A 72,089-nucleotide genomic window follows, 5' to 3' on the forward strand; every position below is an offset into this window, starting at 1 on the left:
CAGAGACGTATGAAAGACACGAAAATGAAAATGCTCGTCGCCCAGTCAGTTCCGGCTGACAGTCATAAAAAGGGTGCGACACAGTCCAGTAATTCAGCGGTTCCTGTTAAAGGGACATGCAACTATTGTAAACAGCCAGGTCATTATATAAACGATTGTGCAGTTCTGAAACATAATATCTCTACGGGTAAAACCAAGGAGAGACCACGTCCACCTAGACAGGATCAGATCCAACAACAAGTTCCCCAGAATGTACAGCCTATGCAAGCTGCACAACAGACCGTAGCGGTACCACAGTCACAGCCTATTGCCGCAACACAGAACACGACACAACAGATGTACCAGTATGCACAAAATGACTATCCCGATTATCAGCGATACACATGAAACAGCCTAGAGAGGGAAGTTGGCTTACCCCTTATTGAGGTTCCCGTAGATCAAGAGGGTCCTTATGTACATAGTCAAGTATTAGGGAAAGACAGAAAGTTTTTAATTGATACAGGGGCAAGCAGAACAACTATAAGTCACGACGAGGTTCCAGGGGCACCCCTCTCAGGCTCACAGAATATTTCCCTTGGATTTTCAGGAAAACCTATTGTTAACGAAGTATCGCAACCTCTTCCTCTTGCAGTCGGTCCATTGACACGGACTACAGATCTATTGCTTACAAAATCATGCCCAGAAAACTTGTTAGGTATAAAGACACTGAAAGCTCTAGGAGCTGTAATATGTTGTTCCCCGGAGGGGGTACGACTATTTTTGCGTGACTTCAAAGGTCACTATGTATTTAGAGACATGGATCACAGGTTACAGAATGTCCCTGCACATTTATGGGCACAAGGCCCCACTGATGTAGGTTGTATGCATATTACACCATATCGAGTCACACTCAAAGCAGGAGTGGTATTACCACGAATTCGACAATACAAGTTACCTCCAGATGCTGTAGTGGCTTTGCTGCAAATCATTGACGAGCTCATTGCACAAGGAGTGGTTGTGGAAACCGACTCCAATGTGTGTAATTCTCCTATAATTCCGGTTCTTAAACGAACTGATCCAAATGCACCTCCAGTTTATCGATTAATTATTGATCTGCGCGAATTGAATAAATGCATTGTACCACAATATCCCGTGGTTCCAGATATCTCTTCATTATTGACAGCTATTGATTCAGAAGCGACGTTCTTTACTGTAATTGACCTCAAGAACGCCTTCTTTAGCGTCCCAATCGATCCGGAAAGCCAATATTTGTTCGGATTTAGTTTAAATGGACGAAGCTTCAGATTTGCACGCGCACCTCAAGGATTCACAGAAAGCCCCAGCATCTATAGCCAAGCACTGAAAAGACAACTTGACAGTATCCACATGCCTGTTAACACTGCACTGCTTCAGTATGTCGATGATCTGCTGATCACCGCCCGAAGCGAACCCGAATGTGAAAAAGCATCACTGACGGTTTTACATTTTCTGGCCGACAAGGGGCACAAGGTGTCCCCTTCGAAGCTGTAATTCTGTGTTCAGCAAGTTGTGTACCTTGGGCACTTGCTGTCCAAGGGGGGAAGACAGCTCACACCTGATCGCATCCAGTTAATTGTAAACATGCCACCACCCAAGACACAAAAGGAGGTGCGGGCCTTCATAGGTCTCACTTCGTACTGTAGACAATGGATTCCCCAATATGCATTTCTAGTAAAACCACTCATTCAGTTGACAACCCAGGAGGCAGCGACTTCGACTGTCCTCCCTTGGACTCAGGCACATACACAAGCTTTTGAAGACTTAAAGAAAACCTTATGTCAAGCACCTGTTTTAGCGACACCATGTTACAATAAGCCTTTTACACTCTTTGTTACAGAACGCGAAGGAACTGCCTTGTCAGTACTCACTCAGGAACAAGCAGGTTCACACAAGCCGTGTGCTTACTTTTCTAGCACATTAGATCCAGTAGCTCAGGCTCTGCCTACGTGCCTGAAATCAGTCGCAGCGACAGCTTTAGCGATCAGACAAAGCGATTCCATAGTATTAGGACATCAATTGACAGTGCAAGTTCCACATTCCGTGGAAGTTCTTTTAAACCGAACTCAGACTCAGCACTTGACTATAGCACGACTGACAGGTTACGAATTAACATTGTTTCAGCCACACATAGAAATCAGACGCTGCAGTACATTAAATCCTGCCACACTTTTGCCATTAAGTGGAACAGACCCACTGGCACATGATTGTATTGAAGTCATTACTATTACGACAAAACCCAGACAAGACTTGACAGATATTCCATTACCAGATCCAGACCTGACACTTTATGTGGATGGTTCATGCATGAGAACAAGTACAGGAGAGTTAGTGGCCGCTTACGCAGTCACGACAGACACTGAAGTTATTGAAACAAATTGTGTTGACACATTGTCAGCTCAAGCAGCAGAGCTCATCGCTCTGACACAAGCCTGTATTCAAGCCAAAAATAAAAGAGTCAACATATACACAGATTCACGTTATGCATTCGGAGTTGTACACGACTTCGGAGTCCTTTGGCGAGAGAGAGGTTATTTGACTTCTCACGGTGCCAACATTCAACACGGTCCCCTCATTCAAGCTCTGTTAGATGCAATACATCTGCCTACTTCGATATCTATCATGAAGTGCAAGGCTCATACAAAAGTCACCGATATCATTTCCCAGGGTAACGACCTAGCAGACCGAACAGCTAAGCAAACAGCACAGAATCGGATTCATGTAACTGACTTGATAAAGACAATAGTTCCGACACCGACACACTGCATGACAGTTAGGGATCCCGCCCTTGATGTAATTGACATACAGACACATGCTACCCCAGAGGAAATCAAGAAATGGACTGAACTAGGAGGGATCCAAACAGATCAGGGATGGATGACGAAGGGAAAATCTACATGGTTTCTCCCTGACTCAATGGTTCAAGTTATCATTAACACAATACATAGTCCAGCACATCTAGGAGAAAAAGCTATGTTAGACAGTATTCAAAACATTTGGTTTAATAAACACTTACGAGCTGCAGCCAAACAGAAAGTCCGTACTTGCATGATTTGTTGTCAGTTCAACCCAGGTAAAGGCGTACCTGTAGAGCAAGGTGGATTTCAACCTCCTGATCACCCTTTTGAAGTCCTCCAGATGGATTATATCCAGATGGAACGATGTCGAGGATTCAAATATGTTCTCGTAGTTGTATGCGCTCTTTCCCGTTGGACAGAAGCATATCCAGTCTCAGATTACACTGCCCCGACCACTGCCAAGCAGCTGGTTCGTGAATTCTTCCCACGGTATGGTTTGCCCCGTATCGTGTACTCAGATAATGGCCAACCGTTCTCATTCGAGCTGATGAAACACATTTCACTCCTGTTAGGCTATCAATGGAAATTCCACTGTGTCCGGCATCCCGAGGCAGCAGGTCTCGTGGAACGTCACAACCAGACTCTGAAAATTCGACTTTCTAAAATCTGTAGAGAGAAAGGCGTCGACTGGATAGTAGCCTTACCAGTTGCACTATTTTACATGAGAATGATAGCACATTCTCGAACAGGGCTATCCCCGTACGAGGTGGTCTTCGGTAGGCCACCAAATATGTGGGGGACGCCTATACCTCGTAAAATCACTGATGTTGATTGTAATATGCTGACAGATTACCTTGCTTCCTTGATGTCTGCACTACAATCTTGCCGTTCACAGGTAGCTGCAGCCTTTCCCGTCAACACCGAGGTGAAGCCCCATGAAGTGGTTCCCGGAGATTTTGTTTTCATAAGAAATTTCGACAGGAGGAGCCCGCTGGAGCCTCGCTGGCAAACGCCGAAATTAGTACTCCTGACCACGAGGACAGCAGTAAAGGTCGAGGGTCGCAAGGGTTGGCTACACTCGAGCCACATCAAGAAATTTCATGGACTGCCTTCTGATTTGAACTCTCAGCCCTGCCCCCCTCCACAGACTGATTCAAAACTCCCCCTGGTTGAGAAAACTGCTTCCCAAAACTATAAACTGAAACTAAGGTCTAGCAAGTCAGACAATTTGATTGTTTAAGTCCTCTCCTAGGTGAATCGGTTAAATTAGTCTCTGACATGTATCCTCTAGACCAAAATCGAGAGAGAGATAGACAGAAACAGCTCAAGAAACGTGCATATTGTAAATCACTTCATAGTCACTGTATAGTGACATTATTGATTATGTTTTTTCTAAATCTTCTGATTATTGCTGCAAGTATACTGTTGCACATATACTATCCTATTTTCAAGCGTGCTCATTCTGCTTACAATGTTACTGCGGAACATTCTTTTAGCGAATTACCTTCACATGAGTTGCCCTATAGACTTGCGCTGCGCAACAACACATTCATTAGTATGTTACATCACTCCCATCAGGCCAGCAACGCTACTAATTGTTGGATATGTGGCCGACTCCCTCCCTATCAGAAATACAAGGGAGTTCTGCCCCTCTTTTCGTATCCATTCACGCACAATGGTTCCTGTGGCGCATGGTTTAGTTTGATTAACTCTTTAGATTCAAATACCGTAGTTTACCAGAGCAACTGGGTATGGGGAAACCTGAACTTAGTTTTGCTTAAAGCCTGCTACCCTAACAAGGAGGGACTTCCCAAAAGGACAGGAACTGACCTAGAAAATGAAGTATATGGATTAGGTAACTTTACACTTAACCTCATGATTCTAAATGTCGAATCTGAAACTGCACCAGTCTTGCCTGCTATGTCCGTATTACCAGTCAAAGGTGAATTATGTGTAAGAAAGAATGGTTCAGTACACCTGGGTCATAGTAAATGTACTACTGTGATCGAATTCAGTGATAAAGGCAAGTCTACATTTAGAGCTTCCCGTCATTCCTACTTCATTTGTGGTCATACCGCATATATACGTTTGCCTCTAGATTGGGATGGTACCTGTTACATTGCATTCCTTCTGCCACCTGTTTTCCTAGCCCCTCCTGATTATCATAGAAACACCCATCTAGTACACAATAGACCCCAGAGAGATCTCCCGATTGTCGACTACACTGAAACAGCATGGGAACAATATACAGACTTCAATAAAGGTCTCTTTCCCTACATAGGTGTTGTCTCTAATAGTAAACTGATACGTAGATTAACCAGAACCCTTGAAGCAGTAGTGAATGAAACTACCTCTGCCCTAGGCAACTTAACAGAGGAGCAGTCTGCGATGCGGATTGTTGTTCTCCAAAATCGTCTTGTCCTTGACGTCATCCTGGCCGATAGGGGCGGAGCCTGTAGAGTCATCGGATCAAGTTGTTGTGTTTTCATTCCAGAAAACGCGCCATCCGTATACAAAGCCATAACCCGTCTTCACAAGATTGCAAGCCAGATACATCAGAATCCAGGCACCTGGACATGGTCCGGTTGGTTCTGGAGCGTGTTGTCAGCCTGGGGATGGAAAGTCCTATCCTTCCTAGGTATTGGCCTTCTCATAGTATTCAGTTGCTGCCTGTGTCTACAATGTGGACCAGCGATTTGCGGCCTGTGTGCCACATCATGTATTCCACGTTCAAGTTCTCATTCAAAATCCCGGAAGAAGAAAGAAGAGCAAATGATGTTACATGAACAGATTGATGGATTCCTGAGGATCGATATCTCATGAAGGGTCCGTAGGGGACAAGGAGGGAATGAGGAAATAAGAATTTTTATGATCGATTGTGTCCCCTATCTTAGACCCCAACGGCTCCATGTACATGCTACAAGTACATGTATGTTCCCTCCACTTCAAGCTATGAAGACGCAAATACAATTGTGTCCAACGTCCACATGTCCTCTTTCAGATCCGCCATGAATGGGTCGAATATTCCGTTCCTAAGTATGCCTTGCCACCGTCTTTATATGGTATACTTTTCACGTTCTTCAGCTCTGGCAAGGTAGGCCCTGAATTCTGCCATCGAGCTTTTCCTGCCTTCTGCCTCTGAATGCTCCAGCCTGGACCTGTATCTGTATCCATGACCTTTGTCTTACTTCCTGCGCGGCTAACGGTGCCTGGCCCGGCCTGTTGCCTGCCAAAACTGTATTCAGCCTTCAAGTTATCTGCTCCGCTCCTCGAGAAATGCATTCCTGTCTAGTAGTTTAGGTAAACATTCTTCCCGCTACAGAGCAAAGGGCCCGGCCTTACTATCTCCGTGCAAGTAATTCATGGCTACTGTTGCCATGGTAGGCCCATGCCCCCTCGCATCTCATGTAGACACGTAGACGCTTATACACGCACTAGTAGTTAGTATAGTATAGCCTCTGCCTGAGAGACCTTTCCTTCCAGATAATACAGTTCCTTAAACACAAGATATTAGATGCGATTTGGGATTAGGTTGTTCTGACATCCCAGACTTCTGTCTCCTCATGTAGGGCTAAATGTCAAGTCCCCTTCACCCTCCAGTTACACGTCAATCACACGTCATGCTACTGTGCGCGCATCTCTGCCAAGTATTTCTGCTGACTTTGCAGGATTCACTTATGGATCCACCCACCTGTGTCATCATCATAATGACGTTTCTAGTGCACGCCTTCATGCACGCCTATTGTAACGCCTTTATTCATTACGTATGTGTATTCTTATCTCTCTTCTCAGCTGTCACGCCTTCTGCATATGTCTTTACTGTAATGCATTTACTATATATATGATAACCTGTCAATAAAGTATTGCTCTATCCCTTCCCGAACCTTCGTGGTGACGGAATACGATTGCCTGGTTCGAACCAATTCCTTTGTAAGGAATAAACCCATTTTAAAACCTCAAATACCACGGATTCTGCCTCTTATTTTTACTGAGTTATTCTTATTGAATTTTACCGCATAAATTAAGTCCAGGTAATTAAAATTTACCACAAAGCAATGGGTTTTGCGGCAGAACGCCCACTGCAACACCCATTGCATGCCCCTTTCTCGCTAATTGAAGGGTGAAAAGGGGCCTTATTTACAAGGTGGCGTTAAGCCACGTTAACTGGCTTACGCTGCTTTGTAAATAAGGAGAAGGGGACATTGCCACCAGAACATCACTGAAAGTTTTGTAAATATGTTCCCCTAAATACAGCCATATGTTAACATATATTTGTAGTGCGGCAGAGAAACCACTTTTTTTTAAAAATGGTTGTTCAGTACCAGGCCCATAGGCATGCTAAATTTTCACAGTTTTCTTGCTAAACTTTACCACAGAGGCATGGGTCCTCTGATGAACCTTTCTTCATTGTAGTAAGGGGTGGAATCTAGGAAAACCCACTCCTGGTCTACCCATTGAGGACCATTAATTGGTAGCCAACTCCCAAACACAGTTTCAAAGAAAGTACATTAATTCACAAATAAATGACCCACAACAGATCTTTAAAATAAATTAATTGTATCCTAACCACACCTCCCGCGGCAGAATCTGTGCCAGGGTCACTTCCTTTCTGACCCCTCCGTCACTTCCAGTATGATGGCTCTGTCACTTCGAGTCTGCTCCCATGTCAGACCCAGCTTGTCCCTACACCATCAGCTACGGTACCCCTGCAGCATTGGCTGTGATACCCCTGCACGCTGCACCCTCTCCAGGGGTACCCCTGCAGTATCAGCTGTAAAACCTCTGCACGCTGCAGCCTCTCCAGTGGAACCCCTGCAGCATCGGCTGTGAAACCCCTGCACGCTGCACCCTCTCCAGTGGTACCCCTGCAGTATCGGCTGTGATACCTCTACACCATCGGCTGTGGTACCCCTGCACCAGCGGCTGCGATACCCCTGCACCCTCTCCAGTGGTACCCCTGCACCATCGGCTGTGATTTGATACCCCTGCACCCTCGCCAGTGGTACCCATGCAGCATCGGCTGTGAAACCCTTGCACGCTGCACCCTCTCCAGTGGTACCCGTGCAGCATCGGCTGTGATACCCCTGCACCCTCTCCAGAGGTACCCCTGCACCATCGACTGTGATTTGATACCCCTGCATGCTGCACTTTCGCCAGTGGTGCGCTGTGAGCCTCTTACACATGATCCCAACTCCCTGCATCATGTTGCACAAACACTGCTTTGATTGATAACGGTAAACCCGAAAGGCCTGAGATGGGCAAAGACCAGTGATCACAGTGTGAGAGCAAAGGCAGAGCTAGAGACGCACTAGAGTCCACTTCACAGCAGGGACATGGCCAGACTGGAACATTCTGTGGACATGGTGTCCTGTACACTGTCATGGTGTCCTGTGCTCTATCACGGTCTCTCAACTCTCTCCTGTGGTGCCCTCCTGATGTCAAAGTATCCTCTCCTGTGGTGCTCTAGTGATGTCAGTGTCCTCTCCAGAGTAGCCCTCGTGATGTCACAGGGCTCCCTTCTATGGTGTCCTCGTGCTTTCACAATAACCTCTCCTGTGGTGCCCTTGTGATCTCACAGTGCCCTCTCAAGTGGAGCCCTCATGACATCACAGTGCCCTCCCAATTGGAGCCCTTGTGATGTCACAGTGCCCTCTCTTGTGGTGCCCTTGTGCTATCACAATGACCTCTCCTATGGCACCCTCATGATGTCACAGTGCCATCTAAAGTGGAGCCCTCGCGACATCCACAGTGCCCTCCCAAGTAGAGCCCTTGTGATGTCACAGTGTCCTCTCTTTTGGTGCCCTCGTGATGTCACAATGACCTCTCCTGTGGCACCCTCATGATGTCCTAGTACCATCTCCAGTGGAGCCCTCGTGATGTCACAGTGCCCTCTCCTATGATGCCCTTGTGATGTCACAGTGCCCTCTACCATGGTGCCCTGTGATTTCGTGCCCTAGTGATGTTACAGTGCCCTGTCCTATGGTACCCCAGTGATGTCACAGTGCACTGTCCTGTGGTACCCCAGTGATGTCACAGTGCATGGTCCTGTGGTACATTAGTGATCTCACAGTGCCCTCTCTGGTTCCCTTGTGATGTCACAGTGCTCTCTCCTTTGATGCCCTTCGGATGTCACAGTGCTGTCTCCCATGGTTCCTTTGTGATGTCACAGTGGTCTCTCCTTTGATGCCCTTGTGATGTCACAGTGCCCTCTCCTGTTGTACCCCAGTGATGTCACAGTGCCCTGTGGTACCACAGTGATGTCACAGTGTACTGTCCCGTGGTACCTTAGTGATATCACAGTGCCCTCTCCTGTGGTGCCCTGTGATTTGGTACCCTAGTGATGCTACAGTGCCCTGTCCTGTTGTACCGCAGTGATGTCACAGTGTGCTGTCCTGTGGTACATTAGTGATCTCACAGTGCCCTCTCCTGTGATACCCAAGTGATGTTACAGTGCACTGTCCTGTGGTACCCCAGTGATGTCACAATGCACTGTCATGTGGTGCATTAGTGAGCTCACAGTGCCCTCTCCTGTGGTGCCCTTCGGATGTCACAGTGCTCTCTCCCATGGTTCTCATGAAATGTCACAGTGCTCTCTTCTTTGAAGCCCTCGTGATGTCACAGTGCCATCTCCTGTGGTTCCCTTGTGATGTATCTGGGCCCTTTTTTCAAGCTGTCCTTGTTGTGTCACAATTGTGCGACTGAGCAGTCAGCTGAAGTGTCCTTCTGTGCCCTCTCCTAAGCTATCCCTGTGACCTCACATGGTGTGTGGTGCCCATCAGCTTTGGCTATGACCTCTCTTATGGTGCTAGCATAGAGGCCCTCATGTTGCCCGTATAGTGTGACTGCACCCTCCCTCATGGTGCTCTCTCCTGTGGTGTCCTGTGGTTCCACTGTGGTTCTTCTCAGGTGTGACCTGCTGAAGGGCAGTCCATTGTGTTTTCTAGGGCCACAACATATGTCTCCGCAGTGCCGATGGGTCAGCATTCCCTCCACAGGGCCCAAGACCATCAGCAGGGCAGAACAACAAGGGCGCTCCACTGAAGTGTTTTATTGTATGCTTCATGTTGGCAGTTATGTCATGGGTGGCAGGGGCCCCCCAGGGCCATCCTGTGGAACCAAAAGCAGCCGCGACAAGAATGTTCTCTCTCTCCATCCTTCCCTTTTCTTGCCCTCCTCCTCCCCTCCCTCTCTGATAGCTTTCTCTCTGCCTTTCCCCTACCACTCTTTTTCTCTCTCATGCCATGATCTGCTTCCATCTGTATTAAAAATAATAATAATAATAAAGTTCTCCTGCCCTACAGACAGTGATACCAAACGTACACGAGTGCAGGTGACCATAGCACATGACAGTAGATACTGAAACAAGCACTGGCAAGCCAATAGAGCTTGCTTTGTTAACCTTGACTTTGCCAATGTCTTTTACCGATGCTATGCAGCATGAGAACATTTCTGATATTGTGCAGGGTTGGAGGGGGGAGAGAGGGAATATGGTGGGTGGGGGGGAGGCACGTCGACAAGGCAGCGTGATTCTGCTGTTGTGCGAATGCATGCCGAGATCTGTGGGCTATCAAAGAGGTGAACTGAAAACGCGGTCAAAGTAACCATTAAACCGATTTCCGAAACAAACATTACATTTTGAAAAGCCATGGACCGCACCTCGGACAGACTTACCTGAGGCGAGGCCTGGCCTGTGCAGCTTCAGAGCAGGCAGGCGTGAGCGGGCAGCAGAAGAAGGAAAGGCTAGCCAGGCAGGGGGACTGGGGCTAATAATAATTTAATTATGCCCAGCGCCGGCGGCCGCACGGTGAAAGACGGTCCTTTTCAAGACAGTCTCTAGTGTGGCTGGGTCCTGGGATGTCTATGGTCACACGCACTTTTAATTACAATGTGCATAACAATGGCATTTCCAGCCCCACCCTCTATGCCCCAACCTGAAGATGGCGCAGCCGCAGATGCAGAGACAACTTTGCGCCGCGCACACGGCCCACCCCCCAACCCAACATTTAAATTAAATGAAGAGCCCAATTAAATGACGAGTCCAGAGGCCCTGGCCTACCAGCCGAGGCGGCGAGGCCCAGGCCAGCCCTGCGCTCCAATGATTAATTAAGAGGCCGGGGCCCGGGCGTGCGCACCTTAATTAATGTAGAAGGTGTGTGCGCGCACCACTATTTAATTAATGAGGACTCTGCTGAAACTAGTGAGGGGGCCTCTGGAGCGCGGGCCCTCCCGCAACTCGGGAGCTGCGGGGGCCTGTGTTATGCCCCTGGCCCATCTTTCTCCTCCCCTTCACCACCAAAGTCCCCGAGAAAATCGTCAACACCCAGCGAATGCACTTCATAGAATCCAACAACATCCTCGACTCATCTCAATTCACATTCCGTGGCAACCACAGCACCGAGACTGTCCTCCTAGCCGCCACAGATTACATCTGTTCACTCCCCGATCAAGCCTGTAGGAAAGTAGGATCTGCTTCTAAGGTTACGCCCACTTTTTGCTTGATGTTTCTGACTAGTCTGACTGGGATCCTGCTAATCAGGACCCCATTCTCTCTGCTTTCTCTCCTAAATTGTAATCGTAAGTACTTAGGTACATCTCAGATTGGATACTGGGGCACCCTTATCAGTCCCTAGTATATGATACTAAAGTACCCAGGGCATAGGTACTCCAGAGGTTCACCATAGGCTGAAACATGTATTATGCCACCTGTGGGAGACCATTCAAACTATCTCTACAGGCCTGCCATTGCAGCCCCTGTAAACCGGTGCTAGCACCACTTACGAAAGATATAGGTTTCCCTATATTGAAGGTCATTGCACTTAAAACCTATAAGTCACCCCTAGAGCAGGCCTTTTCAATCCTGAAGGCAGGGTGCATGGTTCTAAGTGTGAGGGTGCCCCCGCATGAGCAGGACACCCCTACACCCTTCAAAGTCAATTCTCAATGGGTTGTAAGTGAGACAGTCATATAACATATAGAGGGGCACCGCGTCATTACGTGATGACTATCTCTAAGCTGGCTGTGACGAACCCTGTTGTGTTTGGTATCACCGTAAATGGTGTGGGAGGTATGATTCTAAGCACTGTAAAGGCCCTTCTTTGGGTCCTCAGTGCTCCTGCTACCGGTCTTCTAGACTCAGACAGCACAACATGACTGCTGCCGGCCAGAGACACGATTCTGCCCTCCTGCTGCTGAGCCAGGCTCGAGCAGGGGAAGGCAGAACAATAGGCATCCTGTCACAGTGAGGTGTGACCACCTGACAGGATTTAGTGTATTGGGGCAGGGTGGGAGCGCCACCTAGTCTGCGTGCAGGGCACTTTTGGTGCCCTCCATGCATAGTCCAGCTGATACCAGTTCAGGGAGCTGTTGGCACCCGCTCTGGTGCGTAACTGGACAAAGGACAGGGGAGCATCCACCCCCATGTCCAGCCCCTCCTTAGGGAGGGACCCCTGCATCGTCCCAATCGTTTCCTTAGGGTATTGAAGGGCTTACCTGTGGGTGGGTCCCTAGATTCATCATGGGACATGATACAATTCAGACACCACTTCAACTTCGACCATCTGGGCACTCTCGAATTCGCTGGACTTCGTTTTTGGGCATCAAGGCTGAAACCGGGAAGACTCCTGCTGCTGCTGGTCTCCTTGCAGGGGGTCTTGTTGGAGGATTCTATTGAAATTGTGGAGAAGATTTTGATTTCTGCTAGCCTAAAACCACAGCACTTTAAAACTATATTCGATCTTTACTATACTCCAGCCAAAGTGTTCAAATGGGGTGGAACGAATGATGGGAAATGTTTTCGCTGTGGTGGGGAACAGGCAGATATTTTACACATTTTTTGCACATGCCCTCATCTAACTCAATTAATGAGGCTAATCCCTCGATTGCTTGGAGTGGATTATAACATTACGCCGGCAGTAATGTTATTAGGTATAGGGGATGGGCTAACATGCGGACATGCTGCTCATAAATACATTATTTGATATTCATTGCCACGGCAGTGGCACGCTCATGTATAGCTTCTGCGTGACCTCAGAAAGAATCCCCCACATTCGAAATGTGGAGAGCAAGATTTTATGCTATTTTTAATCTTGAATATAGCCTCTATTCTTTTAAGGAGCCACATGGTCGAAAATTGGGTTTACAGATTTGGGGTCCAATGTTTGAGTGTATGCTAGATTAGAACTTATTTTTTTGCAACAAACCCCCATTTTATCTGCAGCATTTTCTACTTTTTAGACAATCTTAGACCTAAATAATAATACATACATAACTTAGCATTTAAAAAACCGTACAAATTCACTGAAAAAACCATGGGTTTCATACACGTTAAAATTAGGAATTAGCATTTAAAAAACCTTGCAAATTCACTTAAAAAACCATAGGTTTCACACATGTTATAGTTAGGTGGATATTTCACTCGTAAAAAACCAATAAAATTCCCCCGTTATAGTTAGTTCAGATAACTATAACTCGCGTGACCGCCACTCTATCACAAGGATGATGTCATCAGTGATGTCATGAGTGATGTCACTGACCATGTCATGAGTGATGTAATATGTGACGTCATCAGCAGTGCATTGCGGGCGCGTGAGTTATAGTTATCTGAACTAACTATAACGGGGGAATTTCATTGGTTTTTTACGAGTGAAATATCCACCTAACTATAACATGTGTGAAACCTATGGTTTTTTAAGTGAATTTGCAAGGTTTTTTAAATGCTAATTCCTAACTGTAACGTGTATGAAGCCTATGGTTTTTTCAGTGAATATATATATATATATATATTCACTGAAAAAAACACAGGTTTCAAGGATGTTATAGTTAGTTGGACATTTCACTTGTACAAAACCAGAGAAATTCATCCGTTATAGTTCGTAGAGCTAACTATAACTCGCACTCCCGCAATGCACTGCTGATGACGTCACATATTACATCACTCATGACATGTTCAGTGACATCACTGATGACATCTCAAATGACATCACTGCTGACTTCACTGATGACGTCATCCAGTGAATGTGAGTTTCTTTAAAGTTTAAATATATATATATGTGAAGGTGTATTAAAAAATTAGTGGCTGTATGAGTGTCTGAATGGATGATTTAGCAGGTGCATGACTGACCGTATAAGTGAGTGATTTAGTATGTCTTACTGAATGCATGGGTTAGTGAGTAAACTATATAAATGTCTGTATCAGTCTGTCTGGGTTGGTGAGTAGCTATTTGAGTGTGTATATGTGTTATTGATTGATTGTCTGAGTATCTGTATGGGTGTCTGAGTGTCTGTGTGAGTGGGCAGGGAGTGGGACTCTGTGCACAGATTTATGAGTGGGTGATTCACTGGGTGTATAGGTTCAAGAGTGCATCTGTGAAGGGCTGTATGGGTGGGTGAGTGTGTGTATGGGTGCATTGGTGAGTGAATGGATGTCTCAGTGGTATATATGTGAGTAACTACATATGTGAAAGACAGTATATGTGAGTGTTGGAGTATATAAATGACTATATGTGAGAGAGAGTGATTGTGAGAGTGGCTGTATGGTTGAGTGTGTGGTTGTATCAGTGATTGTATAAGAGAGTAAGTATGTGTTAGTATTTGTATAAATAAGTTAGGTGGTCTGTGTATAAATGCATAGGTGAGTAAATGGGTGTGATTGATTTTTTGCATGACTGAGTAGGTGTGTGAGTAAGTCTATGGATGAGTGGCAGTGTGCGCGTGTATATATAGGTGTATGTGTGCATATGATAATGCTGTATTGATCAGTGACTGCATGTATGAGTTACTGTATAGGTAAATGAGTGGATGTGTGTGTTGACCTAGGAATGAGTGAGTGAGTATATAGTAAGTGGTATTGTTCTGTCTATGATTTTGAACATGGTAGTCTCTATTTTAGAGTCGGTGTATCAAAGGGTATATTTGGGTGTGAGGAGGTGCTTCAGATTATCACGTGGATGACGTCATCAGTGATGTCAGCAGTGATGTCATTTGAGATGTTATCAGTGATGTCCTCAGTGATGTCACTGACCATGTCATGAGTGAAGTAATATGTGACATCATCAGCAGTGCATTGCGGGGGTGCGAGTTATAGTTAGCTCTACTAACTATAATGGACGAATTTCTCTGGTTTTGTACAAGTGAAATGTCCATCTAACTATAACGTCCTTGAAACCTGTGTTTTTAAATGCAAATTTCTAACTATAACATGCCTGACACCTATGGTTTTTTCAGTGAATTTCCAAAGGTTTTTTAAATGCTAATTTCTAACTATAATGTGTCTGAAACCTATGGTTTTTTTAGTGAATTTCAAAGGTTTTTTAATTGCCAATTTCTAACTATAACGTCCCTGAAACCTATGGTTTTTTCAGTGAATTTCAAAGGTTTTTTAAATGCTATTTTATAACTATAACGTCCCTGAAACTTTTGTTTTTTTCTGTGATTTAAAAAAAAAATGTAAATGATATTTTGTGTTATTTGTAAAAACTATTTTTAAATAGGTTTTTATTTGTTGTAAAAATAACATCATGTATTTGTTTTTGAAACCATATACTTTTTTTTTTAAAAGTGGAGTTGCGTACCGATCGTGTACCTATCTCGGTGGGTGCACGGATTCAAGCCGCCATATTGCTAAAGTCGTGGTGGCTGCGCGTTTGGTATGAGATGGGTGCGAGGTGTCAGGCCCCACGTAACATCACTTATGTTTGCGGTCGCGCCAGATGCGCGACTCCCGTAAAATGTTTATATTTTAAAAGTATATGTATAAAGCTTTAATATGTATATTAAAGGAAGAGATTATCTAAACTAAATATTAAAATCACATATTTGTAATTGCAATAAAGGTATATTATTGATAAACATATTTTCAGAGACTCGCGACCGATGCACGTTTGGTTTGTGGTGGGACCACGGTTTCCGGCCCCGCGTTACATCATGAACGTATGCAGTCGTGCCGGGTTCGCGACTCCTGTAAAATGTTTATCTTTTAAAAGTATATATATATATATATATATATATATATATATATATAACTTTAATATGTGTATTAAAAGAAGAGATTATCTAAACTAAATAGAAAAATCATATATTTCTAATTGGAATAAAGTTATATTATTGTTAAATATATTTTCCTGAAGTGCGCCGGGTGCGCGCTGGTTGCGCGCCAGGTGCGCCAACCCCACGTGATTTGAAAAGAAAGCATCTTATAGGTTTACAAGGTTTTGTTTCTAGAATGTGAAGGACGCCCTCCCTTTTTTTTCATTCCTACATCTCCATCCAAGGAGACACACTTGTTGTGTTTGCTAGCTACCTTGTACCTTTTTTTGGTGTTTTTTCTTCTAAAAAATGGCTTCTTCAACTCATGTCAACTTGGTAACAGAAGAAGAAGAAGAGATTCAGGAAGAAGTAAAAAAGAAGAAAGAATCTATTGTTTGGACCTTCTTCAGAATTCCTGATGGGGAGAAGAAGGTCAATGCTAGAAATGTAAGCTGCACTCTATGCCCGAGGGAGCTCTCACGCGGAAGCGAAAAAAAATATTCCAGGGCATGTCCAGCATGCTCAAACATCTCCAGACACTACATCTTCGGCATGAGGTCCGCAAACAACATCGTCGCGCCCAGGAAGCTGCGCAGCATGATGACCAGGCTGCTGGACCAAGCACCTCTGGAGTAAACCGTGGACCTGACATCCGTCCAGAGTTCGCTAATCTTAAACAACCTCGCATCAAATGCACGCTATAGTGTGTTTCGGCGAGCAGTCTGTTCATGCTGTGGTTTCTGCCGCAAGAAACCACAAATATTAATTATTTTTTTGTTGCATTTTTTCCTGCAATGACTGTTTAATTGCAAAGTTGGACACTTTGTTCTGTTGTTTTTCCATTTTTTTTTAAAAAACACCCCAAAAATTTACAAAATAGTTAAAAAACACAAAAAATATTTTTAAAAAAGAGAAAAAAAAAGAGAAAAAAAAAAGAAAAAAAACGGTTCGGTTCAGAACCACCTATTCTATTTAAAAGAGAGCAATAAGTGTATGGTACTGCCTGAATGATATCATGGGTACATATGTAGAGCTTGAGTGATTGAAAGAGTGCGTGGGTAGTGCATAAGTGATTGCATGAGTGCATCACTAGTGATTGTGTGATTGGATGAGTGCATTGGTAGTGCCTGGGTGAATCTATGAGTACATGGGTAGTCCTTGTGTGATTGGACAAGTGCATGGGTAATGCGTGACTGATTGCATGAGTGCATGGTTGGTGTCTGGTGAATAAACAAGTGTATGGGTAATACCTGGCTGATTGAATGAGTTCATGGGTAGTGCCTGCCTGATTGCATGAGTGCATAGAAAATGTGTGGTGATTGCAAAAGTGCATGCATAGTGCCTGTGTGACTGGACGAGTGCATGAGTAATACTTGGGTGGATGCATGGGTAGTGCATAGAGGATTGTAGCAGTGCATGTGTTAGTGACTGGGTCATTGCATGAGTACTGAGTGGATGATTAGAGTACTGTAAGGAGAATGCGTAGTGAATTTATAAGTGCTTGAATATTGGTGGAGTGTTTGGATTAGTACATGGTAGTGGCTGAGTGACTGGAGAGTGCACGGGGAGACACAGGGTGATTGCTGGACTGCATGGGTACTACCAGGGGAATTGAAGGAGCGAATGAGAAGTGTGTAGGTGGTTAGAGGACTACATGGGTAGTACACAGGGATTGTAGCAGTGCATGTGTTAGTGTCTGGATCCTTGCATGAGTACATGGGTACTGACTGGATGATTAGAGTACTGCGAGGAGAGTGCCTGTGAAGAACCAGGCTGAATTAGGCCTGGCGGCGCAGGGTACGCCTTAATCTCCTGAGTTCACCTGCTTTGTTGAACAGAGACACAGGACACTCGGTTGAGCGTAGAGGATCAGGTTTATTAGCTGCAGCTAAGTACAGTTGTCCCAGAAGTACACCTGGTATGTTCTTAGGAGACTGCCACTTTACTCCATGACGCACAATCTTTTATAGCACATAGATTCACCAAGAACACACCCAATGCATACATGTTTAGCCAATGGGAAGAGTTTGAAAACAAGATATAACCAATGAGAAAAGTTTAAAAACAAGATATCAAGAAACCCAAATAAACCTCTCTTACAACTGTTTTTGTCACCCCTCCCCACAAAGTTAATTAGTGGTTGGGTCTCCAACTCAACTTGCAGGTGGCAGGACACATTTGTATAGCTTTGGAGGACAGTTGTGAAACGAGAGAATACAAGTAGAGAATAGCGAAGGCCAGAAGATAAGATAAAGTCAGGAAAGAATGGTGCAAACCAACAGATAGTTGAAACAGGGATCAGTCGGACCAGACGGGGATTAGTGGACTCAGCCAGTCCCTGACATCAGTCTTGTAAACAGAGGCAGGAGGTTATTTTGACACGTCGCAGTGAGATCAGCAGAAAAAACGTTGTTCATTGTGCTGCCTGAGTGAGGGCAACATAAAATGGCGGTGGAACACAAAATAGTGGCTGAATATAAGCGAGATCGAAAATCGAATTTCCTCAGACCCTCCTTTTGCCATAACTCAGGCAAAACATCACAGATTCACGTTAAACTGAATCAATGTCAATAGCCATGAGGTCGTCAAGCAGTTGCTGCAACATCATTTTAATGTTCTCTGTTTTCTGTGACTCAGGTCTTGGGACACACAGAGTGGCACAAAGACCGCAGATGGCGGGGCCACACTGCATACAGAGACAACAGGAAAAAATGATGGCCAAAACCACTCCAAGGAAGGTTAGTGCCTTCCATCCCCATTTAGACAGTAATCCCCAAAACCATTCCAATAAAGACCAATCTCCTTCGTCTTGATGGATCGATTCGGAGATCATATGTAATTTGGAGATGGCTTGGTATACCGTAGGGGCGTCGTCAGGTATATAAATACAACAGCTAGATCCGATCAATTTACAGACTCCACCATGATCTGCAAGAATAACATCTAGTGCAATCCGGTTCTGCAAAGTCATGAGACGGTCTGCCTGAAGTTCAGCTGTGAGATTACTCAAGGCTTCTACAGTGACATCTACGGTAGTCTCAACAACACGAACCAGCTGTCTCATGTTTTTGCTGTTGGCCATTGGGCCCTAAAAAGGAAGAAATCCTTTGAGGAAATCACTTCCCTCTTGTCCTGCCGTGTCTTTAGAATCAATAATCCCTCTGCCATATCTGTTTCTATGATGGCCTGAAGGAGCAGTGTATGTAGGAGGGAGAAGAAAAGCTATATAGCATGTTCCTGAAAAATCCGTTGGTAGCCACGTGTAAGCTCTATCGTGGCAGACAAAATATGTGCCCTGGGATGGCACTAACGGCGGTGAATTCTGAGACGTGTAGATGTATGTATGGGAACAAAAGCTTTTTCTTTGTCCAGTGTCAGTAGTTTGGCCATTCATTTGTAAACAGAAATTACCTTGATGAGGGACAGTCCAAATTGGTAGAGATTTTCCCTGTTTAGTTTTATCTGTAAGGCTAGTAATGTAACGAGTCACGTTCCAATTAGTATATGATTGTCTCTCATCAACAGGAACCTTATTATTCTCCACAATTTTAGTCATAGCTACCATTCCCTTTATCAGAGAATTATGACTAAAATCTGGCTTACTACCATAGGAACCAACTGGACGTCTAAATCGGCTCTGATATGCATTTGAAAATATTACAAAATAAGCCCAAGTGGAACCTTCATAAGAAAATGGAAGGACTAAATATGGCATCCCTTTATCTGTGGTATGAGGCATAAGTCCACACACCCAACAGTCGGTTGTGTTGACTACCAATTGGTGTTGGTGCAACAATTGGATAAATGAATTATTAAAATATTCTATTCTCCTGATTAGTTCATGTTGGGGAAGTGTATATAATTGATGTGGGGAGATAGTAGAATGAAGAGGCAAAGAGATAGAATTAGGGACAACTTTTTGCTGCGTAGCATGAATGACCCAACCTACACAAGCCAATAAGATATACAAAAACATAAAAACACACAATGTTACGCCACATCGACTGTACAATATTTTACAATATTTCTTTCTCATCTCTTCCTTATTATCCTTCTTTCCTAATTTAACATCCATCCTCTAAAATTGTTGCTCACGGCAATCTTCCTTACTCACTTGGCTGTGATTATTAGCCGTCCTATGACACTGCAAGTCCTGGGGGCCTAGCCACTATACAGGTCACAAACCAAGACTCCTACCGTGACCCTGCAACCTGGACAGATGATAAAATGTAGCAGAAGAGATGAAAATCTCAGGTGTCCTTGACCAATCTAGGTCTTAAATTGTATCTAGTCCTTGTTGGTACAGTTTGGTCTTGAAATAGGGTCTGTGGCTCTGTAGTGTTTAATCGGAGATGGGAAGGTATGGCTTCCTGTAGAATGTCATCATCTTCTTTCTCCGATCGAGTTCCTTCCAGGTGTGCACTACTGAAAGGTATGAATCGGGGGACTTTTTCTCCTTCAGAATCACCCATACCTTTACGAACCCACTGATCAAAAGGCAAGGGCAAGGGCACTTTCTTGCAGTGCACGCCGTGGATCCAGTTCTTTTTCCCTTCAACTTTTACTGCTGTGCGAGTTGTCAGGAGGACTTGTCGAGGTGGCCTCCAGCGAGGTTCCAAATTCTTTGTCCTCTGAAATGTTTCACGCAGACCCAGTCTCCAGGTTGGATAGAATGACCTGGGTCTGTCGAGGCTTCTGGTAAAGCGTTTTGAACCTGTTGGTGAAGAACACGTAATTTAGTGGTGAGGTCATGTAAATAGTCAATCAGCATTGGATACTGTATGTCAGAGTACTTTTTAGGGCGAGGGACTCCCCATACATTAGCTGGGCGCCCGAAAACAACCGCGTATGGGCTGAGTCCTAAATGAGAATGTACAGCTGTTCTAGTGGACAAGAGAGCCAAAGGTAAAGCATCGGGCCAACTAAGACCTGTGCTGGCTTGTACTTTTGCAAGCTTAAGTTTGAGAGTGCCGTTATAGCACTCTACCAAACCCGCTGATTGGGGAGGGTTCGCCGCATGGAACTTTTGGACGATCCCAAGGCCGCCACACACCTTTCTCATAATTTGGCCCACAAATTCACTTCCATTGTCACTCCAGACAATGCGCAGCAAACCAAACCTAGGGAAGAACTCTTTTAGAAGAACCTTGGCAGTGGACAAAGCAGTGTTGTCTTTCAGAGGGTTAGCCTCTATCCATCTGGAAAAGGCACATACCACCACCAGAACATATTTAAGATTGTTACATCGATCCATGTGAATATAGTCGATTTGCAACACCTAAAAGGATATGTTGGGGGAGCAAAATGACCTGCCGGAGTTGGGGTTCCCTTTCCTGGATTGTACATCAAGCAAATGATACAATGCTTCACCACATTATCTGCACATTTTGGAATCCCTTCGTTCAGCCACACTGGAGCCAGAAGTTTACATATTCCTTTCGCACTGATGTGGGCTGGACCATGCGCCATAGTAACTACAGGCAGTACATAGGCATCTGGTAACAACCAACGCTGGTGTTCTGACAATTCTATCCAACATCCTGTTGCGTCTAACATTCTTGTACTCTCTTTCCACTTTCTCAACTCTTTCTCTGTAGCATCTCCCTGAATCGATCTCACACTTTCTATTGTGTCCTCACACATCCCTCTTTCCCTGACCCAATTCGCAGGGCCTGCAACATACATGCGACTTGTAGCATCTCTGGCTGTCCTTTTTGCTACCTCATCCGCAAAAGCATTTCCTCGACCAACATCATCAGTAATCTTCTTATGCGCACTACATTTCACAATTGCTATCTGGGTAGGCAAAGCAAGTGACTCAAGAAGATCAGTTACCAATTGACCATGCTGTATTTTAGTACCGTGGGAGGTAAGGAATCCTCTTTCCTTCCACAAACGACCGAAGCTATGCGCCACACCGAACGCATACTGGCTGTCGGTATATACATTCACTCTCTTTCCTTTAGATAACACACATGCTCTGGTCAAAGCTATCAGTTCAGCCGCCTGAGCTGAATTATATCTGATGCGTGCTGTCTCCACAATTGTATACAAGGTGGTAACAGCATAAGCTGAAGTTGTCTCGCCATTTGGGAGTTTGAAACAAGACCCATCCACCCACAGGATCCCATCTGGATCCACTAGCGGCGTATTTTTCAAATCAATTCTTCCTTTTGTTTCCTCCTCAGTACGGAGAAAACAATAATTTTGTTCCTGAATATCTTTCTCTTCTGTAAGAGGTAACAGTGTGGCTGGGTTTAAAATGTTACATCGTTTGATGTACACATGACTAGCCAAGAGCGTCAGCTCATATCCAGACAATCGAGCACTTGTAAGATGTTGTGTTTTTGTACTATTTAGCAAGGTATCCACTGCATGTGGTACCATAACAATGAGAGTATTATCTAGCACCACTCCAGCAGACTGAAAAATAGAAATCGCTGCTGCTGCTGTAGCTTTAAGACAACTAGGCAATGCCTTGGCTACTGGGTCTAATGTAGCTGAAAAATAGGCACATGGCCGCTGTTTGTCACCAAATTGTTGTGTTAAGACTGACAACGCACAACCCTCTCTTTCATGGACATAGAGCGTGAAGGGCTTACTGTAATCTGGAGTACCCAACACAGGAGAAGAACACAGAGCAGCACGTAAATCAGTAAAACTCTTCTGACATTCGTCAGTCCAAGGAAGGGGTTGGGGTGTGTCTTTCAAAGTGAGTGCTAACAGAGGCTTGGCCAACAAAGAAAAATTTGGAATCCATTGCCTACAATAAGAGGTAATGCCCAGAAAGGCACGCACCTCTCTTTGTGTGGATGGCGCAGACATTTGCGCAATGGCTTGAATTCGTTCTGGGGTTAATCGCCTTCCCTCCTTTGATAAGAGATGACCCAAATAGGTAACCTCTCGACGGACATATTGTAGTTTAGAAGGCGAAACCTTATGATTAAGATCAGACAAGTGACGTAACAGTGCAACAGTCACATTTTTGCAGACATCCTCTGAATCAGCAGCAATCAACAAATCATCCATATATTGAATAAGAGTAGCACCTGGGGGCAAAGGAAAAGCATCAAGCTGACATTTCAGAGCTTGACTATAAAAGGAGGGGCTTTCACAATAGCCTTGGGGTGCGTGCTTGAACCGGAAACTTCGGCCTCCTAGAGAGAAACCAAAAATATCCCTACTCTCTTCGGCAATGGGAATGCTGAAGAAAGCATTTTTCAGATCAATAACAGAAAACCAAGCCGCTGAGGCAGGTATCATAGTTAACAAGGCAGTAATATCTGGGACAACCGGAAACTGTGGTACAACAATTTTATTGACTTCCCGAAGATCAATCACAAAACGATAAACAGGAGGCTGAGAAGGATCAGTGCGTTTAAGAACAGGAAGAATAGGACTATTGCAGACATTTCCTCTCGTTTCCTCAATTACACCCTTCTGAATCAAATCATAAATGATATCCAAAAGTGCTCTTTCACCTTCATTGGAAATTCTGTATTGAGGAATGCGTGGCAATTTAGCATTGGGCTTGAGGGTAACAACATAAGGCTGGATCTCAAGACAACCAACATCATTTGGACCCGTAGCCCAGAGCGTTGCAGGAAGAGAGAGCAATTCAGGTGGGAATTGATCTTTAGACAAATACATTCAAGAAGTCAATTTCTGCCCCAAAGTAAGATGCACACCAGAAGGAGAACAATATATTGTTGCATGCAATCTTTTCAATAAATCCAAACCCAACAGATTCTCGCCGCAACCAGTTGTTAAAAGAAGAGGAGCTTCCAAATCATAAGGGCCAATTGAAATAGGCAGAGGGCTAGAGACCGGGTTACGAACTGGGGCGCCAGAAAATCCTACTGATACATTCGTTGAGCCAGACAAAGGTGCCCCAGGGAGTTTAGAGTGAATGATAGAACTTCTCATCGCACCAGTATCTAAAAGAAATGGGTCTGAAGCACCCATTGTAGTGACATTAACATAAGGTCCACTCTGATCTACTGGAATCGATACAACTCCCTCACTTTGTCTATGGCTGTCCTAGTTAGCGTGAAGGCTTTCATTTTCACCTTCAACATGATAATCATCATTGTAATACTGGGTAGACTGAGTATTTTGTTGATCAAAGTAGTTCGTGGAATTTGGAGGGGGAAGGGAACGCTGTTCTTGGGTCAACGCACCTCGACCTCTACCCCTGGGCGCTAATTGATAAATACCACAACCTCGTGGAGCAGATAGTCCTCCATTACGCTGTAATAAAACTGGGCAACTATTCTTGAAATGACCCTCCTCTCTACAATAGGCACATTGGTTAGGACCTAATAAAGGTCGCGGAATAAAAGGCTCAGGCTTTTGATACACCCTCTGAAACTGTGGAGGCTGTTGAAACTGGCGCTGAGCACGACGGGGAGGATAAGCCAGTTGCAGAAGAACCTTTGTTTTTAATTATTTAGTCTTTTTCTCTTGCTTGTCTTTTTCCTCTTTATCCCTGTTCTCATAATATTGAGCAGTAGCCAATATCTGAGCAGAAGAGGAAACAGCCCATGAACTTTCAGAGTCTTTCAACTTATGTGACAGCTCGGGAAGCAAATTAAATACGAATTTATCTACAAATAATCGCTGTCCACCCTCCGTAGTCATATCCTGACCACTGTGATCAATAAACGTCTCCTCAAAACGAGTGAAGAAATCAGAGACACTCTCATCTTTCTTCTGCTTACACGCAGTTAGTTTATCCCAATTAACTCGCAAGGCGGGCATCATCGTTTTCATTAAAGTAATAATCCTACCAGGGAGTTCTGAAATCAATACATCAGGCTTAGCACCACCCACTTGAGCTCTATCCGCGGCAATTATAGAAGCCCAATCACCACCTAATGCTTGGGCGTGATCCTCTCTACGAATCCAAGCCCAAAATTCTTGTGGGACTACATTTCCCATCAACATATCAATATCGGCTAAATTCATAATACAGGCATCAACAGTCTGAGACAACTCTTTATAATAACCAGCAGGGTTTTTACGGGGATCTGGTAGAGACTGTTTAAGAGCTAAAACTTCAGATCTTTTCCAGGGGACATGTACCCACATATGCTGGAAGTGCGCGGGAACAGCTGGATTAGCACCTGCTGCTGCAACCGCTTCTCTCCACACTGGAGGAACCTCTCTCATGGGATAATGTTTGGATGTCAGCCTAACAGCAGGGTCGGAATCAAAAAAAGTCTGCGAGGAAAATAGGGACCTACAAATGACAAGTGTCTTTACGGCGTCCTTAATCTTAGAACCCACAATGAGTCTGTTGGACTTGGCCCTTCTGGCAGGTTCACCCCTGAACTTTTTTGCTTTTTATTGGTGACTTGGTGTGGTGATTTTTCGTTTCTGCGCACTTTCCCTGTGTCCCAGGGTAAAGTGCATGCGCACTCTGAGTGCATGTGGTGAGATAGGCCTGCCCTCCCATAGGAATGTATTTGTCCCTAGTAGTTCCTGATGCGTGGGGTGTGCAGGCCCGAGTTTGGTATGTGCGGACTCGTGTGATTGAATGCTGCGCGATGATGTGTGCGGCGTGCATGTACCTAGTGTGGAAGTGCCACTTCTAGAAGTGGGCACTTCGGTGTGCAGTGTAAAATGTGTGGCTTGTCTGGCGATTGGCTGGTGGAGATCATGTGACGGACTAGGGAAATCCCCAGGGTCAGGAGGAGTCACCCAGTGGTGAATGGGGAGCTTAGCATACTGATGGCTGGGGAGGAGTACACCTGGGTCCTGAATAAGACAGGGCTTTCCCCACACAATGCTGGCTCCGGCCCCTGTGGTGCGTCTGATGACCCTGGCCTGCCCAGTGAATAGGGAGAGGGGCTGAGCAAAACAAAGTGCTCAGCAACTTGTTGTAACTGGTTCGCCCCTTCCCTGCACCTTCAGACAAAGACTTTTACTGTATAAAAAGGGGCTGTGTCCCCTTACAATTTGTTCTGCTTTTTGGATCCTGACAGGAGGGGGCTGCTGCTGCTGGAGGCTAGGAGGAACCGCCACTTGGGACTGCCTCCCTGCCCTGGAGGGCCCAGTGAGCTGGCCCCTGGCCCAGCCTTGCCCCCTTCCTAAAACTTTGCTGGACCTTCTCTTTTTCTTTTATTCCCCCCAAAGCGCCTGGAAGCGCTTTCATTTTGACTTTCAGCGCTAGGAGCGCTTGATTTGGGACTTTTGCTGAAGCCTCCATCGCCTGGGAGCGCTGGACTCTCCTTTAGCGCAGAAAGCGCTTCCACCTTTGCCCTCAGCGCCAGGAGCGCTTTATTTCTGATAGCAGGTGCCTACCCCGCATACTGGTGCTGTCGCAGGTGCCCACCCTGCTTATTTGCCGTGGTTTAAAGGCGGGAGCCCACCCCGCGTACTGGTACCATCGCGGGTGCCTACCCCGCGTTATTAAGGAATTACTATCCCTAGCGGGTGCCCACCCCGCCAGGGACTTTGCCGCTTTTGTTGTCATATCCCTCGCAGGTGCCCACCCTGCCGGGGACTTTGTGCCGTTTTCAAATCCCTAGCGGGTGCCCACCCCACCAGGGACTTTATGCAGTGGTAACGGAAGCCTGGGTCCTGAAAGAATCACCGCTGCCGGCCCGGGGGCTTCCGTGAGAGTGACGCGCTGCCATTGGTTGAAGCTCCCCCTGAGCCTGGAGGCTCGTCACCAGGGCCGCGCTGCCATTGGCTAGGCACCCCCTGAGCCTGGAGGCTCGTCACAAGGGCCGCGCTGCCATTGGCTGGCCACCGACCCTGCACCTCGAGCCCGGGGAGCTTCCCAGAGGTGAGGCTGCATCAGGCTGCGTCGCCCGGAATCGAAGACAAGTTGGAGGCCTCCCCTGCCCCACGCAACAGAAGGCACTGGTGCTGGGAGGTGGGGGGGGGAGCGGGGTGTCCGGATGGGCTGTGGCTGGCCGCGCCTCCCTTCCGAAGAGTGATCTCTAGCGCCAGCGCGTCCCGCGCAAGGGCAGAGATCCTTGAGGCCTAATGTCCCCCTCCTTGCTTTAGTTTCACAGCGGCGCCGCTGTTGCGGGCCGCTGCAACATTGTGGCAGTTCCTTCCTGTCGTACAGAGTCCCAGAGGGGACTCCAACACCGGCCAGTATCGTATTTAGAGTCCAGAGGGACTCCAGCAACGGCCAGTATCGTATTTAGAGTCCAGAGGGACTCCAACGCCGGCCAGGATTGATATTCAGAGCCCTGTGAGGCTCCAAAGTTTGGCCCCATTACTTTCACAAAGCCCGGAGAGGCTCCTACATATGCCAGGTTTGTCTTAAAGGCACCGTAGTGCCCACGCTCATTTTCTCCATCTGCCCAGCACTTAGTGGGCAGCTGCATCATTTAGGTTGTGCCCCTGTGCATTGTGCGCCTGGCTTGCGCAGCCTGCGCAGTCGCGCCCTGACAGTATTGGATATTGGTCAGTTCTACACCCCTGAGAGGCCAGTTGGCCTGGGGACAGTTCTGCTTTGTTGTGCCCTCCCCTAGGGTACCTGGTGATTTTCATATATGTACTTTTGCGCCTGCGCAATGTCTTCATGATATTTGTCTTCCTAAACTGTGTTTATGCATTGGAGATTGTTTTACTAGTAGTAGTTATGCTAGTGTGTTCATGTTTCCCTGCGTGATGTTCTCCTAGGGTGGTTAGGGTTGCGTAGGTGGTACTTACCTGATACCAGTAGTTACTGGTTGTGTGCTACATTTGCTATTTTGTACTACAGTATTTTATATCCTATGTGCTAATTTCTACAAAGTGCTAATTCCTGACAGTGGTCCACGTGGCCCTGTCTCCTGTACATATAATCCCTTGTAAATTCTGCCCGTGCCTGTTGGCACATTGTAAAGTGTGTGTTTTTATCCAATGTGTTTTGGTAATACAAAGGCTATTTTTATATAATACCTTGTGTGGAGTTTCTTTTGTGGTGGGCCTTGGGTGTTGTTGCTGGGTGCGCGTGCAAACGCTTTACGCATCGCCTCAGAGATAAGCCTGACTGCTCGTGCCAAGCTATCAAGGGGGTGAGCAGGGGTTATCTTTGGCGTGTAACTCCCCAGCCCTGACTAGAGTGGTGGTTTCTGCCTGGCTTTGGCGCAAGCCCTAGCCAACCAGAAATCCCATTTCTAACAGAGTCCCTTATCGAAATTACCCTGAACATCTAACAAACCCTGAGGAACTGAACCCAAATCCATATCCTCCCATCCTTTAACAAGAGTGTCACACATAACATTAAAAACATATCTCTGCGTGGGCGCTTCCCACTGGTGAAAGGTGGCCATGATATCATTCACACTATACTGGGGACCCTTCTCGATCAATTTGTGAGCGAGAGAGTCCAATATTACCCGTTCGTCGGAAGCTGGAAGCTGACTATGAGACTGTCTTCGGGGAAAAACCGGAGACATATTAAGAGTCTCAAAGAAAGGAGACAGAAAATCAGAGACAGTATCTGTGATTCGTTTGCGCACAGTGGGAGAATTAGACATAAGGACAGGGGACAAGGTATTAGGTGAACTAACAGCAGAATTAACAGTTATAAAGGGAGCCAAAGGCAAAGGAGATTGATGTTCAGGAGACGAAGGCAATGAAGTCGGTGGCGGAAGAGGTGGGGGTGGCACTACCGGAAGGGGCAAATGCGGAAGAGCCGGAGCAGGCGGAGGCGCAACTAATGGCTGAACTGGTTGTAACAATGGGGGTGCATTAGCACCTTGTACATAGGGAGGAGGCAATCTCAATAAGTGAGACATCAAAGGATCTTCCTCCGGATCCTTACTTTTATCAGAAGGGGAAATAGGCAACACCGGATAGCATTTATCTATCGCCATACAATGCTGTCTCCCTGAAATTTCCATTTCTTGATTAATCTCATTATCTTTAAACTGCTGGGCAGCCTGTATAATCGTCATACTTTGTGTTTTCTTATCTCTTTTTGCCTGTTTAATTTCTCTCTGTTTGGCTTCCTTGCGCCAGAGGCGGAAAGAGTCAAACATTGCCGACCGGGCTTTTCTTTTAAACAAAATTGCTTCCAAATTATCTAATATGTCAGGCTCAAAGCTACCATTCTGTGGCCACTGCAGAACACCATCGTTCTTCGTGTATCGGATCCATGCCTCATTAAAGGCAATGGGGCCAACACCATGTTTAGAATAAAGCTCATAAGTGGGAGTTCCAACCGGAGGAATTGGACAAGAGTCCTCCAGCCGGGAATCCCTTTCACAACCAAAACAACAAAACTTTCTAAACTTACTCAGACCAGGCATCGTTATTTCACTGGACTGTTCACAAACATCAAGGGGTTAAATCAAATAATATAGCACAAACTGTACTCACCCCTCGGCTTCGGCTTTTGCAATAGCCGAATCAAAGACCCAAATCAAACAAAATAGTGGGAGCTACCCACCAATACTAAACTAAGAGTCTTCTTACGCCAACAGAGGCCCGTCTAACGCCTGGCGATACCATACATCACCAAAAAGGGGGCCAAAGCAAGGCGGCAGTCAGGGCAGCAGTCGTCAGCAGCCGTCAGGAAGGAGAAACCGCGCTGAAAAAGACCTTCGGACCACTTTGACATGCAGGGGTCGCTTGACGTGGTTCGCGATTCCTCCAGAGTTTTCATGCGGGGTTCCTCATGACCTTCAGGCAAAACCGCTACCTCTGAAGCCGCCTCACAGAGGGCACCATTTGAAGAACCAGGCTGAATTAGGCCTGGCGGCGCAGGGTACGCCTTAATCTCCTGAGTTCACCTGCTTTGTTGAACAGAGACACAGGACACTCTGTTGAGCGTAGAGGATCAGGTTTATTAGCTGCAGCTAAGTACAGCTGTCCCAGAAGTCCACCTGGTATGTTCTTAGGAGACTGCCACTTTACTCCATGGCGCACAATCTTTTATAGCACATAGATTCACCAAGAACACACCCAATGCATACATGTTTAGCCAATGGGAAGAGTTTGAAAACAAGATATAACCAATGAGAAAAGTTTGAAAACAAGATATCAAGTAACCCAAATAAACCTCTCCTACAACTGTTTTTGTCACCCCTCCCCACAAAGTTAATTAGTGGTTGGGTCTACAACTCAACTTGCAGGTGGCAGGACACATTTGTATGCCTTGGAGGACAGTTGTGAAACGAGAGAATACAAGTAGAGAATAGCGAAGGCCAGAAGATAAGATAAAGTCAGGAAAGAATGGTGCAAACCAACAGATAGTTGAAACAGGGATCAGTCGGACCAGACGGGGATTAGTGGACTCAGCCAGTCCCTGACATCAGTCTTGTAAACAGAGGCAGGAGGTTATTTTGACACGTCGCAGTGAGATCAGCAGAAAAAACGTTGTTCATTGTGCTGCCTGAGTGAGGGCAACATAAAATGGCGGTGGAACACAAAATGGTGGCTGAATATAAGCGAGATCGAAAATCGAATTTCCTCACCTGAGTGAATTTATAAGTGCTTAGGTTTTGGCAGAGTAATTGGATAAGGACATGGGACTGGCTGGGTAATTGTAGGAGTGCATAAGTAGTAACAGGAAGATTACTAAACTGTATAGGTAGCACTCAAAGGATTGTAGAAGTGCATGAGTTCGTTCCTGGGTAATTGCATGAGTACATGGGTACTGACTGGATGATTAGAGTTTTGCAAGGAGAGTGCATGGTGAATTTATAAGTGCTTGGGTATTGGCAGACTGGTTGGATTAGTACATGGCACTGGCTGGGTGATTGGAGGAGTGCACGGGGAGTGACAGTGTGATTGCTGGACTGCATGGGTACTACCTGGGTAATTGGAGGAGTGAATCAGTAGTGTGTAGGTAGTTAGATGAGTGCATGGATAGTGCACATGTGATTATAGCACTGCATGTGTTAGTGCCTGGGTCATTGCATGAGTACATGGATAGTGACTGGATACTTAGAGTGCTGCAAGGAGAGTGCATGGTGAGTTTATAAGTGCTTGGGGTTTGGCAGAGTGATTGGATAAGGACATGGGACTTGCTGGGTAATTGGAGGAGTGCATAGGTAGTAACAGGGAGATTACTAAACTGTATAGGTAACACTCAAAGGATTGTAGAAGTGCATGAGTTAGTGCCTGGGTAATTGCATGAGTACATGGGTACTGACTGGACGATTAGAGTACTGCAAGGTGAGTGCATGGTGAATGTATACGTGCTTGGGTATTGGCGGAGTGATTGGATTATTACATGGTACTGGCTGGGGGATTGGAGGAGTGCACGGAGAGTGACAGTGTGATTGCTGGACTGCATGGGTACTACCTGGGTAATTGGAAGAGTGAAGCAGTAGTGTGTAGGTAGTTAGAGTACTGCATGGATACTGCACATGTGATTGTAGCACTGCATTTGTTAGTGCCTTGGTCGTTGCATGAGTACATGAGTACTGACTGGATGATTAGAGTACTGTAAGGAGAGTGCATGGTGAATTTATAAGTGCTTGGGTTTTGGCAGAGTGATTGGATAAGAACATGGGACTGGCTGGGTAATTGCAGGTGTTGCATAGGTAGTAACAGGGAGATTACTAAACTGTATAGATAGCACTCAAAGGATTGTAGAAGTGTATGAGTTAGTGCCTGGGTAATTGCATGAGTACATGGGTACTGACTGGATGATTAGAGTACTGCAAGGTGAGTGCATGGTGAATTTATAAGTGCTTGGGTATTGGCGGAGTGATTGGATTAGTACAGGGAGTTTTGAAATCATATGTGAAGATGTGGCAAAAAATCTGCTTAAATCAGTAAACAAAATGAATCGCCTTGAATATAAATGGTTTGATTCGGAGTGCTCAGCGGCAAATAGAGCTTTAAAAACAGCATTAAGCACAGTACCACGGAATAGGGCCTTGATTAAGGAAGCTAGATGGTCTTACAAAAACACAATAGAGCGTAGAAAAGAAGAATTGAGATGCCAGACCTGGGAAGATTTAGAAAAGGCAGGAATGCTAAGAGATTCTAGATCCTTCTGGGAGGTGATTAATCGTCCACTCTTCACGGATATTAGCAGGAACGTGGAAACAAATATTACGGGTTTAGCTTGGGAGTCCCACTTTTCGAAGATGTTTAACCCAAATGACATTAGTCCACAGGTTAATCAGTCAGATATACCTTTTAATCCTGAATCAGCCCTGCAATTAAGTGCATCCCTAACTTTAGGCGAAGTGGAGGAGGCCCTTAGAAAGGGCATTGCCTCTAAAGCCCCAGGCCCAGACGGGGTACCTTTGGACTTTTTTAAAAGAAATCCGGCACTCTGGGGCCCTGTACTATTAAATGTTTTTAGAGCTGCCATAACGGGCCAGACCCCACAATCTTGGAAGAAAGCTGTGGTAGTGCCAATATTTAAAAAGGGAAATAGAAACGATCCGACCTGTTATAGGCCGATTTCCCTTATAGATGCCACATGCAAGGTGATGGGGAGGGTAATTTTGGCACGCCTGGAGTCATGGGCTAACAATGCTGGGCTAATATCACATACCCAATATGGGTTTAGGAAGGGAATGGGAACTGTCCAACAGTGCCTCAACTTGTCGATGATCATGGGCAAGTACATGAAGGCTAGGGGGCGTCGATCCACCTGGCCTTCATGGACTTGTCCAGTGCCTTTGACACAGTGTGCAGGAGCAAGTTGTGGGCGCTGATGGAAGATCTGGGCTTTGAGGAACCACTTGTCACTCTCCTCCGCAGACTACATGCTTCCACCTCTGTAGTTATCCGTTATGGCCCAGGGGGAGAGAAGACCAAGCCCATCGCTTCGACAGAGGGGGTCCGGCAAGGCTGCATTCTAGCCCCGTTTTCATTTTTGGTCTATACAAATGGGCCGGAGCAGTTTCTGTTAAACAAACACTTGGACTGCCCCAAAATTGCAGGTGCCCAAGTACCTTTATTGTCGTATGCTGACGATACGGTTTTGATGGCCTTGACTGCCAATAGCCTTCAGGGATGTTTGGATGCTTTCGCCGAATACATGACGTCACTAGACTTGAAGGTGAATAATAAGAAATCCTTTGTCATGGTATGTGGGCCAAAATTAATGAAAACATGAAAATATACAGTGAATGGGACAGTTATTGAGAAGGTAAATTTGTTTTGTTATTTGGGAAATGTTTTTAACTCTAACTTAAACTGGGATCAACTTTTAGTATCCCGGGTGCAACAAACTTCAAGAGTTATTGAGGGGTTGTTTCGATTTGCGGCCAAACTTGGCCATAAGCCTGTTGCAGAGCTGATAACACTGTATAAATCAAAATGTTTGTCAGGAGCAACATACGGTGCAGGAGTGTGGGGATATCAAAAGAGTACCCAGATTCAAATAATCGAGAACAACTTTTTGAAGAGACTCTTATTTATCCCGTCTAGCTCCCCTACATCAGTTTGCCACTCGGAGGTGGGTATGGATTATATCACAGAGAGAATACACATGGCACCCCTGCTTTTATGGGGGAAAATTTGGTTCACGGAGGAACTTAATTTCTCCCGACTTGTCTTAAAAGATTGCATGAATTTAGACAACGCAATGGCGGTCCCTTGGTTACGTTACGTTAAACAAACCTTTTATAAGATAGGATTAGAAGATTTTTATGATAAGCCTGAGTGTATACCACCAAATATGAAAATGTCCATAAAAGAAGCTTTGGGATCTGAGCTAAGTATATCATCTAGGCTTACAGATAGACCGGACCCCCCTTTCTTAAAACAGCAACAATTTTATTTGTCTTTTAGCTTGCAGGGCAATGCACGTTTTTTAATGACAAGATTTCGTTAAGGCACACTGCACTTTCTTGTGGCTTTTCCAAAACAGGTGGGGTGGTGTGAGAGGCTACCCCCCTGTCCTTGTAATAATACAGCCCAACAAAATACTATGCACCTTATGCTATTTTGCACATTATATAAAGACCCCAGGGCGCGCTTTCTTAAACCAATTTTAAATGAAAACTGTTTTCGCTCCCATAAAGAGGGTTTTAATTATTTACATTCTTTAGCAAATGCCTCCATTTGGAGCTCTGTGCATAGTTTTATAAAACTTGTTTTTATAATAAGAAAACGATATGCAATGTAAAAGTATGTAATTAGGTGTTTAATTGCCTTCGAAGATATTTTTTATGCTCTCTTGTAAATAATGTCTTATTTTATGATTGTATGTTTTTCCTGTGAACTTTTATGATTCATCTGGAATCGAATAAAGGTTTTCTGACTGACTGACTGACTGACTAGTACATGGTACTGGCTGGGTGATTGGAGGTGTGCTCGGGGAGTGACAATGTGATTGCTGCACTGCATTGGTAGTACCTGGGTAATTGGAGGAGTGAATCAGTAGTGTGTAGGTGGTTACAGGACTGCATGGATAGTGCACATGTGATTGTAGCACTGTATGTGTTAGTGGCTGGGTCATTGCATGAGTACATGGGTAGTGACTGGATGATTACAGTACTGCAAGGTGAGTGCATGATGAATGTATAAGTGCTTGGGTTTTGGCGCAGTGATTAGATAGGGACATGAGACTGACTGGGTGATTGGAGGAGTGCATAAGTAGTAACAGGGAGATTACTGAACTGTATATGTAGTGCTCAAGGGTTTGTAGAAGTGCATGAGTTAGTGCCTGGGTCATTGCATGAGTACATGGGTAGTGACTGGATGATTAGAGTACCTCAATGAGAGTGCATGATGAATTTATAAGTGCTTGGGTTTTGGCGGAGTGATTGGATTAGTACATGGTACTGGCTGGGTGATTGGAGGAGTGCATGGGAAGTGACAGGGGGATTGCTGGACTGCATGGGCTTTACCTGGGTAATTGGAGGAGTGAATCAGTAGTGTGTAGGTGGTTAGTGGACTCCATGGATAGTGCACATGTGAGTGTAGCACTGCATGTGTTAGTGCCTGGGTCATTGCATGAATACATGGATAGTGACTGGATAGAGATTTTCTTATGCACACAATCAATATAATGCACTGCTCTTAGCAAAGGAAAACCAGTAATGGCAATGTGTCCCTCTCTTTCTCCACACATATACACATATACATCTAAATAACAAGTCAAATTGCTTCCCAGAATATTTCAAATTCTAAAGCACATTTCTATTGGTTACACACACATGAACCCTTGTGAACTGACTTCTAAATGAACTCAAACTGCTTCTGGAATTTTTTGAAGTCGCGACTCCACCGTGCACCTTAAGCGATGGCACCGCAAATCCATACGGGAGTTTAAAAATATAATACAAATAATTTTACCACTTTTTTTTAATAACACACCACTTCTAAAGATAGCACTCACTTGAGAAATCTCACTGTAATAAGATATTACTTTAATAATTATAACAAATTCACATTTTAATGCCACAGTTAACTTTCAACCCTACCCCCATTCTGCTTATTTGGATACCACTGTTATGGAATCTTTGTTGGTAGGTGGACTCTTGTGAAGTAGTTGTTGTCTGTTGACATTGTTACAGCGTTGTTTGGCCTGCTCAAGTATTTGGGGAGGGTACCTTCGTGCAGTAAATCTAGATGTCATCTCTTTCAAATGGTCATCAACCTTTGTGGGGTTGGATACTATACGTTTCACTCTTATGAACTGGCTATATGGTAAATGGTCCTTAAGAGGCTGAGGATGGAAACTAGAGTAGTACAAAGTATTGTTCCTATCTGTTGTCTTTCTGAAGAGTTCAGTCTCAAATCCTGTAGCTGTTTTGATTACTCTCACATCCAAAAAGGATATGGATGAGTCTTGTATGTCATGAGTGAATTGTATCCGTGTGTCGATGATGTTGAGTTTTTGAAGCTCATCTTGGAGTATTCTTTTTGGTCCTCCCCCCACTGTCCCTAACGCAAAGGGCCGGCCCTGGGGGATGGGGTCCACCTACCAACAAAGATTCCATAACAGTGGTATCCAAATATTCGACTTCTAGCTTCAAATTCAGGCAGATCATTAAAAGACATTGGGAAATACTGCGAATTGAACAGGATTTTAATAATATTTTCAATTCCGACCCCATATTCGCTTACACCAGGAGCAAAAATCTTGGAGAACTCATCAAATACAAAGAAACTACAATCACTGTTCACAAAGGGACAGTACCCTGTTGGAATTGTAGCCACTGTAGCAATGTAATCAAGGGGACAACCATCAGTCACCCTATGAAAGGAAACAATATCAAGGTCAGAGCTACAGCAACATGCGACAGTGCAAACCTTATTTACATGATCAAATGCCCGTGCGGGAAGGTTTACATTGGACAAACTGAACGCAAGATTAAGATACGACTTAACGAGCACAAGTCCAACATTCGCACCAAACAGTTGAAATCGACAGTGGCACAGCATTTCCTGGAAGCAGGCCACAGCATCAGTCAATTACGCTATTGCGTATTAGAGACAGTTCCCAGACTAGAGGGTCGAGATAATCATAATGAACTTCTCATAAGAGAGAATTACTGGATATCCCTTTTGTGTAGCATGAAGCCAAATGGTCTCAACGACCGTATGGAATTTAATTGTTACCTTTAAAGTTACAACAGCGCTAATATTTGATCATTAGCTTCCTTGGTCCTGCCTATAGCCTTTACCATGTGGTTTAATGTAATTTTTCACCATGATATTTAATGTTTCATTCATCGTATAATGTGTCATTTATCTTTCCTTCAATCAGATATTTTCCTTGTTATCATTTACTGTTATCATCTCCTTGCTGGAACAGATGTCACCCACTACATATGTTCTGTCTACACCATTATAGTTAATTTAACTCTCCGTTTTCATTTTGATCACCAGTGCGCTTTTACTTGTATTTTTATCACCATTCGACGCTTATAACCTTCCATCACCTTCCTCACCGTTCATGGAATAGCTAAATTTATTAGCACTAACAACCGACACTTTTATCACAACGTTGCCCCGGTTCCTTAGCAACCCTAGTTCATTTAATACACTTCCGGGTTACATGCTCGGGTTTTACTTCCGGAGCACACTACGCGAGAATCGTCACGCTTAACTCGGTAAGAACATCACTGTTCGATTCTAAAAGCATGTTTTTTAGCCGCGACGCATATTGGATTGCATGGAGTACTATAGCACACACTCAAAATTCATTTGTCTTACTCTAACTAATATCGAAAACACACGCGTTTACTAGCACGTTTTATTATAATACACCCCGAGCCAGCTTCATTGATTCCCGTTCTGTATTCACTCAACAGTGCACTTAGCTAACCTTCACGGAAATTCCTGATATTACGGACAACTGCATAATAGAAAATCGGCTCACTGCGAAACACGTCAGATTAATGCTGTCACCACGCACAGTACTTTATGATAATGCTCACAAATACCGATCGTTTTTAAACATTTTTTATTCCGTAACATCACAGTTATTGCATATAACCACGTACCTGTCCAGAATCATTTATTGAGTGCTACGCTTTTTGTTTACATTATAGAAACGTTTCCCCTGATGAAGGCATGTTATGTTAATGCCGAAATGCATTGGGACTCCGCATTGGAATAATGCTAAAAGAAAACTTTAAAGAAACATCAACCTTTGTAGAACTTTTGATTACTTTATTGAAACCCAATTGAGGGGCATTGGAGCCCGGGGTACTCCACTCAGTTGAGTGGCGCCACCGACCTAAGGAGGGGGCCTCACAGTCCCCCTCCGAAAAAAAAAAAAAAAAGCAATGGCCAGAAGTGTTTCCAGAGGGGGCCCCCTTCCCAAAGAAGAAGTAATAAATAAATAAATAAATAAACACCGGCCCTGGGGGATGGGGTCCCCGGGGGTGGCCTTTACGCAGCTCTGTGGTGCTTACTGGAGGTACCTGGTGGGCTAATTGGACCCCAGGGACCCTCAGGATTCAAGGAGACTTTATCCCCCAACTTAAGTTAAAACACGCCACTGGGCGCGTTTGCACAGTGGTGAAGGGAGGGGGTGGGGCCTGAGGTGACATGTGTGGAAACACGCCCTGTGGCGCGTTTTAAGTTGGGGAATTAATTCCCTTTCAATCCTGAGGTCCAGGCCACGCCCCTTTTTACACCTCTCTGCAACACTTACTGGAGGTACCTAGTGGGCTAGTTGGTCCCCAGGGACCCTCAGGATTCAAGGGGACTTAATCTCCCAACTTAAAACGCACTAAGGGGGTGCGTTTGCACAGTGGTGAAGGGAGGGGGCAGGGCCTGAGATGACATGTGTGCAAACACGCCCTGTGGCACGATTAAAGTTGGGGAATTAATTTCCTTTCAATCCTGAGGGCCCATGGGGGTGAACTAGCCCACCAGGTGCTTCCAGTAAGCGCCACTGCGCTGCGTTGCAGAGAGGTGGTCCAGATCATGCCCCTTTTTACACCTCTCTGCAACGCAGCTCTGTGGCGCTTACTGGAGGTACCTGGTTTGCTAGTTGGACCCCAGGGACCCTCAGGATTCAAGGGGACTTAATCCCCCAACTTAAAATGCGCCACGGAGCGCATTTGCACAGTGGTGAAGGGAGGGGGCGGGGCCTGAGGTGACATGTGTTCAAACACGCCCTGTGGCACGTCGTTTTAAGTTGAGGAATTAATTCCTCTTCAATCCTGAGGGTCCCTGGGGGCCAACAACCCCACCAGGTACCTCCAGTAAGCGCCACTGCGCTGCAGATAGGTGGGCCAGGACACGCCCCTTTTTACACCTCCCTGCAACGCAGCTCTGCGGAGATTACTGGAGGTACCTGGTGGGCTAGTCGGACCCCAGGGACCCTCAGGATTCAAGGGGACTTAATCCCCCAACTTACAACGCACCAGGGGGCGCGTTTGCAGAGTGGTGGAGAAAGGGGGCATGGCCTTTGTCTACCTCTCACCAATCCCACTGCGTGGGGCTTACTGGAGGTAAAAGGTAGGCTAGTTGGCCCCTAAAGGACACCCAGCAGTGAAGGGGACTTCAATCCCCATCCAAGAGCGTGCCAGGGAGCGCAATTGTAGAGTGGTGGGCAAAGTGGGCGTGGCCTGGTACGAGTACTTACCAGTGCTGCTGTGTGGGACTGACTGGAGGTAATAGTTTGGGAAGTTGGCCCCCAAGGATGTCCTTGGGGGCCAACTACCCCTCTTGTTACCTCCAGTAAGTCCCACACAGTGGGATTGCTAAGACGTCTTCAGAGGCCATGGCCCCCTTTCTCTACCACTCTGCAAACGTGCCTCGTGGCAGACTACAGGATGGGGGATGAAGTCCAATTTAGTCCTGAGGGAGTTTTGGGGCATAGAATCCCTCCTGGTACCTCCTGTAAGTCCTACGCAGCGGCATCCCTTAGCATTTGTTGGACGCCCAGCACCCTTTCTCCACCACTCTGCAAATGCGACTACTAGTTAAAGTAGCATATTTCTGCACCTCTGACTTAGAGGTAGTGTTAATCCCCCTGCCCTATTATGTACTATGGCCTTACAGAGGAGGTCATGCTAATCACAGGGGTACCCCAACGCATAGTGTTCCCTAGTGTATGTTTCACTGTATTCTAAGTGTCTTTTAGCATAGCACTGGCTCTAGGCCTGGTTAGCCACAGTCAGTTACAACCAGTACCCATCTGAAAAAGTTGTGGGCACAGGATGATTTTGCAACAAGGCCTCTTTCTGCTCCTCTGTTGGTTCTTTCTGCACATGTCTTGCTTCTTCCTTCACTTTTCTTCGTCTTTGTGGATTTCTGTTGCTTCTTTCTGCATTTCTTTTGCTTCTTTCTGTGCGTTTTTTCTTCTTTCTTCACATGTCCTACCTCTGTAGGCATAGTTAGAAACTAGTATTTAAAAAACCTTTGAAATTCACTTAAAAAAAACATAGGTTTCAGGCACGTTATAGTTAGAAATTAGCATTTAAAAAACCTTGGAAATTCACTGAAAAAAACATAGGTTTCAGGCACGTTATAATTAGAAATTAGCATTTAAAAAACCTTCGAAATTCACTGAAAAAAAATAGGTTTTAGGGAAAGTTTTTTTTATTTTTATTTTTTAACAATTTATTTATTAACTTTTTGTAGGGCAGATAGTACAGTACAGCAAGAATAAGGGGCACAACTGACACACAGTAGGATTACATATAGCCCACAGCATGACACAAAGCCTAAAGGCCTACAAACAGAACGCATTGACACTTACAAGAACATGACCACATTTGCGGAAAGTCCTTTGGGAGACAATGTAAATGTGGGTCGTTAATGCAGCAGCACCCTCACAATGTGTTTTCACAGATTGCAACAGTTGCTCTGGACGTCAGAAGGTCCTGCCCACCACAAGAACATATCGATGGCAGAAAAACCAATATACAATATCACATGAGAATAACCCTACACCACACAGCCCGTCACAGTGCCGCAAGGCCTTCCAACCGGGATCTAGCGCAGTTAGGAGCAGCCAGGGGCCTATGTGAAGCAGGGAGAGGTAGTCCATCAACATATACCCAGTACGTGCGCACAGCTTATAGCAATGTTCCCCAATTGGAGTGGAGAGGGGGAGGAGGGGGATAGGCAAATACTGGACACAAAAGCGCCAACGGCAGCCGTACCACGATGCGTACTCCTACCGGCAGTGACAGAATGTCCAGCGAGGTACCATAAACTGGGAAGCCAGCAGTTAACCTACAGTGTAGGAGTGTCACTAATGGGGTGTTGTAGTAAGTATGCCTGCAGCGGGCCCCAGATGTCACGTGGGCGGGAAGAGCGGGAAGTAGTTCAGCATAGGTGTGAAGTTGATCCTGCCAAAATATCATGTCAGACAGCCAGTCCTTAAACTTGGGCGCTCTACCCCTACCCCACCTGCAGGCTATTCGCCGCTTAGCAATAGCTAGGCTAAAGGAGACAAATTTACGACTGGGAGCGGGAATTTGCGCAGTATACCCCAGCAAGGCCACCAGAGGGGATCTGGGGATTGGTATAAGGACCATAGCATCCAAAGCCGCAAGAATTTGACCCCAATAAGCATGGATCTCTGAGCATTCCCAAGCCAGATGCAGGAATTCCGCATTGTCCATCCCACACCTTTCGCACCTATTTGTGTCCCGCAAACCAAATTTGTGAAGCTTAACTGGAGTATGATAGCTACGGTGCAGGAACCTATAATGTATCAATCGAAGCCTGCTGTTAGAGGAGATATGCTCTGTCTGTTTGCAGCAAAACAGCAATTGACCGTCAGTAATATCTTCTTCCAATTCCAGCGCCCATTTAGCTCGCACTGCGCTCGAAGGATACTCAACATCTCTGTATAGTGCATGGTAAAGAGTGGACACAAGGTGTGACACAGAAGGTGCTCGCAGAACGTGATGTAAAGGGACCAGTGTCGCTGGCTCAGAAGGATAGGATGGAGTGCAAGCCTGAACACCATGGCGGAGACAAGAATACAAAAACTGTTTCCATGGCGGACGGCGGTGGATCAGAGCACAGTTGTGGGAGTGTGCAAAATTTACCGTTAATATACAGGTCCCCCCAACAATGGAGCTTCTTTGTGCGTGCTACCTTCCTAAAGATGCCCTCCTGTAGCAGGGATATATTTGGATGATACGTGACCAGGCCATAATCTTGCAGTCCACTGAGGAAGGGCTGCGCGCCCGAGGAGAGACATCGGCAAGTAGAACACCATTCAGCGAGGTGGGATCAGCCAGCCAATGTTCTGTGGCGACATGGGGGGTATATCGAGGTAGGTGGAACCAATAGTGAGCGTAATGGGCCTGAGCACTGATATAGTACAGTTCGAAGTTGAGTATGTCAAAACCTCCTTGGGAATAGGGCCTCATAAGGGTAGCCCATTGTACGCATGGCTGCTTGCCACCCCAGACCAGACGTATCAGTTCCGACCGCAGCGAGGCAAAAAAATGGCGACCAGGATCATAAGGAATATTGATGAAAAGGTATAGAAATTTAGGAAGAATCACCCTTTTTATAAGGGACACCCGTCCGGCCATGGATAGCGGAAGGGCGATCCAGCGAGTGATGCAGTTCGTGATGTGTTCCATTGCACACCCATAATTTGTTCTCATTAACTCATAACGATCTGCCAATATCCGGATACCTAAATATTTAACATCGGTATCACACCATTTAAGCGGATAATCCGTATCAAAGAAAGAAACGGCGCAGTCAAAGGGAACCACAATGACTTGGTCCAATTGATATGAATACCAGAGTAACCACTGAATTTGATAAATTCCCACAAGAGGGAGTTAAGATTATGTTGCGGGTCTTTAACATATAACGTGACATCATCTGCATACAGCGAAATGAGGATCGGTCGCAACAAGCACCGAAGGCCCATATGATTGTAGTGTTGTCGAATTTTCGCTGCTAGGGGTTCCATGATCAAGGCGAATATAAGGGGAGACAGCGGACACCCCTGCCGCGTACCATGGGATAAAGAAAAGGAGGAGGAGGTATGGCCATTAACTAAGACCCTAGCAGTGGGGGCGGTGTATAGTAAACGAATCCATGCAACGAAACCTACAGGCAGGCCCATATTCTGTAAAATGGTGAAGAGGTAATCCCATTCCACAGAGTCAAAGACCTTGGAGGCATCTAGGAACACCGCTGCCAGGGGCAGTCTAGGGTCGACCACCTGTAAAATGGAGAACAGCGTTCTGAGATTATGGGACGTGGCTCTTCCTGGGGTAAAACTAGACTGGTCTGGTAACACCAGCTTATCCATAAGAAGTCGGAGACGGTTGGCCAGTAATTTAGCCAACATTTTGGTGTCTGTATTGATAAGAGATAGCAGCCTATATGATTCGCATTTGTCTTCCGGCTTGCCAGGTTTGAGCAACGACGTGATCAACGCTTCTCTCATCGTTGCGGGCAGAGTCTGTGCCTTCCGGGCCTCGAGGAAAACCTCCTTCAGTACAGGAAGTAATTGATCTATATACGCTTTTTAAAAATTGATGGGGAGGCCGCCTGAGCCCGGAGCCTTCCCCGACGCTGACTGCATTATGGCCTCACGTATTTCGTCGTCCTCAAAGGGTGCCGCTAGGAATTCACGCTGAGAATCCCCCAGCCAGCCAAGAGCTATATCTTGCAAGTAGGGAGAAAAATCTGCGGGTGAGGAGCGCTGAGAGGTGTACAAGTCTTTATAATATTTAACAAAGACATTAAGTATACTGAGACTGTCCCTGTGTCTGTTTCCATCACCATCCACCACATCAAGCACATAGTTAGAGAACCTAGGCCGCCTGATGGTATTTGCCAAAGCCTGCCCGGGCCTCTCACCCTCCCCATACCTACGGGCAGTAAAGTATTTACCTCGAAACTTCACCTCCCGAGACGCAGTATCAATATAGTCAGTGAGTTTTTCGCGAAGGGTAGCCCGCTGAGTGGTAGAGTTAGCTTCCCACATATTAATCTCCAGTCGCCTGATCTCCAGTTCCAGACCACGTAATCTATTTCTAATGTCGCGAAGTACTCCAAAACTTTTGGATATACAAACGCCCATGACCGTGACCTTGAAGGCCTCCCAGAATATACCCATATCACCAACAGTGCCCTTGTTTCTATCCAGGAAATCAGCGATCTCCTCCCCAGCTCAGCATGAAATACCGCATCGAGAAGTGCCTCGGGATGAGTCTCCAGCAGCGGGGAGTGGCAATAGAGTTAGGGGGTAGCTGTTTGAGGTACACCGGTGCATGGTCAGAGTGTGTGCGGGCCAAATGAGCGACACTGCGAATCCATGGCGTAACACCGCGGGAGCAGTGGTCCTGCCGGGACCATGTAGAATTACCCGCCGTATAGAAGGTGCCCTCCCTAGCTGCGGGATGTACATATCGCCACGCATCAACGAGCCCATGATCGTTGAATAACCCTGATAGAGTCTCTCGAGTATTGGTATAGTGATGGGGAAGAGAATTAGAGCGATCCATGGAAGGGCATAGTGCAGTGTTGAAATCCCCGCCCCATAAGACATGCTTGGAGCCTATATTTAGTATTTGACCCCAGAGGGCAGTGAAATAGCCTGGATCGTCCGTGTTAGGACCATAACTGCAAACAAGCGTGACAGACTGCGTAGCCAGCGTGCCCCAGAGAATACAACTTCGGCCGGCGGAGTCACTATATGTTCCCCCCACAATTAATGGTGTGTTTTTTTTAATGAGAATTAACGTGCCACAGGAGTATGTGGAGTAGGACGAATAGACGCAGGTAGAGGCCCATTTGGTACCAAAAAAGGGAGGGTTTCGAGGGTCCATGTGCGTTTCCTGGAGCAGGGCTATGTGAATGCGATGCCTATCTAGGTATGCTAATATCTGTCGGCGCTTACGAGGGTCACGGAGTCCCCTGACGTTCCACGTAAGCAGTTTGAGGCATGGAGAGTCATGTGACGTCATCTATGCGGGCGTGTCAATGAAGTGCGATGAAGCCGTAAGGTCCGAAGAAACACGTGACCAATTACGCATACCAGAGCCTGTGCAGCCGTACGTGTCCCCCAATCATGAAAACAAGTAAGGTAATTTCCAACTCATTCCTTCCTGCCAAAACACAACATTGAAATAAACCGCCCCTACAGGGAAACATTGTCACCCTACCCACCCCCACCCACCCCAAAGGTGCCGGCATAGCATAGCCCACCCAAGATAATAAACATTGGCCGGCAATCTCTTGCAACCAACTGCAGCCAACAGATAGATGGCTTTGTGTGACAAAAAACAACTCAAAGAAATAGCCAACAACATAGGGGAATTCCCATAGTAGGAGCCCAGGAGGCAGTACTCCCTTCCCGTGCCTAACTCTAGCTACATCACAGCCTCTGGGTGTCACCCCATGGCGGGAAAGAGCGGCGCTTAACGGGAAGGGTGCTTGGCAAAGCGGCCATTTGTTCATCTACACAGCATGCGGCCATCGATGCAAACAGATCGGCTGGGCTTTAATCAAGAGAGTAGTGTCCTAGGGCGCTGAACCAGTCATATGTCTGTTCAGGGGCAGCGGGCCGCTGAGTGTCAATCAGATAAACAGATGAATGTTACCAGAACGGTATCATAGTTATTAACAGTGGCCCATCGTACAGTGAACACGAATTGGAGAACGCTGAGCAGCACAAGTGAGGGGCAACCCACCACAAGTTTAACCAAGAGGAGGAGACGAAGATCTGGATGAACTGCCTCTCCAGGGAGAGTGTCTCGAGATAGTTTTCAGGAAGTCCTCGGCCTGTTGTGGGTTGGTGCAAAAGACCTGCTTCCCATTATGTGTGATCCTAAGCCGTGCAGGGTATAAGAGAGCATATTCAATCTGAGCATAACAAAGCTTTTGCTTAACAGCGAGGAACTTCCGGCGCGCCTCCTGCACTGCCAAGGTGAAGTCTGGATAGATTGTGAAAGCATTACCTTCAAACTGCAGCGGCTTCGGTTCACGTGCCTTCTGCAATGCCACATCGCGGTCTCGGTAGTTAAGAAGGCGTGCGATGATGGGGCGAGGAGCATCCCCAGGAGGGGGACGCGGGCCCAGGGAGCGATGCGCACGTTCAACCACCAAGTGCTGCGAGAAGGAGGCTTCGCCAAAGGAGCTCTTCAGAAGACGTTCGATGTACACCTCCATGCGCCCAGTATTGGTGCTCTCGGGAATGCCAAGAATGCGGACGTTGTTGCGGCGACTCCTAGCTTCGATGTCCTCATTCTTAGCTGCAATAACCTTGAGAAGTTTATCCATCTTAGCGACCTGAGATTGCATCCGAGTAGTGACATCTTCATTCTCCGATAAGAGTCTTTCCGCCTCTTTTAACTGCGCATCATTCTTAACGACCTTGTGCACCAAGAAGTCAAGCCTAGTGTTCATGGTATCCATCTTACCCGATAAATCCGACAGGCTATGTTGAACAGCTAGGAGCAGTGTTTTAACATCATCCTCCGAGGATGGCGGAGCAGGTTGCGCGTGATCCATAGCGTCAGATTCAGCCCCAGCGGAAGTGGATCTCTTCGCCACTTTTTTTGCCTCGAAGTTCAAGCGAGGCTGGCGTCCATCGGATTTCCCCATCCCAGCCGGCAGCTACGTCCGCCACCCCACAGCGCACAGGGAGCCAACAGGATGCACCAGGTGATGAGGCGACCAATCCACAAAGTGGGCCAGCCGCAGTAAGAAGGTGTCCGCAAGCACCACAGCACACAGTCTTGCGTCAATGCAGGCCCCCCTCTCCAGCAGGAGCTGTCAGGGATCAGCAAAGGACGATCAAAATGGACCCTGGGCTCTGCAATAGATGAAGGGGCCGCGCGTCAGTGGCTGATGCTGCCGAGGAGTATTGTAGGAGAGAAGGCACAGGCAGGGCTCAGGAAGGTGCCAGCAGCGTGTCCCGCAGGGCCAGCTGGAGCACCGTGGCAGAGGACCACAGAGACCCCAGCGCAATGTGCAGCGACAATCGAGGAGCACCACGGGGGGGCGGTGGCCGCAAAATCCACGCCCGCAAATCACAGGGAACCGGCCCAGTGCGGGGAGGTTCGCAAACAAGCAGGCCGCAGGAGACACAGTAGGGACACTATAGCTGGCATCAAAGGTCCGCAGCACAGAAGGCAACGGACGTCGCAGCAGAGGGCCAGCAGTGGCGAAATGGCAGAGCCGCCAGCCGAGTTGAGCACAGCAGGGGAGCGGGATACACCGCCGCTTACCGTTCCGCCAGACACTCTGATGTATGAAGCGGCCACACGCCACCATTGGCAAGCGGCAAATCGGCAGTCCCAGGTGCAGCGATGTACATCGGAGGTCCGAAGCAGGGCCGCGGGGGCACAGCACAAGTCCAACAGCACGGAGGAGGCCCCCCCGACACAAGTCCGCAGGCAGGTATGGCGGGAAAGGAGGCGCACCGCAGGGCAACGGTGCTCCGGCGTTTAGGACAGTGGCCGGTCCCCGCCGCAGAGGCCCGAGACAGGGCCACAGGGTCTCAGCACAGGTCCACCAGCAAGGTAGAAGCCCCCCTCGGCGCCGGTCCACCGGCAGATATGGCGGGAGGCAGGCTTTAACAAAATGCGTCTCAGGTCACTGGCGCCCCAGCTTCCGGGGTAACGGCAGATTTCCAGAGGCGGGAGAGAGCAGTGGCGGCATTAAAGGCAGCGGCAAGGGCAGGGATCCACAGGGCTGCGATGCAGGCCCAACGATGTTAATGAGGCCTACCTCCTCGTGGTAAGCTGTGGCTCTCGCGCAGTCACCACAGCCAGAGCCAGCTCCGGGAGGCAGACCCAGTGGGACCCCCGCTGTCAAGACCTCCACATAACCGGAGCCAGCCAGTCCCGGGATCCGCAATTTCCGGTGATAGCGGAGCAATCAGGTAGCAGTTAGACAGCGCTGTACACCATGCTGCAGCAGTGTAGATGAGGATAAATTGTGGATATATTCACCAAGCGTCCCGAGCCTCACAGGTGTGCGGCCATCTTGGATGTGCGCCACCTAGCACCCCCAGGTTTTAGGGAAAGTTATAGTTAGTTGGACGTACCAAACCTGAGAAATTCCCCCGTTATAGTTAGTTCAGCTAACTATAACTCACGCCCCCGCAATGCAGTGCTGATGATGTCACATATTACATCACTCATGACATGGTCAGTGACATCACTGATGACATCACTGATGACATCTCAAATACACGTGGGCGTAGTGCTCCGCTCTTCCCGCGGAGTGTGCGTGGTGCTGCCTACTTCGCGGTCCGCGAAGTAGGTGTAGCAGGCAGGCTACGCACACGCCACGGCGGAGCAGAGTTGCCCGCCACCCGCCTCCCACCCGCCCTCATTTTAAAATTACTTACAACATTAAAAGTAAGGAAAATGACTTACCTGAACTGCGGCGTCCTGGGGCTCCCTCTTCCTGCTTCCTCGCCGACTTCTTCCTCACAAATGCGCATGCGCGGGCGCCCGCGCATGCGCATTTGTGAGGTAGAAGTTAGCGAGGAAGCAGGAAGAAGGAGCCCCGGGACGCCGCCGCTCAGTTAAATCATTTTCTTTACTTTTAACGTTGTAAGTGATTTTAAAAGAGGGCGGGAGGGAGGCGGGCGGCGCGTAGTGGGGCTATGCGGAGTGTGCAAGTGTGCGTAGATTTGGCCCCACTCCGTGATGCTCCGCGTAGCCCCACTACGCCCACTACGCCCAGGGTTAATCTCAAATGACATCACTGATGACATCACTGATGACATCATCCATGTGATAATTTGATGCATCTTCTCACACCCTAATATAACCTTTGATACACCCACTCTAAATTACAGACTGCCATTCTCAAAACCATAGACACTCCAACACCAATACCTATATACCCACTCACTGATTCTTAGGTTTACACACACATCCACTCACTCACCCGTACAGTCACTCATACTTATGGTCATTCAGTACAGAACTATCATATGCACTCATACACCTATATAGACACTCACACACCGCCACTCATCCATAGAGGTACTCACACACCTAGTCACTCAAATAATCAATCACACTGCCATTTACTCACCTATACAGTTATACACACACCAGCTAAATTACTCATACAATTACTAGCACATTCTTGCACTCTTATATAATCACTGATACAAGCACACATTCATCCATACAGCCACTCTCACTTATAGCCATTTATATACTCCAACACACATATATACTGCCTTTCACATATGTAGTTCCTCACACATGTACCACTGAGATATACATTCACTCACTAACACACCCATACACACACTCACCCCCATACAGTCCATCATAGATGCACTCTTGAAACCATGCACCTAGTGAATCACCCACTCACACATCTATGCATAGAGTCACACACCCCACCCATACAAACACTCAGGCACCCATACAGATACTCAGACAACCAATCAATAACCCATATAGACACTCATGTAGCTATTCGCAAACCCATGCAGCCGCTTACACACCAACAGACAGACGCATACAGACATTCACACAGTTTAGTCACGAACCCATGCATTCAGTAAGATACGTTTAATCACTCACTTATAGAGTCAGTCACACACCTACTAAATCATCAATTCAGACACTTATACACCCACTCATTCCTCAATACGCTTTCCCTATATATAGTAAACATATTTACACTTTACAGAAACACACAGTCACTGGATGATGTCATCAGTGATGTCATCAGTGATGTCATTTGAGATGTCATCAGTGATGTCATGAGTGATGTCACTGACCATGTCATGAGTGATGTAATATGTGACGTCATCAGCAGTGTGTTGGACCCGGCCTCGTGGCGTGGTCCTTAACCCCCTGGATTGTGCCCGTTCCCCGCCCCGGCCGTCACGGGCCACCCATCTGAACTGCACCAAGGCCCTTCACCCGGAGCTGCACGTGGACGCATACTCCTCGTGGCTCCGCCATCTTGTTGGCATCCACGTCACACCGTGCACCAGCCGGCGCGACCCCGCTCAACCCGGCCTCGACCCCAGCGAAGCCCCGACATCGAGGCACCACGAACTAGCCAGGGGGTGCCGCAGGAACCATTCATCGCCCCCGGCGGAGGACAGTATCGATGGGACCCCCAACTGTCCTCCCCTCTCGAGGTGTGATCGCCCTGCAACTCCCATGGGCCTGGCGCCTCTCCTGCTGGGCGTCTGGCCACCTCCACCCGGCCACTCCGCCCCCTCGGGCGCATAGGTCCGGACATCAAAGGGCTCCAGACCTATATCTGGGGCGACCCCAACACAGCTCGGCAGTTGTATCCCGGAGTCGAGAGCCCTGCTGATTGAATCGCGGCTGACCCTACGGAGAAGAACTCTTGTCGGAACCATCACGAGCCCTGCTGACTGTGTCGCGGCTCCTTCCTGTGAACCCTTTCTGAACCACCTGGAACATCGGAGCCCTGCTGACGCCGTCGCGGCCCAACCTCGCTGAAACCTCCCTCGGAGCCCTGCTGACGACGTCGCGGCTCGAGCTGAGCAGAAACCATCTTGAGAGCCCTGCTGATTGGATCGCGGCTCTCCACGAACTGTACGCCAGAGCCCTGCTGACGCCGTCGCGGCTCAACCCCTCCGAGATCCGGAGGTCCTCCAGCTCGAGGATAAGAACTGGGCCCCAGGTACCCTCGTACCGCATTCCTGCCAAAGACTGTCCCGCTACCCCGACCCTTCCAAAGAGACACTGAGACTTTTGGTGGATCCCTCGATCCCTTCGTGTAAATATTGACCTCGTAACCTTTCTATTGCTGATAAAGAATTGCTTGTCACAAGACAACCTCCTTGAGTCCTGTGTGGTGGTGTTACTGTGCTAGGACGTGATAGGAGAAGGATCTCTCAGGAGACTTCTCGGCAGCGCTCGGCTACTTCGTGCAGTGTGAGGGCCCCCCCCTTGGTGGTCGCACCGACTCCTCGGGGTCCGCCTTCCAACACAGTGTATTGCGGGGGCGCGAGTTATAGTTAGCTAAACTAACTATAACGGGGGAATTTCTATGGTTTTGTACGAGTGAAATCTACCCCTCAATTTGAGACCAGTGGTTAAAAACATACTATGGGCTTTAGAACAATGCCCAACATAAGTACGGGTATGTCACCATTTGTACATTTAGGGGAAGTTGTGCCTAGATTTCTATTTAGCTGAGAGTGGATGGGATGTTCCACTGTGGATCCTTCACACTTATCATATGTGATAGACAGGAGGTAGAAACTGCAGACTGGAGAGGAGGGAGTCTGCAAGGAAGTTTGCGATGATTATTTGAGTTTGGGATGTTGGGTCGGAATGAAGGACCAGTGTCATGGCCACAAAGGAGAAACTAAGTTAACGTTGTTCAAGTCTTACCTAGGGTAGTACATACTAACGATGGCAGAGTATGGAACAAGGACAGGGTTTGTGTGAGACCACATGAACAAATTGATTTTGTACGTTCTTGTTTAGGAGAAAATTACAGTTGAAAGAATGACATCAAATCAAATCACTTTCCACAAAGTCGCGAGTGGTAGAAATAATTTGTGATAAGACAAAGTATTGGAGGTAATTCTGCATATAGGTATTTAACTTTAATTTTGTGTATGTATGTTCCTCTGTTACCCTTCTCAATCCCATCGTCCCATTAATTCTTCCCATTCAGTTGAAATGTTTTAAATTTATCTTTCAAGCTTTACGGTGCTTTCCAGCAGAGTCTTTGTAGAAAATGTATTCCTTTTGGTTCTTCTTTACATTTTCTATAGCATTTCTTCCTTGTCTTGCGATTGTTTAGGGGAAAGATGTGTAGATTCTGTCCACATGTTTTCTTTCTTTGAAGTCAGCATCATAGAATGTGAGAGGTGCAGATTCTATAGTTATCAGTTATTGGTGGGTGAAGTGTTGGTGGTCGCATCACATGCACTTAGTATCAGCAAATAAACATATGCTACCCACTTACTCGTAGTGCCTTGTTTTGGACATAGCATCACCATATCGTCCATGCACCCCCAAACTACATGCACCAAGTCATGGAAGTGATGAAACGAGTGAAGGTAATAATAGTAACTGGACTGAGATACACTCACGTTTGCGGTAGGGTAATGTACCGGGACAGGGAATGCACCCACATTGAGACAGGGAATACATTCACACAGAGATAGAGAGACAGGATGATAGAGGGAATCATACTCAAGAAGACAATAAGGTGAGACTAGAAGCATAATGGAAAGTGATAGGGTCATGCTGCAATGACTGTGAGGGTCTTCCAAAGTTTCACTCTGGATAGTTGCCTCACAGATATACAAGTGCCCAGCACAGAGGGGCTTATTTTCAAAAGGATCTATTGCCAAGTTAACGGCACTTTATCGCAGCCAAAGTAGCGCAAAACTTATCGCCCCAATCACAAGCTGGTGTTACCATCCCACAACATCAGTTTACCCGTGATAGCAGCCGCAAATAACATCGCCACAGATGACCCCCGCAACTATCACTAATGAGATGCAGAGTAGGTGTTCCCGTGCCAAAATTTGCGACAACATCACTGCACAACATTTTCAACGTCCAGCCAGATCTGCGATAAGAACACAGAGCAGGCGATAAGGCGCATTAGCAGCAGGAACATAACACCTGCTCTGACCTGGTGCAAAGTCGGACGGCAGCCTGCACCACAAAAGGGAGCCCAGCCCACAGCCACACCTGAAGAACAACAGATGCACCCGGGCAACTGAACATGCAGCCCGGAGGGCCAAAAGGGCAACAACTCCTGCCGCCACCACCCCCAGGACCCCCCCCTCCCCGGCACCCCCCAAGCAAAGACATGCCACATCAGCCACACCTAAACATGTACAAAATAATCCACATGATGTCGCACAATCACAACTGGTGACATGCATGTGTCGTCACAAAAATTAGCATCACACATTCACTTTCCAAGCAACAAATGAAACTTTATTAACATGGACACTGAACTGAAATAAAGACACATGCCGGCTCCCCTCGGGACATTCTGTAGGTCACAGCCTGCAAGACAAAAATCATGATGAGAAGGTGTGTCCTGCGCACATCAAAGGACAGAGAGAGAGCAAAGGGGAGAGAGAAGAAGAGAGGGGGAGAGAGAGAGAAGAAGAGAGGGGGAGAGAGAGAGAGAGAAGAAGAGAGGGGGAGAGAGACAGAAGAAGAGAGAGAGAGAGAGAGAGAGAGAGAGAGAAGAAGAGATGGGGAGAGAGAGAGACGAAGAGAGGGGGAGAGAGAGATAAGAAGAGATTGGGAGAGAGAGAGAAGAAGAGAGGGGAGAGAGAGAAGAAGAGAGGGAGAGAGAGAGAGAAGAAGAGAGGGGGGAGAGTGATATAAGAAGAGAGATGGAGAGAGAGAGAGAGAAGAAGAGAGGGGGAGAGAGAGAGAGAGTGCCGCCCCTGCGCACCCAGGCCACACTGCTCACCTGCTACCACCGGTGTGTCACCAACCACTTGCCGGTATGTATTGCAGTTCACCAGGTCACACATCTGAGACAGACCCGTCATCTGAAACAGAGTCCAGATACATGATTGGCACAGTACACACAATTGCACAAGACAACATTGCCTGCCCGCCCATGCACACCCAGGCAGAGGCACCCCAGCCCCTCCCACCGCCCATCGGAGCATGCCCGCCCATGCACATCCAGGTCTCACTGCTCACCTTCCACCACCGTGCAGACAGGAGGTCCCACCACATGCCTCTGCAAGCCGCAAGCCCGGGGCCCGCGGACATCGCACCCACCACACCATGCAGACCCACTCCGCAGGCCACCAGGTCTCACGTTTGGTGCTGGGTCTTGATTACTCCATAGCAGAGGACATTTCAGTGCACCCGGCCTCCCTCATCGCAGGCTGCACACCCGCTCAGCCCAATAGGGGCCACTAACTCTGGGATCCCGGAAGCGACGCCACGTGGCGGTAGGCCGACGCTGCCCGCTGGCTCTGGCCTACACTGCGGTCCAGCAGGGAACACAAAACCTGAGCTGTCCGGACCGTCAGGACAGGGCATCATTGCAAGCTGCACACCCGCTCAGCACTTAAGGTGCCCCTACCTCAGTGCACCCAAAGTCACCGTCCCGTGGCGGGGTGCCTGTGCCAGCCGCAAAGCATCGGGTGCCACTAACCCTGTGCAAACCCAGTCAGCGTCACGTGGTGGTAGGCCCATGACGGCCACAAGGCCTCGGGTGCCACTAACCCTGTGCGCAACAACTCATGGGCCCTTTATGATTGAGAACCGTGGAGTGTCCGTCATCCAGTCACCACCGGCAGTGGGTAATGTGACGTTGTCTGCCCCTTATGTTGGCGGAGTCACGTGGCCTGTGATGTCTGTGCCGGATGGGTGTGGTGTGTGTGCAATCCTGCCCTCAGGGAGTGACTGTGACATGCTGACAACTAGACCAGTGTTCTGCACACCACCAGCAAGTACACCTGCGACAGGTAGCAATGAGGGCCCCCCCCGGAGCGTAAGCAGAGTGGTCTGGCCTGCTGTACGCTGGACCAGTGCAGGGCTTGCAACAATGACTCGTGGGTTCTGGGTGTGGTTCAGTCCATGTCCGGACATGGAAGTGACTGGTGAGTGTGTCCCTGTTGTAGTGTCCACGGCATCCGTAACACAATATGCAATGTAGCACCCTCTGAGTGGGATCCCACAGGATGAGCATCATTGACACAAGGGAAATCACTGTCCCTACATACATCCATACATTCATACATGAATGATGGAAGATATAACACAGCATGCCATGATGAGGATCTGCAGGGCATGGTAGATCCCAGCTATATTTCGCTGGTGTGCAGCGGTGGCTGCCATCCTTTCCGCCTCCATCCGCACAATGTCCTCCATGAGCCTCCGCATGTGTGCCAGCTCACGGCTGGTATCGCTGGAGCCCCTCTGAGCAGACAGGTGTTCTTCTCTCCGCGTCATGACTCCAGCAATGTCAGTCAGGGCTCGTTGGAGACTATGGAGCGGGCCTAGACACCCATGGATGGCGTCCAGTTTGGTAGCCATGAGGTCGAACACCACCCGCACCTGCTCAGCCGTCTCCCTCTGGCCCTCCAGCACACGGCGTTGGAAGGCTGTGTGTTGTTCCTGGGGGTCTTGGGAGACTGCCAGGGCATTGGGTGCGTCCTGCTGGGTGGTTTGGGTGGGGGATGGGGTCTCCTCGATGCAGCTGGACAGCCCTGATCCTGGAGGTGAGTCGCAAATGATGTCAATCATGTCTAGGAGGGCTTGTGCGTCAATGCTAGGGTTGTCCTCGTCATCAGTGAAGAGTGGCTTGGACTGCTCTGCAGGGGGTGTTGACGGTGGCACTGCAATGTGAAGGGGAGATGGTGTATTGCAATATGTCAACATGTATGTAGCTACATGGTACATGTTGACATTCAGACAGCATGGAATTGTGCATTGTGACAGTCTATAGATATGGGCGATGACCCAGAGTCATTGAGGGTGTGCACTGTGCTCTGCTTGATTGTGCATGTGTGCCATCGCAGCCATCTCCACCCGTCCCTCAAGTACCTGGTGGTCACTCACCCTGTTGTGGTTGTGTTGTGTCCTGTCGAGCAGTGTACGGTCCCCCGACTCCGGCCACAGTATCCACACTGATGACTGTCGACACCAGGTCCTCCATGTCATCCAGCACAAGCTGTGGTGCTGGGCCCCCACCTCCAGTCTGCATTGCTTCCTTCTGGTTGGCTGCGAGTTTCTCCTTGGTCTTTCACTTGATGTTATTCCATCGCCTCTTGACCTCGTCCATTGTCCTCTTGTGCTCTCCGACGGCATTCACCTTGTCCACAATGTCACACCATATTCCAGTTTTGGTGCCCAATGACACGTTGGAGGTGATGAACAGTCCGTGACTATGATCCTGTTCACGTGCGGACTGAACTTCGTCTTCCTCTTCTTGTCCTTACCCTTCCCTGTCCCTGAGGTCCCGGGCTGGTCGTCTGGGGTGCTTGTGGGGTTGCACTCGTCCTCTGCGCCTCCTCCGGCTGCTTCCATTGTGCTTGGTTGTTGGTCAGTTTGTGTTTGGGTGTTTTTTCTACTTTTATGGTGATTTTTCCCAACTGCCATGTGTGTGTTGCAGGCCTGGCGCTGCTTATCGCTGATTTCCTCATTGCGCTTTGGCCCATCACAGGATTTTTTTGTGATGTGGTTTGTGTTTTTATCTCCATCGAGGTGGTTATATCACGTACATAGTCTGCGGTTTCGGCAGACTATCGCATGGTGCCGCCTTGTTGTGAATTCTACGTTGACACAGGGTTATTTTCCCACGATTAGCTGCGATGTGTGAAGTTGCGTAAACTTCTTTTGGTGATGTTTAGCACACGTTCTTGTGAATATACCCCAGAGAGTCTACTGAAAATTGGGGCCCAGCTTCTCCGCTGGAGCTGTTAGTACTACATTACACTTCTAACTGACACTGAAAGAAAAAGACACCCACTCTGGAACATGCGGACACTGACACTGACAACAGAACTCCAATGGAACACCAGCAGCACATTACTGCTTTGTAACAATCAACTACCCCAGTGTCACTGGGACAGAGAGGCACATTGGGGTAGGAATGGAAACTGATGCAGGCACAGGGAAAGAACAAACGCAGGGATACTCAGTCAAACCAGTCCCATCTACACTAGCCCACAGTCCTTTCATGGCTATTTCTCAAAGAGAAAGTGTATTTTCCTGCAGATGTGCCTTGACACATATATGTTTATTTTGAAAAAGATAACGCTGGTGTATGCTTCAACGTGTGTAGTCACATTTTTATTATTCAACTACGATTTTTGGGGGGGCCAGTTAATAGACCACGACATTCTTGGAACCAATGCACACTTGCAAATGTTTATGTTTGAAACATGCTATAGGTTTGTTATTTCATGTTGTACAATTTACAGTTCTATTGAACAAGGCTACCAAAGTGTAGCTTCATTGTGAAGTCAGCACAGTAAAGTGAGGATTTTAGAAAATAGTAGAATCACCTTCTGTCAGTGTTCACTGTATCTCTGGTTCAAAGACTTTTCACATTCTTTACCAGAAGAAGATCTTGGCACCTGCTCAGTAGTGACTATGCATTGAGAACAATTGTATCAGTGTAACCCAAAAATATATGATTTTAACATTACATGCTCCAACTGATCAAAGGGCGAAGCTCTGGTCCATTGAAACAGCATTTGCTTTGTCTAATGAATGCTTGCTGGCTATTTTGCATTGAACACATTAGACTCCTATCATTTTTCTGAGAGTTGTGTTTTCCTTTAGATCAGCCAGCTGTTCCCCAAACAACTTCCTCCGATAATTGCAAGCAAATTCTGAACCATACCCGTCCAGACAATCTGCTATCAGCCCATTTTCAGATCAGACCTTTCCCCAGTCAGCTCCTCCCTCCTTCTCATTCTCCAGTTGGGCTACTGTCCACCTCATTTATGAGGCTCCTGCATGAGGTACATGGGTCCCTTGAGCAGTAGATGCTCAAATTAAGCCATTAAAAGGCATACGCCTCATGTTCTATGGCTGCACATACTAAACCTGTGTGCCGACACATCTCATATATGCCATCTCATTTTCTTAGCATCCACCAAAGAACGAAAGGCCAACCCACTGGCAGGATGTAAAACTCAACAATTCATTCACACCAGCATCTCCCACTGACAGAATATTTTATTGTTTTCTTCTCAACATAACACAAAACCATCAAAGTGACAAAAGCCACCCAGGGCCAAATGGCAATGTAGGATTGTCAATCCTCAAGTTATAAAACCCAGCACTCGAGGCATGTTCTGCCTCCACAACTGCAACCCCTTCTGCATGGCATGTGCTCCCACAGTGTCTGTGATTGCATATGCTTGAGTCAGGTGATCTACGCCACATCCTTGGACTGGTCTGGAGTTTCTCCAAGCCATGCTACGGCACACACTTGGACAACATTGTGCGTAAAGAGCGAAGGGGCCACACCAGAGGCAGAGACATGCTATAGAAATATTGCTACAGTGTGTGATAATATAACAGTACATAATAAAACACCAGCACTTGAGGTCTATCGTGTATAGGTGTGATATACTCCCTATATGAATCTGTAATATGGAGTTCTGCCAACATGGCAAACTGACAGTATCGGAGAATCATTGTTTCTGAACAATACATAGAAACACCCTGTGAGAAAGTGGCTCTGTATATACTGTTTCCAAATAGGTACAGGGTGTACAGAGTCCATAGTCCCCAGAGGTTTGGCAGAGGCTAAAGTTAGATATAACCTCAATCTCTAAAGTGGTAGCTTGGTCGAGCAGTAAGGCAGTATCAGAGGACAGTGTAAAGCATTTGTTGCACACACTCAGCCAGCAAATGGTCTCACACACTCAATAACTGGACTCTAGGCCAATGTTATGTTATGTTATGTTATTTTCATTTATACAGCGCACAGCTACTCGGAAGTGTCCCGGCGCTATAGACCGCTGGGGAACCCGTCCTGGCTATCCCTGTGAGATGGTCCCTTTCTGGGTATCTCCAAGGTGAAACCAGGCATCCCCGGCGTCTGTGGGGGGCCGTTGTAGAGATGAGGCAAGCTTAATGCCCAGAGTTGCCGAGTGTGTTCCTGGTTAGAGTAGGTACCGAGGCGAGAATTATCGAGTCCGTTTTGACCCTGGTCCACGACCCTGCCGCGTCGGGAATTGAACCCTGGTCCCTGGCCGATTCTCTGCTTACGGATCTGCCACCTCTAACCGGTGAGCCACACCTCTCCACTTCTTCGGATTTCAGAATCTGGAATCTGGGAAAGGAAGGTTCAGGGTGCCCCAAATACTAAATTTAGGGGCGTTACAGGTAGGTGAAGGGCAGGGACCAATGGGTCCCTGTCCTGGGGTGGGTACACCCCCTATCCTGCCTCTCTCCTGTGGGAGGGGGGCAGTAGCCTAATCCTGATTGGGCAGGGCTCCCCATCTTCAAGATGGCGAGAGCCCGGGATGTGCTTCACCTCGCCTCCCCCACCTGAGTGGTGGGGTGGGCTGGCTGGCACATCCCCTGTCCTTATTTGGGGTTTCCGGCCAAGCTTCCCGCCAGAGTGGGGGGTTGCAGTGGCCTGGGGAAGCTCACAGAGGCGGCATGCCTTTGAAGCTTCCCCCTGCCCATCCTGGGGGAGGAGATTTAGCACCTCGCCCAGGATGTGAATTGTTGCAGACCCAGGAGAGCAGGGGCTCTCCTACCCAGGGGTCCAGCAACATGTCTACTGTGTGGCAGCCTAGGCAGCCTCAGAACAGACGTGGATTGTAGGTTAGGTTTCAGGGGGCCTCTCCAAGACGCCCTCTGTGGTGCTTGGTACATTAAATCTCACACTGGCATCAGTGTGGATTTAATGTGCTGAGCAGTTTGATACCAAACTTCTCAGTCTTCAGTGCTGCCATTATGGTGCTGTGGAGTTCATGTTTGACAAGCTCTCAGCACCATGTACTCTTAAATGGCAGCACTGCACTTACAGTGCCCAGGAATGGACCTGGGTACTGTAGGGGCACAGGTCTCCTGCCTCTGTGCCCACACCACTGGCATAGGCCACCCAGCTAGAGGGGTGGCTGATGTATGCCAGGGCAGTGTAGGTTGTGGGCATGGCACACAGGGATGTGTGCCATGTCGTCTCTCTGTTTTGTCTTGTACCCAGACACTCAGCCTGCCAGGGCAGTGTGTTTGTGTTAGGGTACAGGGCCTCTAAGGGTGGCACAATGAGTGCTGCAGCCCTTAGAGGCCTTCCCTGGTCACAAGGCCCTGGGTACCTAGGGTACCATTTACCAGGGGCTGACATGTGGCCAGGGTTTGCCAATTTGGTTTTGAGGTTCCTGTTTAGGGAAGGAACATAGGCCCTGGGCACCTGATTGGCATGAGTCCAGGGCACACTCAGTCAAAGTACATTCAGCAATTCAGCAAAAAGTGGGGGCATACCATGCAAGAAAGATGGCACTTTCTCACACACCCCCTGTGTCCCCTTGCAAGTAGACTTCGCAATTAAGACCTCAGAGCCCTTTGCACTATATAATGGTCACAAAAACGAGTGGAATTTGTGACCAGTAAAGAGTTTTACCAACCAAACTATGTACTAATTGGTTAGTTTGCAAAATTACAATTCGGAATGGGTTGTAACCCAATCTAACTCATGAATATTGATGAGGTACTTACTCCAATTTATGGCCATTTCAAGGTTGATGACCTGCTGGGGTCAGCAGGCCACCATGTCTGGGATACCTTTAAATTACTTTTTTTTAAATTCAGTCCATTTTCCTTAAAGGAAATGGTGCTCAAGGACGCCATTTGTTCCTTGCAACCCCTGCAACTGCCCAGGCGATCCCCTGACCTCATAGGTTTTAAAGGTGGAGCCATGAACAAAAAGCAAAAAGGTTTCTTATGAACCCTGTTTACTTTTTTATCATCCAATTTCAAAGGCTTTCATTCTAAACAAGCATTTGCAGTTGTTGTAGGTCTGGCTTATTAATGAAAGTGCCTTTTTCTGTTACTGATGGTTGTAAACACTCAATAGGTCAACACACACACTCCGTCACTCATGTTTGCACTCCCACATCCACTCATTAATCCACGGACTTATATTTCCTTTCACACTCTGACACAACAACAACAGAACACACACAAAATTAACAACATATGTAAGATATAATTGAAAGAGAAGAAATAGAATAAAAAAACATGCTGTCTTCAAAAAACGGCAGGTATATGTTTGAGATAACAAAACTAAACATAGCAGTGGGTGTCCGTCTTGCAAACGTATTGTAAATAGTCTATTGTTATTTTAAAGATCGAGTATGGCTGCCACACATAGAACTAATGTGTTGGCCATCTTGGAATGGCAAATTAATTGTACAATGGATAACAGCATGCCATAATGATCTCCTGGTTTAGAGAAAGAGGCCACATGACATCATGGAATTAAGGAATCCTCTTGTTCAGGGTCTAATAATCAGTCGTCAGGACTATTGGAATGCACTGATGGCTTCTATCATTTAAGAGCTATATGCCAGACTCCAGGTGTTGCAGAACAACGCCGCCAGACTGGTGTTGAATCTTCCATCGCGGTCTCTGTCAGCCCCCAGTTTAAAAGTTCTACACTGGCTCCCTATTAGGAAACGTGTACATACGCCCATGCATGGAAATGGGCCGACTTACCTGGCCAAGAAATGTAACTGATATACACCAAAAAGGAATCTTAGGTCAGGAAAACAAAACATCTACTTACCCTTTTTAGGGTCCGTACCGCCAGAAATGGAGGGGGATCCTTTTCCCATTTAGCTCCCCTCTTCTGGACTGAGCTTACAATTCAACTCCGAATGATCACCGATCACAAATCATTTAATAAGAAGCTTAAAACCTGGCTGTTCTGAACATTTTCTCCCCTTCTTATGCTGTGAACCTTTTCCTTCATTTAAACCCTCTACAGCGCTTTGAATCCCCCACCTCCCCACCCGCCCCCCCCCCCCCCCGGGTGATCTGTGCACTAAATTAAACATTATAACATAACAGAACATAACATGTGGTGCACTACTGATTAAATGAGTGGTATCCAAATAACCTGTTAGCATTGTCTGGAGAGCTCTTAAGAAATATTAAAATCCTCTTAAGAAATAATAAAATAAAGAGGAAAATCAAAGTAGTGAAAGAGGCACTATAAAAGAAGATAATTAAAATCTAAAGAACTGGCCAATCAGTCCTCATAATGAAGTGCGCTCATTTTGAGGTGGATGTACACACGTGATCAGAAAATGCCATCACTCATAGGGCGAAAGAGCCAATGCCTGATGAAGACTACATTAACCCATGCAGTTCGCTATCATGGACGGCAGGGGCTAAATGACACCCAGGCAGAACAATGGCAGAACAGAGTGGATCCAAAGGCCCCTATGTATCAAAATACATATTTATTTTTACATATGGATGTCTGTATTGTTTAATATTTTTTTATTACAAGATCCTGTGTGAGAAGCAAATGTTAGTGGGCAACTTGCACCAGTCCAGACAACCCTTAAGATTATTTAAGAGGTCTCAGACAACCTTAGAAAGCTATCCAAGTGGTAGCTGTGTAGAGCAGCCTTCAGGCTTAGTCTTGAAGGAGTGTAAAGCAGCTTGTTTTACCAGAGTATAATCTTATAGTAAAGATTAAATGAGAAGAGAACCACACAAAGTATTTATAAAAATATGTATTTATTATATAACACTATCTAGTATGGTACAGTTACTCCTACACGGTGAGAGAAACGAAGCACGCAATACTTTAGCAAATAAATCACAGTAAATAGCACTAATACACAGTGGGCACCAGGGGGGGACCAACCCATATACTAAGAAAGTGGTATATGATCCATGAATCGAGTCAGGACAATGTCGATAGGATGTAGAATTGCTGGAGACCCACGGAACCACCTAAGGTAAGTACATATAGACCCCACGGAGAGCGTGTGCAGTGTGTGAACATAAGTGCGTGCTCCGTGCAAGTCGTGGTTGGATTTGTAAAGATTAGAGACCCTTCCCAGTGGACCCTGAAGAAACCCCATGGAAGACAAAAGGTTGGAGAGCCAACCCACCTGTGGATACCGTGGTACCCAAGTTACCTATCCCAGGGAAGCCGGGTGCATAGGTGTGAAGTGGCCTTGGAAACTGCTGTCGAACCCAATGGAGGACTTCAGGAAAGTGCTGCTAATGGAAGAGGAAAAAGTGTCCAGAGGATTCCAAATGTGGATTCTTGAAAAGGAGTACCTGAAAGCAGAGGGGACAGTGTCTGTGTCACTCAGGGGTGACCAGGAGACTTGGAAGATGGATTCCCTCCGATGTCGGGTGCTTCAGGAAAGATGATGGTGACCTTGACTCTGCAGATGCGAGGAACAGGCGATGCTGAGGATGATTAGGACCCAGATACGAGCTGTCCCCCAAAGGATGTTGAGTGCTGTAGGGTCGGTGTCTGGCGGAAGCACCAACAAGCCTTGGCAAATGCAACCCAAGTAGGAAGTCAAGAAGGTGCACAGTTGGGACCTGCACGGTCCAAGCAACTCACCACGAGCAAGGGAGTCAGGGCAGGCCCTGAGCAGTCAGGGGAGACCAAGGAAAACAAAGGTGGCCCTCAAACAGACCCACATGCCAAAGGCACAGGAGTTGCGAAAGGACATTAAGCAGCTCACGAAAAGGATGCAGGCCATGATGCACGCGACTGAATATTCTGGTCACTGGACATGCTCGAGGTTGGGGCTCCTTGGAGCCCAAAGATCTTCTTGCAAAGATGTAAATGTTAGAAATGGCGATTTCTGGTTGGCTAGGGCTTGCGCCAAAGCCAGGCAGAAACCACCACTCTAGTCAGGGCCAGGAAGTTACACGCCAAAGATAACCCCTGCTCACCCCCTTGGTAGCTTGGCACGAGCAGTCAGGCTTATCCCGGAGGCAATGTGTAAAGCGTTTGCGCACGCACCCAGCAACAACACCCAAGGCCCACCACAAAAGAAACTCCACACAAGGTATTATATACAAATAGCCTTTGTATTATAGCAAAACAAATTAGATAATAAATACACACTTTACAATGTGCCAACAGGCACGGGCAGAATTTACATGGATTATATGTACAGGGGACAGGGCCACATGGACCACTGTCAGGAATTAGCACTTTTAGAACATAGCTCTTAGAACATAGGAATAATACTGTAGTGCAAAATAGCAAATGTAGCACACAACCAGTAACTACTGGTAACAGGTAAGTACCACCTACGCAACCCTAACCACCTTAGGAGAATATCGCGCAGGGAACCAGGACCTCACTAGCACCACCTGTACTAGGAGAAAACAACCACCTAAGTATCACAATACCTATAGGGGTAAACGCACATTACACATGATGCATCACATTCAGAGGTGTAAACACAAGGCACATGACACATAAAAACACATTCAGAGGTGCAGGTTAGGAACAATAGCGCAAAACTCACATTAGCCACCACTACTGGCAGTCCCTAGGCCAACTGGCCTTGTCGGGGCTAGGACGCCCTGTGTCCAAAGTCAGGGATGGGCTGCGCACGCAGTCAAGGCAGACGCAAAGGCCACCACCTAAACGTTGCAGCTGCCCACTAAGTGCTGGGCAGCTGGGAAAATGAGCGTGGGCACCACTGTGCCCTTCAACGCAAATCTGCAGCACTCACGTGGAGCCTCTCCTGGGCTCTAGCTGCACAAAATGCCCCCTAGAGCCTTCGTGGCTCAAGAACAAATATGCCCCAAACGCCGTAGAGCCGAGGGCGGCTCTGAGACAACTAATGCGCCGTTGTTGGAGCCTCGTGGGCTCTGGAACACGAATGTGGCCCCCGATAACGTTGGAGCGGCCCGCTGCCTTCCGGGGCCGCTCTAACCACCAAAGCAATGCCCCCGACGTTGGAGTCCTCCTCGGAGACTCGAGAAATCACTTGTGCCCCAGACGTTGGAGCGCACTCGCTCTTACACCATTGGGCACCCACAGCGCACGCACGGAGCCCCCCCAGCCCTTCTCACTTACCGGGCTGCTCTGGGGACTCCCGCGTCGGCTCCGCTCTCCGCTTCCGCTTCAGGGACCGGCAGCACTCCGACGGGGCAGCAGCGGCGCTGCTGCTCGCAGACTCCTCTCGCTCTTCTTCTCTCGGGGAAGCACCGGCTTCCTTCTATCTCGCGGCCCGGATCCCAGGAACGCGGGGTAGGCTCCCGTCCGCTTCCTGGTTAGGCCACGCCCCTGTCCCAGTCAGTGCTGCCTGACTTCCTGGGCTTCCCCGGCCGCGGCGGTGATTTTTCCGGCCGTAAGAGGGGTAGGCTCCCTCGCAATCACCACAAAGAAGCGGGGTGGGCACCCGCCAACTAAATAATCAAATAAGCGGGGTGGGCACCCGCCAACGAGCACACAATGCGGGGTGGGCAATTCTCGGCACCACGAGGGGGGATCCCTACGCCGGGGATTCCCTCGATTAGGCAACAGTTCGGTGCGGCAGAGGCGTCACCGAAGCGCTCTCTCAGCGCTGGGGTCCAAAGTAAAGCGCTCCTAGCGCTGTAAGTCAAATAAAAGCGCTTCCAGGCGCTTTGGGGAGAATAAAATAAGAAGAGAAAGTCAAGCAAAGTTTAGGAAGGTAGGCAGGGGGCAAGGCTGGGCCCAGAGCCAGCTCACTGGGCCTCCAGGCAGGGAGGTAGTCCAAGTGGCGGTCCTCTGGCCCAGCAACAGCAGCAGCCCCCTCAGGCAGGATCCTGGAAGAGAGCAAATTGTAAGGGGACACAGCCCCTTTTTATACAGTGAAACCCTTTGTCTCAAGGTGCAGGGAAGGGGCGAACCAGTTACAACTGGTTCCTGAGCACTTTGTTTTGCTCAGCCCCTCTCCCTATTCAGAGAACAGGCCAGGGTCATCAGTCGCACCACAGGGGGTGGAGCCAGCATTGTGTGGGGAAAGCCCAGCCCTATTCAGGACCCAGGTATACTCCTCCCACCCATCTAGCTGCTGATCTCCCTATTCACCACTGGGTGACTCATCCTGACTCTGGGGATTCCCTAGCCCATCACATGACCTCAACCAGCCAATCGCCAGACAAGGCACACATTTCACACTGCACACCGAAGTGCCCACTTCTAGAAGTGGCACTTCCACACTAGGTACATGCACGCCGCACCCATCATCGCGCAGCATTTCATCACACGAGTCCGTACATACCAAACTCGCACCTGCACTCCCCACGCATCAGGAACTACCAGGGACACATACATTCCCCCATGCATTCCTATGGGAGGGCAGGCCAACCTCATTACACGCATGCACTTTTCCTGGAACACAGTGGTACAAGTGCGCAGAAGCCAAAAAATCACTACACCAAGTCACAAGAAAATCAAAAAGTTTAGCGGTAGCCTCTGGCTACCTAAAGCTGGAGGCTGGGTCCCTTTTGTGGGCTTACTGGAGGGACAGGTCAGGTTTGGGGCCCTAAGGTGCCATGTTTGCCTGTGCCCAACAGAATCCCTCTGGGGGAGGTCCCTAACTACCTGTAAAGGAGATCCCTCAGGAATGTTTTTAACCATCACCTGGCTAGGGCTACTAGCCAGGCAATCCTCATTCTTTTGATGGGGGGGTTCTTGTGAACAGGGGCCCTCTTGGGGTCCACTGGCCTCCCTGACCTCTGCAGCCCTGGGCTGACTGAGGCAGGTTAGAGAGAGGCAGGCTACCTGCACCAGACTGGGTCCCACCTTGGAAGGGGCCACTGACATCAGAGGCTCTGCCAGGCCAGGCCTGGCTACCTCTGGGGCAGTTCCTTCACAAGGGGTGAGGTCAGATCCCTGAGGAGGCTGACCTTTTCCTAATGTCTGGGGAGAGGGAGACTTTTCTTCCTCCCCACTACTCTCTGTTTGTGTGGAGTGATCCATAGTTTCAGGCTTCACTACACCTATGTCAGTCTGAGTATGGGCTGAGACCATTACAGCCTTGCCAACCTTTTCAGGGAGGCACTCAGTTTGGGTTTGAGCTGTGACTGTCACAGCTCTGCCAATCTCTACAGGGAAGTCTGTCTTTGCCTGGGCTGTGGCTACCACTGCCCTTCCAACCTTTTCAGGGAGGAAATCTACTTGGACAGGGGTTGTGGCTGGCACAACCCCACTACCCTTTTTTGAAAGGCCTACCATTTTAGAATGGGTGTCTTGTTCAACTCCAGCCCAAGCTGAGAGTTCTAAGTCATTCCCCAGTAAGCAGTCCACAGGCAAGGTTGGAGACACTGCCACCCTTTTAGGGCCAGTGACACCTCCCCAGCTGAGACATACCTCTGCCATGGGATGACTGTTCTGTTTGCCATCAATGTTAGTTACCTGGTATGAGAAACCAGGCAAAAGCTGCTCAGAGGGAACTAGTCTATGGGCCACCATAGTGATGCTAGCTCCAGTGTCTCTGTAGGCCTCAGCTTTTCTACCATTGATGTAGGGCTCCTGTCTGTACCTACCCAAAGTGTTGGGACAGGCAGTGATGTTGGCAAACCCCATGCCACCATCACAGACTCGAGTAGCTGCTGTAGGGGAATTGGCTAAGCCAGGGTCCCCCTGTGTTCCCCATGAAAACCCAACCAAATTTTTGGGGGCACTCCCACCACCTGGGGGATTACTGCTGACAGTAATAGGTGGTGTGACAGGAGTAGTTGGAGGAACAGTTTTGTTTTTAGCCTTTGGGCAACTGCTGTCAGTTTTCCAATGCCCAGGAGTTTTACACTCATGGCAGTAAGGCTTTTTAACTGTGGTAGAGGAGGGAGCTTGGGACCCACCACCCTATGTGGAGTTTTGGGGCCCTGAGGAAGATTTCTCTTTTGCTTTATCCCCACCCTTCTCTTGAGGCTTGGTGGTATCTTTCTTTTGGTCACCACCCTGATTTTTAGGCCTAATCCTGGTCCTGACCCATTTATCTGCCCTCTTTCCCAATTCTTGGGGAGAGGTCAAATCTGAGTCTACCAGGTGTTGATGGAGAAGCTGGTTCTGACAATTACTAAGGATCTGCTCCCTCATAATCAAGTTGTACAATCCTGTATAGTCCTGCACCTTGCTGCCAGTTAACCAACCTTCCAAAGCCTTAGTGGCACAATCCAAAAAAATCAGACCAATCCTGTGTCTGTGTCTTCTGGGTGTCTCTGAACAACAACCTATATTGCTCAGTGGTTAAGCCAAACCCATCTATCAGAGCACTCTTCAGGACTTTGTAATTGTTAGCATCCTCATCACTGACTGTGAGGAGCTTGTCTCTACCCTTGTCAGAAAAGGAGAGCCACAAGATAGCTGCCCACTGACTCTGGGGTACCTGCTGTACTTTGCAGGCCCTCTCCAAAGCAGTCATCCACTTGTGGATGTCATCCCCATTCTGATATGGGGGGACTATCTTGCTTAGGTTTCTATGGTCATAAGACCTATCCCTATCTCTAGTAATGTTGCTGCCACCAGTGGGTTCTGACCCACACAATTTTTGCTCTCTAGCCAGAGCAAGCTTCTCCTTGGCAAGGGCAAGTTCTTCCCTCTGAATCCTCAGATTAGCTTCCCTCATTCTGGCTTCATGCTCCTTTCTCTCAGGGGAAGTCACTCCCCTGTGAGAGGAAGCATTAGAGATGCTAGAGACATGGGAGTGGATGGATTCCCTTGAAGGGGATCTGTCTCTCCTGCTTCTCTGGGTAAGCCCACTTGGGGGTCTGTATGGGGGGACCCCATGCAAACTCCCATGTAAGCTTAGGTTAGCCTGGCTAAGTCTTCCTACTTGGCCCTGGCTGTCTACCTCTTCATCTGAAGTCCCATCTGACTCATCTGTGGTGGGTAGACCCTTATCTGCAGCTATGGCACCATACTTGGCAGCTCTTTCAGCATCATAGGTCTCCAGAAGCTCCACTAGCTGTCTAAGGGTAGGGTTGGTACCCTGTTTTAATCTCCTGGAGGTACACAGTTGTCTCATCTCCTGGAAAGTGAATGCATCATATCTAGAGGGAATCTGTCTAGGATTCTCCTCTCCTGAGGGAGTATCAGTGTGATCTCCATTCAGGGACATGCTTCTAGTGAGGGTGTGGTGTGTGCACCTACCTACACTAGTTGTTTCTACTAAACCTCTCTGGTAGTTGTAGTCAGGGTGTGTTACTCCCTTCAACCTACAACCACTAAGTCCAGTAGGACTTAAGTATTATAATCTATGTTATATGTACCTAAACAATATCTGTGTGATCTTTCAATTTAGTATCTCAAGATTACAATGGTATTACAACAGCAAGCTCAGATCCCAACCGCTGCTCACCAATGTGAGAAGTTGGCCTGATGTATGATGTCACTAGTTCTAGTGTACACCTTATATCAGTCCAAACAACCCTTATGGTGATTGGTTGTAAAGTCAACCTTATAGACCAGCTATCCAAGTGGTAGCATGGACAAGAGCAGTCTTAGGCTAAACTCTGAATGGCATGTGAAGCCAGCTGTGATACCATATATAATCCCTTGAATACCAAATGAAAGGACACCACAACAGATATATATATAAAATAAAGTGTATTTATTCTAGTCAAACCCTCAGCACTCTTTATGAGATTAGAGGTAAGTACAACACAGTCTTATTCAAGCATACATTAAGTCACACAGGTAAGTAATACAGTTAGGCCCTAGGGGCCACGCAAACCATATACCAAGTAAGTGGTATAAGGACCACTGTCACGGAAACAGGATAGGCCTAGGCCTAGGGAATCGCTGGGGCTACACTGTACTAGCAACAGTTAGGAAGTGGGAGGCCCACGGGATTCAGGTGCAGAGTGGAAACACTCACGCGTAATGCGTAAAAGTCGATAGAAATAGTAGTTGTTAGCAATTAACAGTTTAAGGACACTTCTGAAGCAGCTAGAGAGTCGAGACTCGGAAACTAGACCCTAGGATAGTCACTACCCTTGTGAGCACCGAAGTACCCAAGTTACCTAGCCCACGGACAGCGGGTGCATAGGTGTGAACTTGCGTCGGGTCTCGTCATGGACTTCTATGGATGCCTGAAGGAAAGTTGCTGACAGGCAGTCAGTGAAGAGTGTCCGGTGGATCCCAAGGCTGGGATCAAGAAGAGAGGATACCTGCAAGCAGAAGGGACAGAGTCAAGGTCACTAGCCAGTGACCACGTGGAACCAGGAAGGAACCAGGCGATGTTGTGAAGATTGCAGGTGAAGGTGAAGCTTGTCGCTGCAGCCACGGGGACCAGGAAACGTCGAGGACAACCAGGACCAGGAGGCGAGCTGTCCCACGAAGGCTCTTGCTGTCGGCGGCGTCGAAGTTGAACTAGGACTCACCAAGCCTTGGCAAGCGGAACCCACGAAGAACGGAGGACTTGCTTCTGGTGCAGACCAGGAAGGTCTGGGGTGCTTCTCTTTTGCAAGGAAGCGGGAGCCAGTCTGGAGGAGCCAAACCAGCAGTGAAGATTTCTGGATGCGTCGTCACAAAGGCCACTAGCCAACGGGCAAGCAACCGGACAGGCGCGGCAAGCAGGAAAATGCAGAAGGGCCCCACGCAGGACTCGTGGAGTGTGAGGGGCTGATCTTCGGTGCAGATGGTGCTTGGGGTAGGGGCTTCTCAATCCCCGGTGCACAACTTCGAGGGTACCTCAGAAGCTGCGCTGGAAGATACTCGCCACTTTTCCCAGGTAGCCGGTCCCACGTCTCTCGTCGCCTCCACGGATCTCAGCTCGGCTGTGGATGTGGATCAGGGTCGGAGAAGTCTGGAAGTCAAGGCTCTGGTCGGGCTCTGCAGTCGGTTCCTCGTAGAACTTCAGCAAAGCAAAGGGTAGTCTCTTGATGGTGCCTGTTTGCACAGGGTAGCCACTCCTTGGCCACAAGGGAGATTCTTCAGTCTTCTTCTTTCGTCGAATGTCGAAGGTCCAGAGTTTCTGTTCAAGTTGCAGGTTCAGGATTATCTAATCTCCTGGGGCCCAGCTACCACTCTTATACTAATCTGGGGGGGTGGGTTACCTGCTAGGTCACGCCTTATGGGTGGGACCTGGGAGGGGATGGTTACACCCCCTTCCCTTTGTCCAGTTTCGCGCCAGGACTGGGGCTGGAGTGCCCCAGCACCGGTTTGAACTGGACTATGCATGGGACACCTTGTGTGCCCCAGGCATGTCTCATTCCTTTCAGCCCTCCCTGCCCCAATACACTAAAGTCTGTCTGGGGAGGTGCTAGCACCTCCCCAAGCAGGAAACCTATTGTCCAAGCCTCCCTTGCCGGGATCACTCCCAGCAGCAGGAGGTCAGACTGGTGTCTGTGGCAGCAGCATCCATTTTGTGATACTGAGGCTTTGGTTAGAGTTAAAAAGCAAAGTAGGATTTAAACATGTCTCTCCCCCTAGAAGGGGGAATAATATCCTCATCACCAGAAATGGTATGGGGGTATTATTCCAAAGTGTTAGACACCTTACACGACATGTTTTGATAAAGCCAAACCATAGTTACCATAACCGTTTAAGATTATAAGGCACTTTAAGAGTATATGGTAGGCTATATCATAGAACAGCTATAAGGACATGGTTCCGAAAGCTGCAGACAGGCTCAGCTCATGCTAGAGCACCATTTCACATGTTACCAAGCACTCTGCCTCCAGGATTGTTAAGGCCTGCCATAGGAGTGGCTGATTGGTACACATGTGTCTATTTTAAGGGTAGATATAGGTATACTATATCTAAGCAAGGGGTGATTACACGACCTTGCCCCAGCTGAGTGATCAGCCAGTTGTGTCCGATTGGAAGGCCAGACCAGGGGTGGCATAATACATGCTGCAGCCCCTGGGAGGCCTAGGGTACACCTATGCCCTGGGTACCTAGGGTACACTGTACAGGGTCCAATAAGGTGATCCTTACCAATTGGGAATGTACCTAGGGTACATGGAGTCCATTTTAAAGAGAGAGAAGACAGCCTGAGACCCTGAATGGCAGGATCTCAGGCCAACTAAGTCGAAAAACCAGCTAGACACTAGGCAAAAAGTTGGGGGTAACCATAGTCAGATATCCACCTTCCTACACGCAGAAGCCAAAAAATCACTACACCAAGTCACAAGAAGAATCAAAAAGTTTAGGGGTGAACCTGCCAGAAGGGCCAAGTCCAACAGATGTCAACAAGCCTTTGCAATTGCAAAGGAGAAGGTGTCCAAGGGGTTTGGTTATTGCAACCCCCACAAGGATTACTGTCCTCAAACTTGGTAAGAGGGTACAGCAGGCCTTGTGAGCTGAGGAAAACTACCACCTGTGTTGCAGAGTCCATGGAGTCCAGAGGAGCTCAGGATCTTCAGACTGGTTAACTTCATTGAGGTGCCTGCGAATGCAGGGGAGTGACTCCTTCATTCCAAGAGAGATTACTTTGGTTGTCCTTGATGCCTCAAAGGCCTTCAAAGGTTCCTTTATGATTCACAGGCTTGGACGATGCAGCAGACTGGAAGGGAGATGAAGTCAGGCCCAAACGAAGTTCAGCAAAGTCCAGAGTGCCCACACAGTCGATGTGCAGTGGTTTCAGTTCTGAATCTTATCCGACTTCGAATCTAGGGACCTACACCCAGGTAAGCCCTTAAGTACACCAAATAGAGGGTTGGGAAGTTTCAGGAGACTTTCCCAGGGGAGAGTCTGGACAGGGGGAGGTTACTCCCATGTCCTTTGTACAGTTTTACGCCAGAGCGGGAGCCAAAGGTTCCCAGGACTGGTTTAAACTGGACTATGCACAGGGACAGAAAATGTGCCCCCATGCAGATTTTCAGGCGCTGGTAAGTGCACCCACCCAGGCCTAATACACTAAATCAAGTCTGGGAGGTGGTCAAACCTCCCTGTGACAGGATGCCTATTGTTCTGCCTTTCCCTGCTCGAGCTTGGCTCAGTAGCAGTAGGGCAGAAATGTTTCTCTGGTCGGCAGCAACCATTTTGCGCTGTCCGGGACTAGAAGGCTGGTACTGGGAACACTGAGGGGCTAACGGAGGGCTCTTCCATTGCTTGGAATCATACCTTCTACACCGTTTACTGTGTGTGGGTATGATTCCAAACATGATAGGATTCGTTGCAGCCGTTGTCAAGATGGTCATCACGCAATTACACGGTGTCCCTCTATATAGTATATGGCTGCTTCACTGACAACCCGGGAGAATGGACTCCGTAGGCTGCAGGGGTGTCCTGATCATGCAGGGGCACCCTCTCACTTAGAGCCAAGCACCCTGCCCTCAGGATTGTAAAGGCCTGCTATAGGGGTGACTTATAGCTTTTAAGTGCAGTGACCCTTAGATATAGTAAACCTATATCTTTAGTAAGTGGTGCATGCACAAACTTACACAGGCTGCAATGGCAGGCCTGTAGTTCCATTTTGAATGGTCTCTCATGGGTGGCATAATGCATGCTTCAGCCCATGGGAGAACTCAGGGGTGCCTTTGCCCTGGGTACATGGGTATCATATACTAGGGACTG

Source organism: Triturus cristatus, chromosome 4_2, assembly GCF_964204655.1.
Source record: "Triturus cristatus chromosome 4_2, aTriCri1.1, whole genome shotgun sequence".
NCBI lineage: Eukaryota > Metazoa > Chordata > Amphibia > Caudata > Salamandridae > Triturus > Triturus cristatus.